The 60,948-nt window shown below is 41.9% G+C and overlaps 5 protein-coding genes across 5 annotated transcripts; 3 read left to right on the top strand and 2 right to left on the bottom strand.

Annotated features, from left to right (window-relative positions):
- Positions 1 to 857: 857 nt before the first annotated feature.
- Positions 858 to 9,466, top strand: samd7 (sterile alpha motif domain containing 7). The gene is made up of 9 exons (XM_070974364.1): positions 858 to 1,184; positions 5,965 to 6,099; positions 6,454 to 6,577; positions 6,836 to 6,960; positions 7,064 to 7,145; positions 7,320 to 7,996; positions 8,102 to 8,217; positions 8,301 to 8,411; positions 8,695 to 9,466. Exons 2-9 carry the CDS (start codon positions 5,997 to 5,999, stop codon positions 8,929 to 8,931), a joined length of 1,575 nt encoding a protein of 524 aa, XP_070830465.1. The 5' UTR covers positions 858 to 1,184; positions 5,965 to 5,996; the 3' UTR covers positions 8,932 to 9,466.
- Positions 9,467 to 10,323: 857 nt separating this feature from the next.
- Positions 10,324 to 19,303, top strand: sec62 (SEC62 homolog, preprotein translocation factor). The gene is made up of 8 exons (XM_070974534.1): positions 10,324 to 10,400; positions 14,748 to 14,856; positions 15,575 to 15,680; positions 16,247 to 16,460; positions 17,045 to 17,140; positions 17,230 to 17,290; positions 17,411 to 17,530; positions 18,560 to 19,303. Exons 1-8 carry the CDS (start codon positions 10,365 to 10,367, stop codon positions 19,090 to 19,092), a joined length of 1,275 nt encoding a protein of 424 aa, XP_070830635.1. The 5' UTR covers positions 10,324 to 10,364; the 3' UTR covers positions 19,093 to 19,303.
- Positions 19,304 to 26,992: 7,689 nt separating this feature from the next.
- LOC139339261 (translation initiation factor eIF2B subunit epsilon-like) lies at positions 26,993 to 33,966 on the bottom strand. Its single transcript, XM_070974794.1, has 16 exons — positions 33,808 to 33,966; positions 32,153 to 32,277; positions 31,874 to 32,059; positions 31,606 to 31,780; positions 31,439 to 31,519; positions 31,282 to 31,359; positions 30,883 to 31,195; positions 30,632 to 30,777; positions 29,604 to 29,751; positions 29,412 to 29,513; positions 29,197 to 29,298; positions 27,958 to 28,048; positions 27,753 to 27,876; positions 27,498 to 27,623; positions 27,281 to 27,391; positions 26,993 to 27,074 (listed from the first exon to the last, which is right to left on the bottom strand). The coding sequence occupies exons 1-16, from the start codon at positions 33,964 to 33,966 to the stop codon at positions 27,012 to 27,014; spliced, it is 2,130 nt and encodes a 709-aa protein (XP_070830895.1). The 3' UTR covers positions 26,993 to 27,011.
- Positions 33,967 to 38,610: 4,644 nt separating this feature from the next.
- nadkb (NAD kinase b) lies at positions 38,611 to 49,657 on the bottom strand. Its single transcript, XM_070973257.1, has 12 exons — positions 49,501 to 49,657; positions 48,067 to 48,360; positions 47,875 to 47,958; positions 47,139 to 47,268; positions 45,965 to 46,073; positions 45,534 to 45,619; positions 44,762 to 44,864; positions 44,374 to 44,546; positions 41,851 to 41,950; positions 41,548 to 41,705; positions 39,815 to 39,897; positions 38,611 to 39,721 (listed from the first exon to the last, which is right to left on the bottom strand). Exons 2-12 carry the CDS (start codon positions 48,357 to 48,359, stop codon positions 39,562 to 39,564), a joined length of 1,479 nt encoding a protein of 492 aa, XP_070829358.1. The 5' UTR covers position 48,360; positions 49,501 to 49,657; the 3' UTR covers positions 38,611 to 39,561.
- A 5,497-nt stretch (positions 49,658 to 55,154) lies between these two features.
- On the top strand, positions 55,155 to 56,161 carry gpr160 (G protein-coupled receptor 160). Its single transcript, XM_070973258.1, has one exon. The coding sequence runs from the start codon at positions 55,155 to 55,157 to the stop codon at positions 56,055 to 56,057; it is 903 nt and encodes a 300-aa protein (XP_070829359.1). The 3' UTR covers positions 56,058 to 56,161.
- Positions 56,162 to 60,948: the final 4,787 nt, after the last annotated feature.

Raw genomic sequence — 60,948 nt, 5'->3', positions numbered from 1 at the left:
ATAGATTCTACCAGTTTATGAGGTACACCTAGCTAAAGCACCACAAAGTACAGCCTCCATAATGATAGTAAATTTGATTCAGCACCTCTCTGAGACAGCTTCAACAAAAACTGTAACTGTAACTATAATCTTCATGAAGGTAGGATTGACTGTTGTATTAGTTTTAGCCTGGTGTGCCTAATAAATTAGCAATGTGTATATGTGTATGCACTGTATATCATAACCAACACAGGGTTGCACTGACCTTGAATTGACTCAAATTTCCAGGAGCTCTTTGCTGCCTTGCAGACAAGAGTAGAAGGAGATAGAAATGCCACATGCCCCCCCTTCATATCATGTCTGCTGTTTTAGCTAATTTTCCGCCCAGCCCACCAATTGTGCACCCCTTGCTGCCCACCAGGCATTAAAAAACATCATTCAGAGATGTGCAGGCCCATGCTGTAAGCGGTTGGTGAGCACAAACTGTCAGATTAAGAGGTCTGAGAGGATGATCTGTCTAACATTTAGTCGGATTTCTAGCAAATTACCACGAAGCATGTTTGGGTCAACCCTTTGGCACCCTGGGGAGTGCAATACTTCTGACACCCAAACTAGATGTGGAGAAAAACAAAAACATGACTGATCTGTTGGATTTTTGGCAGTCTACAACCAGCATCTTGTAGCTTCTCTGCATGTGGCCGCAGGGCAGTTCAGGAGGGCTTGGCCATTTTGCCACTGGAAAAGGAAGCTAAGCATTTAGGTGTCTTAACCATGGTCTAAAGTGCTAACAAGGGATTAGTGAAGTAAACGTTGAAAGAGGTTTAGCACTCCATGCTTAGGACCAGTGCTGCTTCAGTAATTACACTTCAGTTGCAAGGTGTGACGAGCAGTTGGACGGGAGATCATAGTGATGTCAGGACAGGGAGGGCTTAACACAGGAGATAAGGCCATCTAATGGAGATGAAATGAATCGGTATTTAAAAGGTCTTTTTTAGTTAAGGCAGTTAGCTGGCAGCAGGCTGCGCTCACAGCAGTTGGCTGGTTATTAGTGGGAGGCCGTTTAGTTGGAAGTGAAAGAGGGACAGTAGAGAGAGGCAGGTTCTGTGAGCACTCCAAAGCGTTTTCCTTTACATTTCTGACTTGTGCTTTTATCTGAATTGGGACAAAACCAGTTCCAAGCTCTGCTCACTGGAGTGAACTTGAAGGTAAGTCCATTAAGATTTCCTCTTTCAGTATTTCCCACTGCCCTCTTCCATTTGTCCCGTGGTTCTCTCTGTGACTGATTTGTTTAGGCTGTATTTCAGAGTTGTTGTGAGACACATTTACACTGGTTACTCTTGGGAACATCTGACACCTCAGTATGTGATCAAAAGTTAAAGTAACAGCCTTAAAATCCACGCTCGTAGCTGAATATTTACATTGCAATTGTATAAAAATGGAAAACTTTCAAATGCTCAGCCTCGTCATGCATAATGTAAGCAGTAAACTGTATAAAAGGCTGCTGATCCCTCAGTAAGTGATTAATCTAAAGGCCAATGCGATTAGAGGAACAACCTTGAAATCTGTATAATTAACCTAATAATTAGCCCAGATTCTGTGATGACATGAAAATAATGCTAAAACGCGCAACGAATTAGCCTGTTGTTCATATCATGTGCGCTGATTTATGTCGACGTTAAGCTTTGTCTTTCTATATATTCAGTCATATAAAATTTATCCTTTCAATTTCAACACTTGGTCATATGAGCTTATGACACCACGGGTAATTCCTAAATCAAAGCTACCTGCAACTCTGCACTTGTGACTCTCATAAAATCTAACTGACAATACATGATTTTAGCATGTGTTTGTTGTGTGAGGGAGGATTAAGAGGGACTAGACAATACTTCTGTCTTGTCTGATATGACCTCCTCAGGGCTCCATCTAAGTCGTCAGCAATTTTTCCCTTTAATTCATTCTTGTAATGAGATTAACCAGGCAACAGCAAATCCAAGGAGTCCAATCCCCGGATTTAGCAGCTGCGGTGTGGCCCCTGCTCGTTAAGGAAATATGACAAGAGTTTTCAGGCTCACCTGTAATCACAGTTTCACTCGCACATGCTGAAGCCGCTTGAAATTCCCATGTGAGATTCTGTGGCTGCCAAAGAAGTGTGTGCGAGGTTTGATGTGTTGAGTGACGGCCGACAACTTCACGTAAGAGACTTAAAACAAAACCTAATCAAAGCGTTAGCTGTGATCGAACAGGCCTGACAAAGGATTCTCTCCAAATGGCTCAAGTTCCCACAGGCCTGGTCCCACTTCGTGCCTCTCATGTATTATTACAAGAAGTCACAGAGCGAAGCAAATGATTTTCCGGAAACAAAAACATCAGTCGTATTTGTTCAAATGAGGTATTTACAGAATCACATGAGACTCTTTTAACAGCATGGATGGAAAAATGTTCCGTCGGTTGCACAATGAAAAAGATTTCTGACCAGATTCCCAAGTTGTAGACAAAGATAATGGCTGGAAATGACATTTGTCCTTGATCAGTTTATCCAATATGACACACAATTAAACTCTTATTATCAGTAACATCATTAAAACTCTTTACTTGTTTTTAGTCCATCTTTTATAAACATGGTACCTTAATATGTTCTAGCATAATGGTGATTTGTTATTCACGTGTTGTGCTGAATGTTGCTTTGTTAGCTCACTAAGGCAGGTTTCTCTCGATGTTTGCCGTATTAAAGTTAAATCGAGTCAGCTTGACTCATTAGTATAAACTGATATTTGCTCCCACCAATATTCTGTATTTGCATACAAAATAATGCATCAATGTTTTTCTTGTGTTTTACAAAAACTCGTTTGTGGCCGTTTGTGACAGGAGAGATATTTTTTTATGCTCTGGTCAAATGTGAGTTTTTGGGCTACTTTGCTTCCATAGCAAGTCTTTTTTCAGACGAGTGGAAAGAAAGTGTCCTGAATACAAATTTAAGTGTTGATTGTGGCTCAGATTTCTGTTGTAACATGTATGCAAATTAGTGCATATTTAATTAGATAATGCTTCTTTTGCATATTTAAACAGAACATTTCAGAAACTTGGAATGCAAAAAAATAATTATCTTAATGTGAGTCATCAACTGGGGAAGTTTTATGGTGAAATGTATTAGAAATTTTGCCCTTTTAACCTGTACTGTCTTAGTTTTTGTCTAAAAATGTATGAAATAAGACATATCTTTAGAGGACGTGTTCTCAAAATGAGTTTTTTCCTCTCTCCCGAGCCAGAAATCTCCACTTCAGCAGCACTTACATACGCCAGTCTTTCCAGTTTTATCCCTCTCGATACTCTGGACGTTTTTACAGAGGAGCTTGTTCATGTATCATAACATTTCATTCCTAAAAACATGGCAAAAATGTATTTTTCATGGATGTTGACAGTATTTTCTGATTATGTGGTGATAAAAAGAGATCTCTAAATTGCCCTCTGTGAACCCCTTTGCCTCTAATATGTTATTAAATTAAAAGAATTTTTATGTGGCTTTATTGAATGTTCAGATTTCTCCTCATGAAATTTCTACACATAAGCACATATTTAATTAGATAATGCATATTTAAACATAAATAGTGATTAACTAGCGATATTTATCGCTTGAAATTTGACTTCTATTCACCTGCAGTGTCTTCAGGAAAAACTTGAAACTGTTTAAAAATGTGCAATAGGCTGAATATTTTTTCATCCAGATGGTGTGAGGAGTCTTTGGAGATTCTGAAAATACCTTCATAAGAGTTTTTCAAAGATGACAGTGTATGTTTTTATTTTATTCTTTTTGAGAAACAGGAGGCTCGGCAACTTGAATGTAATGCTAATACATGGGAGGCACAATCTGGTGCTAACGCGGGCCCCTCTTTACCTGAGGCGACAGGCTGTCACAGTTTGTGGTATTTTGTCTGAACACAGGATTACTCAATGCAGTGTTGGGCTTCAGGGATCAAACTTGCATTGCTTTGTTTATACTTTGATTATTTTACTTTCAAGATTTAATATTTATGTAAATTGTTCATCCACTTTAACTAACAAAGTCCAGCCATCTTGAAATACGTTTACAGCATCACACATGAAAGTGTAAACTATTATTCCCAGCTGAGAGAACGTGAAGGCGCTAACATATTACACAAGGCCCCGAGGCTCAGGGCTCAGTGCCCACTTGGGAATTAGAGAGACATAAATGTTGAAATACGTTCCTGCTCATTTGCTGATGCTAGTTGTTGTGACATTGGTGGAGAAGTAGGTGTGGGCAGGGTGCATGTGTTCGCGCCACATAGCACCACATAAACCGATTGCATCCCCAGATTTATCCCCAAGGTGTTTTTAGGACATCCTGGGAGCTAATGGAGGCTAATAGGCTTAGCACTTAGGGTGTATTGTCCGGGATGCTTACAGGCAAGGTTTGCTGAGGGTAAAACTCTAAACGTGCGGATTACCTCCAACACATCCCTTTAAAGTGCTGTATAGCCAGGACTTAGCTAATAGGATCCAGGGGGTAGCAGGGGCCTGGTAGGGTGGGGATGGGGGGGGTGGATGGGCCAGCAGGGCGGTCTGCAGGCAGGTCAGCAGATGTAGCTACCAGACTGTTGCACGACTAATAGGAGGATTACAACCCTCAGATTAGATGGGCTTCAGAGGGAACTTGAGTGACTGTGGATAATGCACAAGGCCTCGGGGCAAATCTTATGACAGCATTTGTCTGGGGGAGGGGACCGAAGAAGAAATGTGGGCAAGTACAGTATATGTGCACAGTTTGCACATGTCTCACACACTGACAAATATGTCAGTCAAATACTATTAAGATCAACAGGAACTAATATTATGTGATGAGGTGGATGGCGAACTTTAGCGCACTGACAATTCGGATTCATTTATTCAGAAGCACGCTGCACCCTGGACCTGGATTAGCAGAACTGGATTATTGCGCTGTCGTTTACAGTATCATATTTTGTAATGGGATTTCTGTAGTGTAGAAGGCTAATTGGAGGTGCCTAAGTCGGTTGTGATTGTGCACACAAGCTGCCGGCTCAGCCAAGAACAATGTGGCCATTTGGTGTGTGTGTGTGTGTGTGTGTGTGTGTGTGTGTGTGTGTGTGTGTGTGTGTGTGTGTGTGTGTGTGTGTGTGTGTGTGTGTGTGTGTGACTGTACGTGTGTCCTTTCATTACTCTCTTACGAGGACCAAATGCAAGCACAGAGAGATTAGAAAAATCATGCAAAAAAGGACAATTTCTGCTGCTCCTCACATATTAAGGGGTTAGAATTAAGGTTAGGATTTGGATTTAGGTGTTAAATTTAAGTTTAGGATTAGGTTTACAGTACGTGAGGCCTAGCGTTAAGGTTGGTTTAAGATTAATGCTTAATACTAGGGTGGAGGTAAGAGGTGAGAGTGAGGATCAAAGGTTGGAGAATGAACTTGACCAGTGTCTGCGTGTGTGTGTGTGTGTGTGTGTGTGTGTGTGTGTGTGTGTGTGTGTGTGTGTGTGTGTGCGCACTCGCGCGCACGTGCGTGCATGTGTGCATGGATCCCATATTGGCAGTTTTTCAAGTCCCTGTTTTTCACATTAAAATTAAGCTTGATTTGTAGCTTAAGATATGTTGACGTTTTCTAATATATGTGATGACAGTTTCTTGTGCTAAAATGTGTTTGTTTGTGATTAGAGAGAGAGAGATTACAAATTCTTATTTTGCAAAAATGACATGGTGGCACCAAGTTCAATGACTGTGGTATAATGTCTAGAGCTGTGCTGCCCCCTAGTGGCAATGATAAGAAATTACAAAATGTATTCATCAATCAGTCATCCAAGTTCAATTTTCTATTTTCCATTTTACTATTTTAGGCTTCAAATCTACTACATATCATGCAATATTATAATGGTTTGTCAAAGCAGTCATGTTTTTCAGTTTATAAAAATGCAGCTCTTGATTTGAACCCTCTTTTTAAACTTGAACTCCAACAGCATTCAGGTAGAGGTCAAAGGTCGTGAGTGTCATGACCCCACGGGAGCAGCTGAGGAAGATGACAGCGTTGGGAGAGCAGGGGGCTTTGGATGAGAAGCACTGGTACCGTCTGGTCAACGGCATGTCGGCTGGAGGTGAGACATAAAAACACAGCGGAGATTAAAAATATAACAAGATAAAAGCCCAAGAAAACTGGAAAAATACACAAACCTTCAAAACTTACGAACAGTTGCAGAGCTGAGACAATTATGTGAATGTACATAAATGCAAATGTATAACTTTTGAAAATTTACATCCTCCAAATTGTCGGAATTTAGTCCCAATCGGCACCACCAAACAGGTCAAACCAACTTTGTGACCTTGTCTGCCATGCATTGATTCTCGTGGATTCGTTCCTGCTGCAGTCTCTTCACAGTCAGTGCATGTCTCAAGTATTGTTGGATATATTGAAGCTATGGCTTACCACTGACCTGTGTCCTCTCCTGCAGAGCTGAGGCAGAGGCAAGAGATGATAATGAGGAACCAGATGGCCATGGCTCCGCAGATCCTCGCCCAGGGGCAGCAGAGGTTACAGGGGGTCCCAGCACAGTTCGAACCTCGCTTCATGGAGAGGTCTGTACTGGAATTTACTCTTGAAACTGAAACAGTAGCTCTCTGGTAAAGGGCACCCCTGAGAATTGTCAGTTACAGGTGCATACAGTAGTTGAAGAACACAAGGCCACTAATGCACTGATGAAAATGTTTTTATTGAGACCAAAATATACCCGAAAAACAGCCGTTATTAAAGAAGCAAACAGCTAATTATCTAGAAATGATCAGCCCATAATATCATGTCTAAATGACTGATTTTCCGTTCTTTTCTGTCATCAGGGAGCTGGTTCCCCCCACCGAGATGGTACCATCCGATGCCAGACAGATGCACATGGGACCTCACCTGGGTCCACCTCTACCTCCGCATGCCAATGTCCTGCCTGGGCGAGCTTTCCCCGGAGCAGGTGAGCAGGGCCTGACGCACGTTCATGCCTGAGAGAATTCCCAGCTCGTCTTGAGGAATGCGAACGAGCATTAACGGCCTCTCGCTCTCTTTCTGTCTCTCAGCTGGCTATGGCTTCTTGCCCTCGGAGCCCATGGAAACAGTTGCCCGGCGACAGGAGCTCATTCACAAGCAAAATATAGCCAGGTAGTGTGTGCAAACATCCCACCTACACACTGCATCACATTTTGCTGAAGAAAGCTGAGACATTTCATGCATTATGGGGCGTTATTCAGTCCACTCTGCTGCAACAAAGTGTGATCATGCGGTTCCTCCATCACTGTTGTGCAAACGTGTCTATTTGTCTGTGCTCCTGTTCAGAATGGAGATGAACGCCATCCTGCATCAGAAGGAGCTCGAGAACGCCCACCAGAAGGGGCTCATGGGAATTGATAATCCCATGTCATACCCTTCCAACCCCATGGCTTTCCGGGGCCGCCAGCGCATGCCAGACAGCCACGATGTCTTCGTCCATCGTCCCACCCTGGATGAACTGCACTCCAGCAGCATACTCATGTCAGCCAGCCCTTACCCACCAATCAACACGCTGCACAGAGAGAGGGGGCGCAGAGCCGGGCGGAGGCCCACCGCTCACAAGAGCACTGAGAGCCATGTGGCCAACCTGAAGGGCCAGACCGAAGATAAAAGTGTAGAGCAGAGCCCGGGAGCCACATCAGGGGAGGAGAAGGAGGTGGAGGCGAAGGGGGACATGAGCGAGGAGTGTGCCACCAGCAAGACGATTCACCAAGCAAAGATAGACTCTGAGCTCGCCACAGGAAGCAGGAAGAACTACAAAGAGGGCGAGCCAGGCCTGCGTAAAGCCTGCGTGAACAGTCAAGATGGGTGCACAGATGCGGCCAACAGCGGCACCAATGATAAAGACTTATCCAGCCAATGTTCAGCTTTCCAGGAGAAATTCATGTATCCGCCCGCTGGTGGAGCGCTCACAGGCATGCCTTACATGTTCCCAGTCCCTGGAAATGGTTTCCTTCCACCTGGTGGGTTTGATACAAAATCAAAAGATAGATTATATTCTTTTAGAAAATGAGTTTAATGTGTGTGTTAGAGCACCAACAAAAGATTTACATCATTATTTTTTCCAGGTCCACCCAATCTCTTCTTAAATGGTGATGAAGTGTCCGAAGACATCAGGAAGTGGACAGTGAATGATGTTTACAACTTCATCAACAGCATACCCACGTGTTCAGAATATGCTCAGGTTAGTTCCTATAGTTTTCCGTAACAGTCATTGTTTTCTTGTGCCTCTGTTGTGTCTAATGTTATTGTGATTCAACTCTGCAGACCTTCAAGGACCACATGATTGATGGGGAGACACTGCCCCTCCTGTCAGAGGAGCATCTGCTGGACACACTGGGGCTCAAGCTGGGACCAGCTCTGAAGATCCGCTCACAGGTGGGGAGGGCAGACTCTGCAAGCAAACATTTTGACTTGTCATAGTATGAAAAACAGCTGTTTTGCAATTGTTACTAATTTGTGTGACAGAGAACCAGTATGCACAATATCAGGACACTGAAACTGAAGCAGCTAAATACAATCCAGCCATAGTTAATTTGATTATTTACAGCTGTGCTTATCCCACTGGTTTGGACCACTATACTGGTTGTATTGTGTTGATAGGTGTGACCTCAGGTACAATCTATGGTCTAATATGGGTCAACTCGTTATTCCTCCACAGGTGTCCAGGCGCCTGGGCAACATGTTGTACATGATGAACCTGCCGCTCTCCACCGCCGCCCTGCAGGCCACTCCTGAGAAGCCTGGGGACCGCTCACCAGAGGTCTGCTCCCCTGTTAACTGCAACAGTGAGGAGATGATGGCCAGTCCAAGGGACCCCGATGTCCTCAAATCGACAGAGCATCTTCACGAGACAGAAAACAACTCCCCTCCGTCTGCCAGCAGTGAGACGGCCTGATAATGTGGACAGATGCACAGCTAACCAGGCCCAGTCTGCACCTACAGTACAGCATGACACTACCTGAACTGCTGCTGCCACCAGTGGACTTGTTTACATAATGATTAACTGGACTGATGATGCTTTTTTATTACTATTTGCTATCTGAGCATTTAATGCCCAGGTTCACACTAGGCCCAGCTGTCTGCTGAATATTTGTGTTTTACATACATATTTACGTATATTTTTGACAACCGTGGAGTGAAATTCATGTGGATTTTGAGTTATGAGACGATAAGAAGGTTGAATTTAAGTTTTCTTTTCTCATTTTTCATTACAGGCCTTAGTCTCTAAACGTCTGATTGTACCTTTAAACTTACTTATTTTTTTAAGCTGCTAAATGTCATTTCTCCAGTAGGTCAGCATAAGGACCATAGAAATCAGTTGGGAATGGTTTTATAATGGAACAATGCAATGTGTAAGTGTTTTGGATTTGGATGTTTGATACCTTTTTGCATTTGTTGGATTGTAAATAAAGTGTTTTTCTACATAGGAACCTGCAGTACTGTCTTCATGTCATGTAAAAAATTAATAAAGAAGATCAAGAATCACATATTTTAAGAAAACAAAGTCCTAAAAACTAACACCTGCAGCTTGCTTTTAAGGTCCACAGAGTGAAAAATATTTAAATCTGAACATCTGCTTTTCCAATAACTCAGTAAAAATCCATTTTCTGATGAAGACTGAATAAATTTCTTGTTTACAGGATTAACCTCTTTATATATATCATCCTGTCTTCAAGGGGATCCTGACAAGTTATTACATTTTATTGAATATTGAATGATACATTCAATAAAACATGCATAAGACACAGAGGGGAAAAACAAGAGAAATGGTAAACAAAAGCAACAACAAGCATATGAAATTAATTATTTATTATAAATTTATTACAAAAAGAAATATTAAAAGCAAGAGTAGCTTGATTTCAAATAATAAAAAAGCTAGGTTTAATGTGTGGTGGTAAATTATTCCGATCAAAGGAAGCCTTAAAACAATGTTTTTTAACTTGTTTATCCATAATAATACATCATAATTTATTTGCTAGTTACTTTATTAAATGTAATGGAGTAAAAGTATAACATTCCTTCTGAATTGTAGTGTAATGTTAGTAGGCTTGGAAGTAGAAGAAAATGGAATACAATTTAATGTAAATAAAATTTACAGGAAAAAGATTAACCATGCTATTATGAGACATAATATGTGCATAGAAAAGATTATGCAGCAAAAGAGCTCCCAAAAAGAGCTTGAGGCGAGTTTGTTTGGTTAACTGTAAAACTAATGAATGAGAATACATTTTTTAACCGTGAATCGCTTAGTCTCGCGATATTACACGCTCTATGCGTGTGCGCAACCTCTCGCAGACGCGCACGTCGGACGAGCTGAGTTGGAGGATCATGGCGGAGCGCAGGAGGCATAAGAAACGGATCCAGGTAACATCACTGAATTCATAGAAATTACTGCAAATGCAAGTTGAAGGACAACAATTAAAAACCAGGCGCTGGTTTACGACCTGTTGCCGGATGTTTGTGAACGGCAGCATCCTCGTGGGGAGCCGTTAGCAGGCGGCAGATGAAGCCAGATGATAGCTAATGTTAGCTAGCATTAGCTGGCTAGCGAAAACAAATATTAGTATTTGTGTTTTGATAAGACGCTTCCGAGCCACTTATCCTTTCCACCAGTAGCATTCATACACAGGTCTATACATGAAAACTGTGTTCTTATTGTCGACAAGTGACAACTGTCTTCCCCGTCAGCCGTTTTATTCAGATTGAAGAGGCTGCAAAGGTTTGCTGGCTAAGCTGCGTCAGCTTTAACCAGACGTGTTTACATAACGTGAGGCAATCTGCGGGGATTTTAATTAATGAGTCAACACAGAGCATCATCATTTAACTTACTGTGCAGGTAGCAACAAGCTAATATGGCTCCGGCAGCGCTTTAAAGATTAGAGCATTGATTTCATGAAAGCAACAGTTTGTTGAGTGGCTGCAGAATCAGCCAGTTTAAACATCACTCCCAGGCATGTGAAATCAACTTTAGCAGTCTGACTTCTGGATCTCAGACCTCTCCCAGAAACAATAAACCGCCCAGCTGTTTGTACAATCATGTCCTGACTTAGATGGTCCAATCTCCACAATAACTTGATTGCTTCTGAGTCACCTGGAAAGGGCAGATGGTGAAGACGTCAACTGTTTGACCCCTTGCATTGATTCATACTCATCACATCTGATTGCCATGAGCTTTGTCCCAGTTTCATGATATTGACTAATTCTGGTCAGGTTTAGAGTTTGTCATGGGATAACACTAGACTAGACTAAATTCTCAAAAAAATCAGCGTTCATAGTAATTATCAAGATTTTTGAGAGTGATTTCAATGTTTGCTTTTGTTCATAATGTAGTAAGGAAATGGTGGGACAGCTCACAACTGGGAAAAATATTCAGGTGGAACACTTTGCTGTCTTTGTTGTGTATAGTTGGCAGATTATATTTCCTTATTTGTATGAAACAGTGAGTATGTTGATGGTATACTAGCTGTAAAACATACTGTGTGCAGAATGGATTTGGGACACAGCAGTTGTGTCTGAAGCTAAGATAAACTTTTTTCACCCCATGTGTTGTAATTGTGGATGAAAATGTTGAATTTGCCTACTGCAGGGCATCAGGCCAACATCATAAAATAGTCCTTTTGTGTGTTTAAGTTCAGCTGCATCAGAACATATTCCACTGACACACGTGACTGTAGAGGCCTGTTCATTATCAACATCATCACTCAGCATTACAGAGCAATTATCTCTGTTTTTTGCCTCAATGTTCAATACTTAAACACCACTTTGCTTTGCCTTCCAGCAAGCATTCAAGGGTGAAATTAATTTTAGCTTAACATGTGACTTGGATAAATATTCGTTGTGAGTTTATTGGATACACCTTGCTGAGAAGCTAATGCTGTGTAATACAGAGGTCCTGCAATAAATTGTAAAAGAGATCAAATGTGCACTTTCTGTTCGAACAGTTCTTGAAACAGTTACATCAATGAAGACTGAGTATTCTCCTCTTTTTGCATCACACCTCTCAATGTAACACAATTCAACAACAAAAATGAGTGTACAGTTGAATCAACACATCTCTGAAACAGTTTCAACAAAAACTGAACATCACATGGGGATCAACACTAACTTTTAAAAGAGCTTGCCAGGCTCGTAATCAGGCCTTAGCTCTTGGTTGCCGGAACTGAAAATAGGGCTTTTGGTCGCTGAAACTGAAAATGTGGTCACCATTTTCAGTCACAATCTACATCTACGTTTTGCCATTTGCTGACCCTGATTTTTCTGTTAGAAAGTGGTTGCCACTGATGTCCCCTAAAGGCCAAAATATTTGCTAGTTTCTCAAAATGATTGCCAATGCAACCTGGCAGTGGTTACAGTCGAGACCTGTCACAACCTTCATGCAGGGAGGCTTTATTGCAGGATTCTTGTGGTAGATTGCATTAGTTTTAGCTGGGTGTACCTAATGAAGTGGCAACTGACTGTAGTCCTCTTGTGTGTTTGAGTTCAGTTGCATAACGACACACTCTGTTATCTCATTTACGAGCGTACCACAACCAAAAGAGGCTTGTCTCTTAAAACATCTCTGCTCCACATTACACAAGTTCCTCTTTATTTATTGGAATTATTGTGTTTGTGTATTGTGATTATTGTGTTTTACACAGCATTTAAGGATCGACATGGGTTTGAAGCCAAGACCTTTATTTCAGTGTACACTTGTTTTCCAGTTACTTGGCACATGTACATACTGTAAGTAATGCTCTAATGCAGCAGGCCTGCAATAATTAAATCCTACCTCCATGACGGTGATGATGTTAAGTTCTGCTGAAACTCCATTTAAATCAATGAGATTAGACTGAATATTACAATGTCCTCTCAGTATAATACTATACAGTTCAACAGCACCACAAACGGCAGTTTACAGAATAACCATAAAGTGTAGGTCTCTTCATGTTCAGTTGTATAACAACACATACTGTTATCTCCTTTATGCATGGACTACAACTAAAGAGGCTTCCCAAGACCACCAGTCTACATTACACAATGCTTATCTCCATTTTTGACAGATTCCTCCTGATTGTTCACATTTGTTCATGTATTCATAAGGGTTGAAATGAGTTACAGGTCTAGCCAAAACTGTCACTTGGATATATGTTTTAAAGGAGTAGTACTGTACTACTTTGGTCTTGGTGTGGAGCACTAGCAGTCTGTCCTCACATGCCAACCGTGATCAAGAGCTGCTTGCTACTTGCTTCATGAGTGCACAGCTAAACAGAGCAGCTAATCCTCGTGTGGTCGAGGCAGGTAGATCATTTAGACTGTGACAGGGAGCTTTCTGTGTCAGGGTCTCATGTAACTGAGCTGTGCGACTGATACCGGCTTCTTCAAACAAGGCTTGTTTGATGGCCTCGTCTTCCTCATGCTTCTCGGAGCCAGCTGGACTGCATAAAGCAGCACTGATTCTCACTGTGCTGATGCTCTCGCTACCTCTGTGTTGGCATGTGAGTCACTGCTGCCGGCAGTGCAGATGTTGTGAGATGGAAGGAAGAAGAATTATTCTGTATTATTGCTACAGATGAACCTCTGTAATATGTGACACTGGATTTGCATGCAGACAGAAAGTGGATGTTTCCTCTCAGATATGGTCTCAAATGTAAATGTTGAGTGTATTTTCACAGCCACAGATGCCAGCACCCCTGCAGATGCAGCTATTATGGTCATTTTGTGATGGAGGACAGTAAAATATGAAGGATTGACTCTTTAAATTTAGTATGAACTTGGTCAGGTAACAATGAAGGTTCTATTTTGCAGACAATAGATATTAGTCAACTGCTGGAGACTTTTCTACGTATTTCTGGTTGTAGCAGGCTGTTTTAGGTGGATTTATAACTCAGTGAGAAGGACTGTTTTATGACTATTATATTTACAGGATTGTTGCTTTAATACAATGAAGTACACTCACTGGCATTTTTTAATTCACTGGATTAGGAAAAACAGATCCAGTCAGATTATTTTTAGTCTGTTATCTAGTTTTGACTTTCAAAAAAAAACAAAAAACCCCACACACAATGATATGAGTGACATGGAAAGAACATTTTGACATTAAAAGAGCTGATCCCAATGGAAGAGAGACTCAGTGTAACGCCGTGCAGACGCCCTGATACAAATACTGTTTTTGTGAAGCTTGTAATGTTCACCTTTGTTGAGCACATAATCATTTCTGAATAAGGCCATAGTTTGTGGTGTATTGACAAAATATCAGGTATACATCACAGCACAATGTGCAGCACAACAACTCTGTAAATTAGTAGTAGCAGTATTTCGCACAGGATTATGCAGTATGTTTACACGTCATAGTATATAGTCATTGGTTGGTTACACGTGTGTGCGTGCGTGTGTGATTCCTTCTGTTCTTCTGCTGTGAAGCACTTTGAGGTGCTTTTCTTGTGTCAAATTATGGAAAACTATATTATTAGTATTAGCTATTGCAGTTTAATTTGACAGGAATTCATAACTTTTGTTGAATTTGTATTATCAGTTAATTTAAATCAGATGTTAAGTGTCTGTGTTTTGATAAATTCAGTTAATATCCAACCCTGCATGTAGCTGTAGATTTGTTAGTGGTGATCTGACTGCAGTTCAATGCCAGAATATAGTGAAGCACCATTTTACCAGCTGCGACTGTGATGTTGTTTTTATGAGCGGCTGTTCATCTGTGTGTTTGTCTGTGCTCTGCAGGTGGTGAGCGAGCCCACAAAGGAGGAGAAGGCGGTGGCCAAGTACCTCCGATTCAACTGCCCCACCAAGTCCACGAACATGATGGGCCACCGAGTCGACTACTTTATCGGTTAGTGCTCAGCTGTGGGATGTGAGGCACCAGGCACAAACACACAACACCCAAACAGTGGGTGAGGTGTGAGTCAGACGATGACTGCCCTGCCCTGTGTTTGTCTTCAATCACACGGACAGTTTACTGTGTTTACTGAACATTTTGTTTTGTCACAGTAAATGAAACCATTAGCACGGTTTAGCATTAGTAGTTACTGGTTACGATTTAGCATTAGCAGTTGCTGAAGAGTTGTCAAGCAAATGTTTCCACTGCAGTCCCATTCGCAGACCCGATCCTCCCACTCAGTATTTATATTCGTCTTATTGTGTGGCATGGCGGAATCCGTTTGTCAGGTTTGGGAAATGATGTTTGCTCAGTCGTTGTGGGTGGAGGAGGGTATGACTGCTGACGCCAGTCATTCCTCTCGTCACTGTCACGTGACTTTACAATTGCTTACCTCTGCTGTGGACAGTCATATTTCTGCAGCTGTCTGCAGCCTGTAGCCAGTATTCAAGCTTCATTCGTGACCCTTGTTGTCAAACAAAGGGATGAGCTCACATTCTTAAAGTGGCAATGATCAATATTTCTAACAAGAATGCATCAAATGGTAATGTGAAAATAATGGGACGATGTGAAAGGGCAGCTTTATGGAGCTTTATATGGAGTTTCAGCTCATTGCTCAGCTGTCCTGCCAGAACTTCTGTCTTCTGCCACATCTTTGTGTCTCTACATTTAGCCTCCAAGGCGGTGGACTGTCTGCTGGATTCCAAGTGGGCCAAGGCGAAGAAGGGAGAGGAGGCGCTGTTCACCACCAGGGAGTCTGTGCTGGATTACTGCAACAGGTGAGCTGCACTGCCACGCTCTGATCCTGAGGAGGAATAAACAATGGTCATGCAGGATTTTATTCCAGAATCAGATATCTAAGCATGTGATAGACAGGCTTCAAATCAATGGCATGTGGGGCTGGAAGTTATGATTATTACTGATTATTTTCTTCATTTATTAATCGTTAAGTCATTAAAAGGACTACTGTCCATCAGTTTCCCAGAAGCCAAGGATATGCCTTGCTAGATATTCAGTTTGCTATCACAGAAGATGAAGAAAAGAAAATCAGCAAATGATCTCATTTGAGGAGCTAGAACTGATAAAGTTTTGTATTCTTGCTTTAGAAATGACTTGATTAATGGTCCAAAGCCCTACAGGCATGAATTGAATAACTGAGCAGAGCGAGAACTGATGAAATAAACTGATGCAAATGCTGGGCTCAATTATTTTTGGGGGGAGGATAGAATCCTTAGTGTGACCTCTGTGTCTGTGCACACTGATGGCGAATCCATTTAAAAAGTAACGATTTCCATCAAATCTAACAAAATGTTTGTAACCAGTCATTGTCCTCATTCCTCTGCAGACTCCTAAAGAAGCAGTTCTTCCACCGGGCTCTTAAAGTGATGAAGAAAAAGCCAGAGAAAGACACCAAGAAAGAGAAGGAGAAAGAGAAGGAGGAGAAGAAAGAGAAAGAGAAAGTCAAGGGCGACAGCTGCAAAGAGGAGGAGAAAAAGGGGAAGAAGGAGAAAGAGAAGAAGAAAGAATCTGAGGTTGCTGAAGCCAAGAAAGAGAAGAGCGTACGTGACCCAACGCTGCTGCCCTCTGTGATGATGAACTCCACAGATTACTGTATCTTCACAGGAGCGTGTTATCACTTAGCAGCTTTCATGTTTCGCTCCGACAGAGCGTCTGCCATTAGATGAGTGTTATTTGATAAAACACAAAATGCCACAAAAACTGTGGTACAAATATAGAATTTAGCTCAAAAACACTGGATGGATTATTTTTGCCTTGATGGTGGGATCCATCAGAAACGGGGTCGATTTCAGGTCAAAGTAGGTGTGACACTGGTCATCTGCTCAGCCTCCTAGCCTGACAGTAAATGGGTGGATGTTGACTTTAAGAACAGGTTTAAAGTGCAGAGTCACAGAAATCACAGAAAAAGAAGAAGCCTGGTGTGTTTGTTATGATCAGTGTGGGTCAATGAAAAGAGAAAATGTGTCATATCCACTTCTCAGTATAACCAAGTGAAATGCTACAGTACATTGCCCTGTTTCCAGCCTTTAGCTAAGCTAAGTTAGCGAGCTGCAGATTCATATTTAAAACATGATTTGTAAGTAAAATACGGATTTTACATTTAGTATTTGTCTATGTTCGTCAGGATGACAGTCCTGGAACCCCTAAGAAGAAGAAAGAGGTGAAGAAGAAGTTTAAACTGGAGCCTCATGAGGATCAGCTGTTCCTCGACGGGAATGAGGTGACTGTGCCTCCAGAATAAGCTGATATAAAAAAAGTGTTTGTGACCCCAAAAGACATTAAAACCCAAAATGTGCCTCTTCTCTTTAGGTGTACGTTTGGATTTACGATCCTGTCCATTTCAAGACATTTGCCATGGGACTGATACTCGGTGAGTCAGCGGTGAAAATCACAAGTGGAGGACGGTCTGTTACTGATTGCACTTTTTTGTACTCACTCCATCTGTGTGTGTATGTGTGTGTGCGTGCACGTGCTTGTGCTTGTCTTTCAGTCATTGCAGTGATAGCAGCCACACTGTTCCCTCTGTGGCCAGCAGAAATGCGTGTAGGAGTTTACTATCTAAGTGTTGCAGCAGGCTGCTTTGTGGCCAGTATATTGCTTCTTGCTGTTGGTAAGTACTTGCTCTTTATAAAAATACCTCTGAAAATATTTAAAAGTTCCTGTAAGACATCTACTGCTGCTCAATTAATTAAAAAAAAACATCAAATGTATTAATTACTAATCAAAGCATCATCAAAAACATGTCACTTTAGGGAGAGACATCATTCAAACAGATTTCAATACATGCAGCCCAGTATAACACCACCACTCACACACAGATCAATGAATACACCTCCAACAGTGTCAATCAAAACTGAACTTTATTATCTATGTAAAGGTAGAGTTTGAGGCTGAGCTGTTGTATATCATGTGTATAAAGACTGATGTCAAACAATGGTAAAGTGAAGTATTTTACTGTAAAATCTAAATAATCCTGCATTCTTATAGAGATTCTATTGGCACCATGAAACTATACTGCATGGCATTACAGCGTCACACAGACGACAGTGACCGCAGATGTGTTTTTCATAGCTGTGAGCTTCAATTCAATTAAATTCAATTCAAAATACCTTTATTAGTCCCGCAAGGGGAAATTCCAATTTACAGCAGCACCAGTAAAATATTGATTAGATAAAAACATTAGGTATATACAAAAGAGTGTAATAAAATTAAATGTTATCTTAAATTATAAATTGCATTTGCAGACTGTTATGTACAGGATGGATTGCACAGATTATGGCACAGATAATTTACAGATGATTTACAGGTAATTTGCGGAGTGCTTGGAGCAGTTTTTGTTGTATACTTAATTGACTTAATTTCATTTTATGAACTACTTAAAAAATGTTGGGAATAATCTTCTTCAGTTAAGACAGCACAGCAGAGGAAATCTAAAAACAACAAAGGAAAAATAGAATCAAATGAAGTTGGAAAAACAGAGGAAGTAAAATCCAAGTAGACAGAAATAATAATAGAGTTACATCAGGGGAAGAAAAGTGTTGTAGAAAAGAGATGTTTAAGTTCAATTTGCCTTATCGGTGATATATTTCAATACTTACGGTTTGAAATTGATCCCATTGGTTGTTTCCTCTCTCCTCAGCACGCTGCATCCTCTTCCTGATCATCTGGCTGGTGACCGGCGGGCGCCATCACTTCTGGTTCCTCCCCAACCTGACAGCTGACGTCGGTTTCATCGACTCGTTCAGGCCGCTCTACACCCACGAGTACAAAGGACCTCGAGCCAGCAACAAGAAGGGCTCGGACAAAACAGACGAGAAGGACGGCAGCTCCTCCGCTAAGGCCCAGAAGTCCGACAGCGATGAGAAGTCCGACAGTGAGAAGAAGGATGGCGACGAGGAGGAGGAGGAGGAAGAGGACGAGAGCAAAGAGGCGGCGGAGGAGAGTAAAGACGCAGAGGGGGAGGGGACGGACCGCCACTCAGACACAGACAGCGACCGCCGGGAGGATGAAGGCTCACAGCACAGCAACGGAAACGACTTTGAGATGATCACCAGGGAGGAGCTGGAGCAGCACACGGAGGAGGAAGAGGAGGAGGAGGAGGAAGATGAGGAGACGCAAGGGAGGAAAGAAGGGGTTGGGAGTGACACTAAACCTCAGACTGCTGAAACATAAACTCTTTACAATCCCATCACTCTCCTTTCTCTCTCTCTCTCTCTGTCCTTCCCTCCCTCCTGTGATCCCAGGACCTGCTCGTCCGGCCTCCCCGAGCCCGCCGAGTCCACGGAGAGGCTCCATCTCTTGTTGTTGAGATCTTCCACGAAAACAGTACCGACAGACCAGTGCCGGGAAAAGTAAACGGCTACGACAATGAGGAAAACAAATTTTAAAAAACAAAAAAACAAGCCTTATGGTGGATGTGATTCCTCCCACCCACGTGTTATTTATGTTCCAGTGAAACCCTGCCTGAGGAAAAATCCATCAGACCAACAACAGCCCTGACGGAGGGGTTTCATCTCTTTGTCTGTCTTTTCGTGTCTCATGTCATGAAGTCGCTTTTTGTGTCGTTTCAACTGAAAATGTTTTATCCCGTCTTTGGTTAAATTTGGATGTGTTGCACGAGGTCAGACGCTGATCTTAGATGCAGATGATGGAGAACAGCTCTCGTGCTAAATTGACCGGTGAGAGAAGACGAGCTGGTTTCTTTACCCCCTTTTTTTTCTGTTTCATTGTCGTCTTTGAGCTCCATGTTGTTGGTACAATCACGGCAGTTCTGGAGAGCCAGAAAGCCCCGGTTCTTTCACCTGTTGTTGGTGTTTTGGTGAGACGACCACGGCAGGAGCATGCTTCACATCCTGCCAGTGAGTCTGACACTTTTCTCAGGCAGCCTTTAAAGCAAAGTGACCAGCAGGTCTGCTTTAAACCTGAATTACGCCAGATGGACCAAATCCTGTAGTTTACGCGAAGGAACCTAAAAATCGACCATATTGTGGCTGGACGGAGTATTTGGAGGACAGAGTTAGTACGGCTCTTTGAGGTACTTGCCTTTTTTTTTTTTTTTTTTTTAAACACAGTCTAAAGTACTTCTAGTTCATGTTTAATGTGGGACTCATCTTAAAGAGTAAATGTGAGCAACTGGGACACAGCTGGCGTACTTAATTTTCTTTTTTAAAAAAAGATTGCAGCATTTGTTGTACAACTAAACCTAGAAGATGTTCACAGATTTACTGTCTATTTGCAAACAGAACCAGATATTAAGTAAAGCAAACTAGTGCCAAACACAACTAATAACAATGTTATGCATGCTGATTTAATACGGAGAGCTGAGCGCGAGAACGAGGGCAACATTTTGTTAATTTGCTCATTTTGTAACTGCGGTGTCAAACTCCTCAAACCTTTCACATCTTTGGAAAAAACAACAAAAAGTGAAAAAAAAAGCACAGCAGGATGTTGTTAGTGTGTAGCTAAACAAAGATTTTTGGTCTCAATGAAACCGTTTAAAGGGTGTTCGCACTAGACTCCCATCCAAACCAGTTCTGTCGAGTCTGGCACAAGCCGTCGTGTGTGAAAACAGTGGGCGCGCCTCATGGATCCAGCTCCACTGACCAGACTACACTTTCATTTCCAGTCCAAGCCCAGTAACTGGCGGCCGAGGTCCAAGCTGTTCCTTCACATTATCTTCTGGCTAGAAATGTCTTAGATGCTCTTTATAGTCATAGCAAGGATTATATTTAAGCATAAAAATAGAAATGTATCATTTATATATGGATTCTATTGATATATCAAATATATACTTAGTCTAAAAGTATAAAACAGCTGTTTTTTTCCCCTTCTTTTCTTTTGTATTAGGAGGTATAATTTTTATCGAGTGTTTGTAACGCTCATTTTCTGTGTTTATACGATCACGAGTGTCCTCATTATGTAAAGGTCACATCTGGGATTAGAAAACAGTGGGAACTTATGAAATATCAGCATTTTTCTGTGGTTAATTTTTACATTTGCCATCATAACATTGGATGTGTGATCTGGTTGAGCGTGCGCTGCCACGTCCGCGTTCCTCTCACTGAAACTGGTCAGTCATTAACCCGAGCTTATAAAACCAGTGGCTTGTGTAACACAGACAGCAGCCTACTGGTTCCCACTTCATCTGACGTGGCAGAGAGTCTCCTGGAGTACATTTCGCCCGGCTCTCTGTACACTGGTCCATTTGTTTTGTCTAAAAATGACCTCCCCTACACTGTTCAGTCCTTTGTTCTCCTGTCTGTAGTCCCACTGATGCTTGTCGCTCTTTTCACTCACAAACCAACATGTTGTTGCTCTTGTTTCTTTTCTGACATCCTTGTGTTTTTTTTTTTCCTTCCCCAAACGGGCAAAGTGCATCTCTGTGTCCTGAGTTGCCAGTTGCTGTACTCTCAATATTGGCATAACCATTTCACAAACGAGAAAAAACGATTTATCCCCCCGGTTGTTCTTGACTGTTGCACAGTATCGGTCTGTTGTATATTGTAGTATTATTACACTCTATGCTGCTGCTTCTCATCGCACATTTCTGGGGGAAATTAAAAGTGAAATTGTAAAACATCCATGTTTTATCTCTGGGTAAAAAAAAAAAAAACGTGTCTTTTGATCGCCTAGTTGTCCACATTTGGATCAGTGTCATTCTGAAGACTGTCTCATGCAATATTGGAGTATAATTTAATAAAACTGGATGTCTGGAAATATATCTGTATCTTATCATTGCAATAAAAATATAGAAAGCACACAAGCATTGTCATTTTCCTGTAATGTATCTTTTTTCTTTTGGTCTGATCCTTGATGGGACAGAATGGTGTGTTAGCAGTATGAAAACAACAAACAAACTGCTTGTGTTGAGACGAATAAATGATAGACACTGACAGTCGTTCATATGTGAAGATAAATAGATACTGTATAATCTGAGAGATGGTTCACAGAAGACTTTTCTGAGCAGTCAGGATCCACCTGCTACAGGCATCCCAACAACATTAATGCAAGTGAAAGGAGTGAAAACCAGTCACTATTTAATGCAAATGATTTCTTTAGATTTTGTTGATGAGGTTGAAACATGATTCTTTTCATTTAGCATTAATGTGATCAAATCACGTGTAGCCTTACTGATGCAGATGCTAACGGCAGATTGGTGATATGCATCAGGTAAAAAAAAAAAAAAACCCCAAAACAGTCAATTGCCTTTTTATTAGCTACACTTAGCTCTACCTACTGCAGTCTAAAACAAGAGTCCTGCAGTAAATCCTCCCTTCGTCAATCATGTTATCATGTTCCGTCTTTGTTGAAGCTGTTTCAGAGGTGTTGATTTCACTCAATGATCCTTTTGGACGATGCAGTTTGTGGTGGTGTTGAATTATATTGCGTGACAGGTGTTACTATTAGCAGGCCAGCTGACAGTCTTGTCTGGGCCCGGGACAAGATAATGTTAGATGGGCCCTCCCCTCCACCACCGCCGGGTTTTTTTTTGTCACTAAACATCACCAGTTATGTTTGATATATTGTGATAATGCAATAAATAAGGTATTTTATACGAGGGGAAAATCTTAGCTCTCCATGGCAGCTGAGATTCTTGTTAAATATGACATTTATATACTTGTCACAAAGGACCTGCTAATATTATTAAGAGTTATGTATACACATTTTCTAATTCTTATACATGCAGGAAAAATAGACCAGGGAAGAATAAATTAGGCATTTTAGTTTGAAGAATTTTCTCTTTGTCAACTGATAATACAGTAAATATGCATGTATATCAAACTTTAAATGAAAACTTTATCAGTTCAACGTCATGCTAGAATTGTCAGTTCTGTAACTTCAAAACCAAATGAACATCTCATAACTGACATTAGTTCCTCTCTTCTCCTGTCTTCCTCTCCTCACCTCTGCTCCTTCTCACCTCTCTCTATCTTCCTCTCTTCTCATCTGCTCTTCCTCTCCTGTCTTCATCTCCTCACCGCTGCTGTCTTCCTCTCTTCTCTTCTCATCTGCTCTTCCTCTCCTCTCTTCTCTTCTCATCTGCTCTTCCTCTCCTCTCCTCTCCTCTCCTCTCCTCTCCTCTCCTCTCCTAATAATCGGGGATCAGAAATAATCATTTTCTGATCCCTGCTCAGCGGACAGCTCCCGCTCTCTCTCTCTCTGTCTTCTGTCACCTGCAGCCTGACTCTGCTCCTCCGCTCCACCGTGACACTGACACACCCCCTCTCTCTCTTCTCCGTCACCGGCAGCCTCATTCTGCTCCTCGGCTCTACCGTGACACAACCCCCCTCTCTCTTCTCCGCCACCCGTAGCCTGACTCCTGACTGCTGCTCGCTCTCCCTCCTCTCTGTTTCTGTCAAAGATAACGTGTTTTGTCAGGCTTTGTACAAGCTAGGCTAATGGCCGTTAACATTAGAGCTAGTCAGTTAGGCTGCGTTACAAGGTTGGCTGCACTACTTACCTTGCTCTATTCCACTCGTCCCAGTTTCACTGTCGGGACATTTTTTAAAATATTTGTTTAGAACATTTCTCAACCCTTTGTTGTCCTCTTCTCTTTTTCTCTTTTCTTTCCTTTTCTGGGCACCGGACTTGTGCTTACCAGACATTTTGATCGTAGACCCGCGCGCCTTCTCAACTTCAAATTAATGACAACGTCAAAGTTTGATCTAGGCCAAACCATTTTTGTGTTTGGGGTGGGAGGGTTCATGATCACTATTTCTCAAGGACAACTAGGAGAATACAAATAAAAAACTGTAATGTGATTGAAAAATAGTTTTCCACAAATAGGACTATGCTGACTTTTTTAATTCCACAATTTAATGAGGGCCCAGTTGTGGGCCCCCCTCTCCCTGGGCCCGGGACAGCAGACCCATTTGTCCCCCCCTATCGGCGGGCCTGACTATTAGCACTACACGCTGTAAAATATGAAATTGAATCAACCCCTTTAAAACAGTTTCACCAATAACTGAACATCACAATCGTCATGATCAGAGGATTTACTGCCGAGCTGTTTCATCAGACCAGCAGTTTTGACCAGGTGTACCTTATAAACTGGCAACTGAGTGTGTTATGTGCCTTCCTCAGCGTATAACCAGTGGAACATTTTGAATAATAAAGACTTCACTTACAGCTTCTTCGCTTCTTTTTTCCAGCGTTCTGGTTGTTGTTACTGATGAAAAACACCCACAGCAGGTCAGCAGCCTGCTGCTCCGTCCTGCAGTCACACAGTCTCTGGACTGTGTCAGACAGCAGGATGTCCAGGAGTCCTGAAAGAGTCTTAAAATGTCAAAAAAAAAAAAAAAAAAAAAAAACCCTCCAGATTTAAATGGGAGGAAAAGAACATTTTATTCTCACGTCCCTGAAAAAATATTATTCCTTAAATGATGTGATGGCATCCTGCAAAATGAGACGACTGGGAGAGTCTGTGTTTACACAAAGATCAGACTAAAAAAAGTTAGCGAGTGTTTAACCCTCCTGTTGTCTCCGTGGTCAAATCTGACCGATTGACAATTTCTCTCTCTAAATTATGTAGTTAATTTCATTTGTCCTAATTCACACACGACATCTGAACACACAAAATGAATTTTGGGATTTATTTTTTTTTTCAAATTTTGATGTTTTATTGAATTTATGTACACCCTTGGTCTTCCCGGTCAGAAATGACCGGTCATTAAAATTAATGGGTAAGATTACAATTAGTGTATAAAATAGATGTATGTGTGTGTGTGTGTGTGTGTGTGTGTCTCTCTCTCTAAATTAATTTCTGTGGCAGCACAATGGCTGAGGCTTCAGATTATTTCTTTGACCGTGACACTGATGAGGAGGGGAGAGGGAGGGCCATTGAAGACGCTTTTGAAGAAGAGCTGTCAGAAGACGAGGATGGCACAGAATATGATCCAGACGAAGAGACCGCTGATGGGGAACAATCCAGTGATGAAGAGGACGCTCCTGCTGTGGTTACATTCCAGTCAAAGAATGGCACTTTGTCCTGGTGTTCATCCCCACCTGAGAGGAGAGGTCAGCTGTCAGCAGAAAATGTCATCAAGAAGACTCAAGGGTCGAGGTATACCATATCCCGGGTGGATGACGAAAAGTCCTGCTTTGAACTGTTCCTGACAGAGAAAATCCAAACAATAGCCATGAGCATGACCAACTTGGAGGAGAGACACCTGGGAGGAGGTATTTTGATTCTGTCCGGTGTCTACAGATCCAACAATGAATCCACCGTCAGCCTATGGCACAAAGAGTCTGTAATTAAGTAGGCGTCTGCAATCTTTCAAGCCACAATTCCCCTGAAGACTTTTCACTGTCCTGGGTGTTGCATTTAGACGACCGGGACACAAGAGAGTAAGAGATGTTCTTTAGCTGAGGATCACCACCCCTCCTTCTTGTAAATGTTACTGCTTTGGTTTTCCCTACAGAAAACTTGATTCCCCAAGAATAGGACTGTTTTTCCACTACATTGACTGCTTCTTGTATTGTATTGTATTGTATTGTATTGTCTTTCCAATATATCCAATATTCTTCCCCCTTTTCCATAAGGCCCCATCATCCGTAAACAATGACCACCCAATATCACCCTGAACTTGGGAAAAACATCATTTATCATAATGGAGAACAGTAAAGGACTGATAACACTCCCTTGAGGAGTACCATTATCGACCTTATATTTCTGTGATATAGCTGCTCCAATTTGAATAAATCAGTCAAACAAAAACTCCTTCACCCAATTATATACCCTACCTGTTATCCCCATCATATTTAATTTGATCATTACTCCCTCCTTCCATACCATATCATATGCCTTCTTGCTTGCTTTCTTGATCCCTGTTTCAAGACACAAAACAGGGTCCATGGTCCCTCTACCCCTCCTAAGCCCACTCTGAGGAGACAGGAGTCCTCTGCTTTCCATGTAAAATGCCAGTCTATGTGTGACCATTCTCTCCATTAACCTCCCCATGACGTTAGAGCCGTAGGTCTATAGTTCATAGGACCTGACGGATTCTTTCCTGGCTTCCTGACGGGAATAATCACTGCCTCTTTCCAACTACTTGGTAATTTCCCCATTTCCCACACTTCATTATATATACCTACAGCTTCATGGATGCTAAGACGCCTAAGTGCTCTAGCATTATATAGCAAAACCTAACCCTTTTGATTGCAAGGTTTTAACTGTGACCCTGATCTGAGACACGACTGTTATTTCATCCATGCCAGTCCATGTTTGCCATCATGTCCAGACAGAATGGAACTAAAAACACGTTTTAAGGTGACTGTATCAATTTAGCAGATAATCTTCTACCTCTTAACTCGTGTTTCTACAGTGTTGTTTTATGACCTGCAGTCACTGTTCAGTTTGGAGGGAAAAGGACGCTAAACAGTTTGTGTTAAGATTTCGGAGAATTAAAGCTATTGCTGGACCAGAGGTGCAGACAATCAGCAGGAGACAAGGAGCCGTTAAAACAACAGTTTATTACAAAAACAAAACACAAAATCAGCCCAGAAAAACAAAGATCACTACATCGTGGCAATAACCATACAAAGAAATAACTAAACAAAACTAAGACAAAACTAACTAACAATACAGGGTAACGCAACGAAACAAGAAACAACACTAAGCAGAACCAGAACACTATGGAACAAGATGTTAACTTTTTTTTACTTTTGACACGCTGCGGCGATGAGTGGCAGCACCGCCAGGCCACACCTCCACTGCAAGCAAGGAGAGACAGAAAGCCATTAAGAAAAACAACAGAACCAGAAAACTAAAGTAAAAACACAGACCATAACAGTTTGTGCACCGTCTTCTTTGAAAGGTGATGGATTCAGTCTCTTTATAACCTTGTAGCAAGTGTTATCATTTTGTGTTGTTGACAATAAAGTGAGACACACAATACTTCAACATATTCCCAAGTGGTCTGAAGGTCTTTCTTCTTTATTTGGATATTGACTTTCACAGCACACAGCCCTTACATGGCGTGGCACTATGTGATGCATGTCAGTTTGAAGTGAAGATCCTGATGGATGCTCCCTTCATTCACACAGCAGTTTTCAAATCTTAGTCATCTTTGTCCTTTTTTAAGTGCTCCTCGTTACTCCCCATCCTCCTCTGAAGACTCCTCAGCCTCCTGCAACCACTGGATGAACTTCTGAAGCTGTTGGAGAAAACATTGCTCGTAAGTATAGAAAACAAAGACAAACGCATGACTAATGAGAAATTTGTAAATTGCACAAATCGCGAATTTGCTTGCCTGACTGAGTGGTCAGAGTGAACAGTGAACACATTCCTATTCAAGATAATTCATAACATACACAAATCCTCATGTCCTGTGTGACCCAGCCCACCCAGTACTGTACGTACCCCCTGGTTCTTGCGCAGCTCTCTGCTCTTCTCGGTGTTGGCTCCCTGGGAGAACCAGCGCAGTATCGTCTCCTCCACCAGGATCTCCAGCTGGTACATGTTCACCAGGACCTGGGTGGAAAACACAAAGCTCAATGACCAACATTTTTACTCTTGCCAGAGCTCAACCTTTGTGAGAGTTGGCAGATAAATGAGCGAACATGCTCGTGACCCTGACCTTGCCCATAGCAGCCCAGTGACTCTCCTGGCCCAGGAAGTGTTCTTCAAAGGCAGACAGACAGTCAAGATGGTCCTGTGCTTTCTTCACATAGTTCTTAAACACCGGCGCCCATTCCTTCAGCAACTGAGAGGATGAAGAGCGAAATACGGTCACTTGAGTGACTGTATTTATCTCTATCATGTCTACACTTAGATGAACGTTCTGCTAAAAAATAAATAAATAAACAACAACAACAACAAAAATCATATTTACAGGTAGGAGCACATCAACGTATTGTGATGCGGTAAGCTGTGGGCCCTGCTGCTGGAAAGGGTACTCAAGCACCACTCTGGTTAAAATCTGCGTCACCTCCTTCGGACTGATACTGTAGGCACACCTGAAGAGAAGGAGTGTGTCACACTGACTGTGCAAAAACAAGCACTTTGAAAAGGAAAAGTCATTTTAAGTTACTGCTTACTTGAGAGCGATGATCTCAAGAACGAGATTGTCACAGCTGATGTTTTCCTCCAAACCTCTCTGCAGAGTCCCCAGCACCTCCATCTGGAAGACTACACATGAACACACCAAAGAACAAAGGTCAGAGAGGAGAATGTACTGTATAACCCAATTTTGTGAGTTTCGTATATATCCTAAGAATTTTTCCTTGACAGTACTCTGTCACTTGGTAGCAATTCTGGCTAAAACAGACACAGTTTAGTTAGTTGTCTTGAGTTTATGAGCAAATGCTCATGAAAATGTGAGTAAATATTCATTCTTCATTAATGTAACAAGAGGGACTTTATTCTCCATATGTTGAATAGTGCCTGTACATAATGTGCACTGACTGAAAGACTGGCTTAAGATGGCTTAGTTGTTCTACTTGTAATTAGCACTAAATTGCACAGATCATGAGATTAGAAATTTACAGCAACTTCAAATTATAGTATCTGTCACCAGACAGAAAGTTAGATGAAATTATATTCCTAAATTACCTAGTCCAAAAATGGGCAAAGAGGTGGAACGTGGAAGGATGTAAGGTGGGCCGAATGAAGCCTGGTTGCTCAAACGTAGCGGCTAGCTGTAGCTCAACATGTCCATGCAATTAATTATGAATAACTTTAAGCCTTAATATAATTCAAATATGTTAGTCAAATAAAAATTGCCCACACAGTTGTCATGAAACTGGAAATTAGGCCTAGAGACCAAAACCGCTTTTCGTACCAGACTGTAAACATTTCTGCTGTAAAAACGGGCTTTTTAATATGGGGTCTATGGAGATTTCATCGCTTTTCAAGCCAACCTCTAGAGGCACTTCGCATTGGCTTCATTTTCCAGCCCTGGAGTTTGCTGATGGGTCTGAAGGTTTATACAGCTACCAAGAGCCAGAGCCACCACCTAATGCAATGAGTGTGTGAAACACGGCAAAACAGTTAGCTGATTAATTGTCTTCATATGTCGACATTTTATACACAATTCGTACATTAGCAAAGAAAACAGTCAACAGATTAATCCGAGATGCAAATTATAATTAGGTATGTAATGTAATTGTAAAACACTGAGACATTATCTAATTTCCTGATGCTCTGTCTGAAATTCACTCATGAACCTTCCTTTAAATTGTGTGTAATGGAGATCATTGCTGGTTGGTACTGTGTCCGTTTGGCCAGTAGGGGGCAGTCACATGGCTCCACAGACAGGTGAAATGACCAACTCTTACCTTTGACATCTTCCGTCTCAGGGGAGGGCATTTCTGGATGATCAGCATCATTGGGCTTGCTGTCCTCGCTTTCACTCTCAGAGTCGAGGTTCACCGGCGAACCTGTTGTGCAAGAAACAAAAGCCAGGCTGGTGGGACATGGACTACAGCATCATGGGAAATACCAGCTTCACAGACTCTATGATAAAGTTAAACCAGCCAAGCTGCTATCATACCCCACAGACAGTGTGCCAGCTTTTCATTGTCTGTGCCATCCAGAATGCTGGCTTTCCAGATGTAGCCTTTTCCCTCTGCTCCAACCTCTGCTGGGTTGAATACTGGAGGACAGAGGAAACCTCGTCACCACAAACATTCAGGCATTTTCTTTACTTGTGTATATTCATGTCAGCACACAGTCAAATGCACACCTTTCAGTTCGGTCTTGTCTTTACTTGCACCGATCTCAGCATCAGCAGAGTCAGTCAGGAATTCATCATCGTCCTCCTCCTCCTCCTCATGGTGGTGCATGGACACCACAGTACCCTCGGGAAGAGAGATGTCTGGTCCGATCACCACCTTGAAAACATTTCACAGCAAATTAAGTGAAAAAATTCAAGACAGACATAGACTGAGTTTTTGAAACAACATAAAAATGTGAACAAGTTAAAAGGATTTTAAATATTATATATATCATTATTATTATTATTATATTATTATATAAACAGCAAAGGAGTTTGAGTATCAGTTCAAGCATAAGCAATGAAAACAGCTGATATGTTGATTAACGGTTAGTCACTGCACTGCACAGCTGCTTTTTGTTATGACTTGGCGTCATGGAGCAAGGAAAAATTAAGGTGTGAACCCAAAGATGCAGACTTAAACAAAACCAAAGGCTGAGCAGAGAACATCCAGGTAATTTATTTAACAACAACAACAACAAAAAAAAAAAAAAGGTCAGGCAAACCAAAATCCACTCAGGACAAGAATAAAGAATACAATAGGTAAGGCCAGCAAAATCAACTATCCAAAAAGGACTAGGCCAGAATGCTCACAGAGACACAGGAACAAGAAAACCACACACAACAGGAACACTCCCACACAGACAAAGGAACAGACACAAACTTAAATAGACCAGGGGAACTAAACAGACACAGGTGGAGACAATCATGATAATGAGGTGGGAAACATACAGGAAGTAAAGAAACTAAGAAACACAAGGGAAGCATACCAAAATAAAACAGGAACTTAAGATGTCAAAATAAAACAGGATCCTAACACTTTTAGCTGAAGTGAAAGTGTTAAAAACAGCAGAACTGTAAATTTAAAGTTATTCATGAACGCTGTTGAAATTCCCTTTTAAGATTCAGGATGAAAGCAGTTGAAAAGTACAATGAAAGCAGTCAGCTGATGTGCAAGTGGTGATGAGTTGAAATGTCAGTTCTAGTGAATTGCTTACATTATACGCCAGGACACACTGTTTATTCAGCCTCACGCCTGCTTTGATCTCAGCCTTGTCGCAGACAACAGACTGGCTGATCACCACGTTGCTGGCAACATGAACATTATTCCAGATGTAGGCATGGTCCAGGTTTACATTGTCACCTGTTGATCATAAAGGGGACTGTTAACACCGCTGTCATCATGTATTTACATGTTATCTCCTACTTTCAAACACACAAATGAACACTTTCAGGCCTGGACGCTCACCTATTGTGCAGTTGCTACCGATGACACTGTTAGAAATGTTACAGTTAGCGCCAATGCTTGTGTTGCAGCCAATGAGAACATTCTCCACCATCTGGCTGCCGTGGCCCAGGCTCACTCCGGATCCTTGGTAGACGTTGTGGGGAGAAAACGTGCAGCTCTGTCCCTTCTGGTCAGTGAAGTTTGATTCAGGGGTGAGCGGGCAGACACACCGCTGCACGAGGTCCGACGACACTGAATCGTACATGAAAAGGTTGGACACTCGGACACCGTAGCCATCCTTGGTGACATGCATGTGTATCTGCTTGACCAGAATCTAAGAGAAATAAAATAAATGTTGGCTTAGGCTGCACTAAGTGGCACGTTAACCACAATATGATTTCAATAAAAATGACATCGTACCTCGTCATTGACCAACATCCCACTGACAAAGTCGTTCCTTGTTTGGTAGTCAAAATTATCAGCGAAGAGCTCAGCAACCTGAAAATGAAGGTGAAAAAAAAATTAATACTTCAATCAGTAATGATGAGCCCAACAGCTTCTGTCTCTGAAAGCTCACCTGTGGGGAGCAGATACTGATGTGACAGTCCAGGAGGTCGTGCCTGATTTCAAACTCATCACTTCTACGGTGGAAAATGTTCTGTGAGACAAACAGCGGTGACATCAGTCATCAATCAGTCCAAAGCCAGTGGAAGCTAAAGACGTGATGCAAAGTGAAACTCTTACCACGGGGAAGTGCAGCCTCTTCAGCCCTTGTGTCTTCTGGTAGTGTAAAATCCGCTGGCTCTTGCTCTCCACAACGACGACATCATACTCCTCACAGCGGGACCTGTGATCTGGAGGCGCATCCTTGAAGACCATGGTCATTACTGAGATGTTCTTGTCAACCTTTTGACGATGCCTGTGCACAAGCAGAATGACACGTATTGTCAGAGCCATGCAGTCCTGGAGATCACAAATTTTGTCTCCTGACTATATGAGAAACACGTCTTACCTGTGCTCCTGCAATGCCTGACTGAGGTCAATATTCGACACCACATCTCCATAAACCAACACAAAATCTGAGCACACAAGGGACTCCGTATATACATCCCTGAGCACATCCCCTAAGGAGCGGTACATTTCTGATGCGATGATGTGGACCGTGTTCGGAGAGGAGGGTCGACACCACTTCGACTTCCTGTCAGACACAACATTGACAATGGCAGGTCAAAATCTTTCACTGAGACCAGTCTGCACAGATACGGATAATAACCACACACTGAAAACTTACAATAAGTGTTCCTTGATTTTGCTGGCCATCCAGCAGCAGAAGACAAATGTTTCCTGCACCCCAGTGGAAGTGAGGAACTCCAGGGTGTAGTCAATCATGGCAGCGTTAGCCAGCGGCAGCAAAGCCTGGCATCATTGACAATGTGACAGGGTGAAGTAACGTTACAGATTAATGCTGGGAACTGAAGATGAGTCCTTAAGTTTTATTGAACACACCCAAAGTAGCTCATTCAAGTGCTTTAAAGTTACATGTTTAGTAATATGGTTTCATCAGTGCCAGTGCAGTCCTGTCACCATAGACATAATACACGTAGACGCCTCATTGACTGACGCTTCCTATTGGAGCTGACATTCAGCGCGGCCGCCATCTTGGATGGGTCTCCCATGCGCCCCCAGTGCATTTATTTCTACGGAGGAAGGTGAATGCCCAACTATAATAATCCTAATTTCTTACCCGATTTTCACACAGTTTGGTTTGTTACAAATGGCAGAGATTTAGTTATGACACAGGACGCTGTCACACATTAAAAACACATGCTTTCATGCAGAAATACTTTGTCTTTGTTAAACAGCATAATACAGACATATGGTATGGCATATTAATAAATGTATAAATTAATTTTAGATTTTAATAAAGAAACAGTTTGATTGTTCATTTGAATTTATTTCTCTCTCTCTCTCTCTCTCTCTCTCTCTCACTCACACACACACACACACACACACAAAATCATGACCCTTCTGTATACACCAATAACACAAGAATTTCTTCAATTTTGTTTTTGTGCACTGAGTATATTTAATGTAAAGTTAGGCACATGCACACGTGCACGCATACACAACACACACAAAAACCAGACATCTCACATAACCATGCGTATTAAACTTTGAGTAAGTTTTTTACTCAGTTGCGTTGGAATAAAACTTCACCAACACAAACAGTCGAAAGGAGGAAGGGTTTTTTCTTTTTGGACAACTCATCATGCGTGTCGGCCCACAGTCCACTGCTGCTTTCAAACACACATGTACACAAACACACACACCTTCTGGTCTGACATGTCTAAATTAAACAACTGTTCACAGCTTTAGGATGACAAAGATTACATAATAGCCTGGACTGAAACTGCTGATGTTTATGATATACACTGATTTTAACACATTTACATACATACATACATACATACATACATACATACATACATACATACATACAAAGCTCCCATATATACCTGCTCAGTACATTTTTTTTCCTTCTTTATTTTTTAAGGCCTGGAAAAGTAAGCTTTAAAATTCCAGGTCATTCCAGCGTCTTACAGTACCCCGTTAAGCTTGCAACTGGGGCTGGGAAGCTAAATAAAATAAAATAAATAAATAAAATAGGGGCATAGTTGCTCTCTTTACATTGACTTCGGTTGGCTCTGGTGCAAGCATAGAATGAGGAGACACACCCAATATGGCGGCGACGCTGGATTATGCTCCAGCGCGTAATGAGGTGTCTAGGCAAGGCAAATTTATTTGTATAGCACAACTCATACACCAGGCAATTCAAAGTGCTTTACAGAAGCATAGAATACATTACGTATATGACGTCTATGCTGTTGACAGCATGGACCGCATTTAGCTTCATTAGCGGTCCAGTTAGCTTAGCTCGCTGCCTACCCGCGGCTGGTCTTTGGTCACCGGGAAAAACCTCCAGTTGAAGCTGTCGGCGACTAAAACAGCCTGCAGCGGCTGCTCCTCTTCCTCCAGCTCACCCGCACCTTTTCGACGTGGAATGCCAGAGCCCAAACGACTCTTTTTTCCTCTTTTCGCAGCCATGTTTGAGTGACTTGAGTAACTAACTCTGTCGTTAGAAATTTGTACGGTGGCTTCTTCTTCTACTTTTTCATGTTTTTTGGCGGGTGGCAACCAACGTTAAGGAGCATTACCGCCAGCAGCGGCTGGCCCATAGGGGGCGCTGGGGCTCCGCCCCACCAGCCGTGGAGGTGAGGAACATCTTTTGCGATTTTTTTTCTTTAATTAATGTCCGTTTTACTTAATAGTGTGTGTGTGTGTGTGTGTGTGTGTGTGTGTGTGTGTGTGTGTGTGTGTGTGTGTGTGTGTGTGTGTGTGTGTGTGTGTGTGTGTGTGCCTATATGCAATTTAAATCGTTTAAACAACGTTTCCACCAACTGACACAGTGAATTTCCACTGACAGACATCGTACCATTCTCTCATGGGGCGCTCGGCCCCTGACTTGCAGCTAAATAGCCAATCCGGTTATGGTTGCTAGGGAAAAATGATGAATAATTGGCCTATCAGCGTCGACAAATGTAATGCCTGTGGGGCGCTGGAAACGTAGCCCTAACTGCTACGTAAAATGCGTGAAGGTTTAGGATTAGAGCTACGTGAGGAGCCAGCGATAGTTTTTTTCGTAGCGCGACTTCCAGACTCTGTCCTATCGGGGAAAAAATACGGCGACGAGGAAGAGCGATGAAGGCGATGGCGGTAACAACTGGAGTTCAAGAGCAGCTTCCACCAAATTCGGTGAAATCATTATTATTGTAGCCTTTTGCGAGACGGACGACGGAGGAAAAACTTCTCGTTAAGGAGCTGGGACCCGACAAGCCTGAAATCGACATTTCCCAGCAAACCAAGGAGAGAGATAAACTGTACAAACGGAGTTTTTGTCGGAGCTGGTTCAACCGTAAGACGTGGCAGGCAGGTTGTGGTGACGCCTATGCACTTTTCTGTCTCCCCTGTATCCTCTTCAGAAGTGACAAATGTGATTCGACTTGGACAAAGACTGGACTGACTGACTTAAAGCACCTCTCCGAACGGATCAAGATGCATGAGAGATCCAGAGTTCACATGGAAAACTGCGTAAAGCTAGCTGTGTTCGGAAAGATTAGCATAGCAATGTAGCTAGATGATAGTAAAGAATCTTTACTATATAAATCATACAAGTCACTTTTGATTGGGAAGATGGTATTTTGTGGCACAATCCAATAATTTCCAATAGTTTCAAAACAAAAGTCCTTGTTAGACATTGAAACTGCGTAATCTGTGAAAATTTGCACAATATGTCTAATTGAAGTCAGACAGCGTATAATCACCTGCTCTTGTATTTATGAAGTCTCAGAACGCTTCGCCAGGAAGACCCAGTGGCGTATGGTGCAGCGGACTGCTCGGCAGCACAGGACGACGGAGATCCAATCAGGGGCCGTGTGACCCTGTGTGACCGCGCAGAAGCGCGGCTGCCGATGTTAGCTAACAGTTAAGCTAAAAGCCAATCCCTATAAAACGCCGCTTCCATCTATCTTCCTCTCCAACGTTCGCTCCATGGAGAACAAAATAGATCATCTGCAGTTGGAACTAACATCAAAATAGGAGATGAGGAACTGCAGCGCAATAATTCTGACAGAGACATGGCCAAACTCATCGATTGTGGACAATGCTATTAGCATCGGAGCTGCGCACTCAGCGGTAAATCCCAGGGGGGTGGTTTGTGTATTTGCATCAACAACTGGTGTAATAATGCATTGCATGTAATTATTTCTGCTTATTTTGATTTGATTTTGTTCTTTTTATTTTTTAATTTGATTTTTGTTCTTTTATTATTTTTGTGATCTTATTATATTTTTGGATTTTTGTGCAGCTGATTGTGTTGCTGCAGAAAGTGAAAACATTTCAGTCTCACTCCTGAGCTTCCAGAGCCTGCAGTTTGAAGATTCTGCACCACTTCTTCTTCTTCTTCTTCTTCTTCTTCTTCTTCTTGGTGACATGGCTCTCGAGCTCTTCCACTCGCGACCTCATGGAGCTCTCCAACATCTCCCACTGCTTCTCCTTGTCCTGCATCGTCTGCTGGAGGCCAGTGATGGTCTGATGGAGGTATTCCCGTGCAGCGTCTTTGTATGAAAGCTGCGCCTTCAGACTCTTGAGTGCCTGTCTTGAGTGCACTTGAGTGCCTGTCTCAAGTTTGTCTTCAGCCGCTGCACGGGACTGCTTTTCGGCAAGGAGCTCCACCTTCAACTCCTCGATCTGCTTTTCAAAGCTGGCATTTCCTTCCTTTAGGTGCTTGTCGGCAAAGGGCTCCACGTTCACTGCCCTGAGCTGGTTTTCAAGGCTGTTCTTCGCTTCCCTGATGTGCTCCAGGTTCATTGAAATGGTTTTGTTCAGCTGATCGAGATCATCGGCCTTATGCTGTGCAGCATCTTTGTCTGAACGCGCAGCTTTCAGACTCTGAGTGCTCATCTCAAGTTTGTCTTCAGCCGCTGCACGGGACTGCTTTTCGGCATGGAGCTCCACCTTTGCTGCCTTGAGCTCGTTTTCAGGGCTGTCCTTCGCTTCCCTCGTGTGCTTCAGATTCATTGAAAGGACCTTGTTCAGCTCATCGACAGTCAACATAATCAGCCTTTTCACATCACGTAGAGCGTTTACACTCCAGACAGAGAACCAAAGAGCAGCAGAGATGCTATTTTATTTCATCATTTTTATTTCAGTTAATTTCACACAAACAATTGGACAGAAATGGATCCTCATTTTAACCAAATCCAACAATAGAATGTGCAGACTAAAAATAGTGTGAACCTGTATCGTGTTCACATCTGTCAGATCAGGACTCAAGCTGGTGTCAGGATGGAAATACAAAGAGTTTGATGCCAAAATGAGAAACATGATAGAAAGATTAGTGATAGTAATGAAAAACTCTGTGACGTTTCACCTGGTCGAGTGTTTTAAACACTGAATCAGCTGAAAACTCTGAACTGAACTGGATCAGAGCTGAGCCGGGATGAAACCGAATCAGCTGGAGATTTATTTGGTTTTGGACAAATGCTTTTGAATTGATTGAACAGACACACACTGAAGGCCATAAAAAAGAAGCAGCAGTGCAGGAAACTAAACTTAAAACTTGATCAAACAGGACATTTTTTCCTTTTGCCTGGCTGCAGGGAAACACTGCCACAGCTATGAAGTGCAAAAAGCAACATGACAGAAAAATCGAAACAGATCAAAGCTTCATCTTCCTGAATGATGAAGGCACTGAAGGGAAGCACTGGGCAGAACCAGCGACCTGAGCTGCAGATACACCAAGAAACCTTTTATAGAAAAGAGATGCCGAACTTTAAAAGGGGATAAGAGGCATCAGAGGAAAGGACCACATGTTCATGCTGCCAAGGACAGAGTCAGCCCTCGGCCTCCAGGGGCCCCAGAGGAGCTCAGGCTTTCTGAAACAATCATTTATGAATGTAGAGATAATCTTTGATTCTGTTTGTGAGTTCAGGCAACATTTGTGTTTAAAATGTTTGGGTTTATTCTGACAAATGAAGGATAAAAACACCAATTAAAAAAAAAACAAAAAAAAAAACAGGATTTTTTCTGGTGGGTGCAGCTGCAGTTTGGTCACAGTTTGGTCTCTTACTTTTCCTATCAGGGCCACTTCAAGTTTTTTAACATCCATCAAGGGCAATACTAAATTATTGAATGCGCTAACCTCTGCGATGGCTGAACCGCTTCTCTTTAGCGATGATGATGATGATAGCTGCTCTCATTCGTAGGTCATTCAAACAGAAATGCAAATGTCAGTGCAGTTGCTGTTTGTAGCTTTAAGCAGGTCGTTGCTTTGCAGCTCAGTGATTTCATGTTGTAGGTTGTCAGAAACATCAGCTGGGAATGATTTTATGAGCTTCATTAATAACTAATAATTAATAATATGCATGCGAATTTAACTGATTTCACTTAGTCTCATGGTGCATTTTTATTATATAAATAATAATGGAATAGTTTTAAGAATAATCGTTGTTATATTCTAATGTCAGCGGTCTCCCTTCCTCATGCTGTTACTTTGAAAGACCAGCAGTGGTCAGTGTTCCAGGTTTATCTACCCCTGCTTCCTGAGCACGAAAAAACACCTGAGAAGGTGAAAATGTCACTTGGTGTTTCTGCTTTGTCAAGCTCGCCCAAAGATGGACTTATCAAAATGAGTAACTGGACCTTCAGGTTTCTGTTCATGCTACTGTTAGCCGCTATCTTCAAGAAAGCTAACTTAACTCAGGCTGCTAGTTAGTTCAGCTACATCAAGCGAGTGCAGTTTTACCGGGTAGATACGGTCACTTGGCCAATGAACCTGACAGTAGATGTGCTGTATGTATGTGATCATGAAAGAAGATCCTGTATGTGACTTCTAAAGTTGGATTTTGTTAATATTCTGTACGTCACACTCAGAATTGAAACTTTTCTCTTTAACTTTGTAAAATGGTGCTCTACAGGTGTATTTTGCATTCAGCCGGAGGAAATTTTGCTAAACACAGGATGCCATGATGGACCAGCATAACCAGCATGGGATCCTGGTGACCAGCATAACCAGCACGGGATGCTGGTCACCAGCATCAAAACACAACATATGCTGGTTTTGCTGGTGGCTAGCTTTGCAGGTCTATGCTGGTTTTTCTAACAGGGAAGACAAAGATAGTTAACAGAAAATGAAGACAACAGGAGGGTTAAGCTTTATTTTAGCTCTGCTGCAATTTCACAGTTTAGTGATCATGAAAGTGACATGAAAATGAAACTCATTCTATTTTGCTCTACGACATGCAGCGTGACTTTGAAATTTACAGAAAAGTTATGAAAGCGACTGAAAAATGAATCAAATCCTTCACAGCTACTGTTGGGATGACGCCTTTAGATTGTACAATATGTCTGAGCAGAAGATATATTGCACATTTCCTGTATGCAGATGGCAGAGTAAGTTACAGGAATTCAGTTTTAAATCATTTTAAGCTCCCATCACGAAAATATATAAATATCACATGACATTAAATAAATGTATCCTAGAATCCTGTATGTACACATTTACATTTACAGTCATTTTTTTTCTTAATGTATCAGTGTTTTCTACCCTTAATCCCCCCATAGTTTATGCCAGTAACACCTAGATCTTACACACTGATCATCACATTGATGAAAAAGAGTTTCAACTCCCAAAAAAACAAACAAAACTGAGTATTCATTCAGAATATTAATATACTCTAATCATTTAAGTAGCCACACTGTTTTTCTTCACAATTTCAGGTGATAAACATGCTCTCTCCCTGTAAGATACAGATAAAATTACGGATTGTGTTTGTACTGGAATGTAATGCTTTCTCACATGTATATCTCAGGCTAACATACTGTAACACAGCATGCTAATTGCACATGCTATTCATAGGACTAATGTAACACTAATTTGGCTGTGGACACACATGCTCTCACAGTCTGGAGTTTCTGTCATGAAAATGTCTGCAGGGTGACCTCATGCCTGTACCACAACAACTCTGACCACCCCCTCACTCACTCACTCACTCACTCACTCACTCACTCACTCATTCAGCTGCTGTGGAAAGCGTCCACTCAATGTCTTTTTAATGCACGCCGGCAAAAGCACTCGATGATTCAGTTTTCTGTGTCTGACGAGTCCGACACGTCTGCCAGTCGCGCCTGCTTCTTACGCACGTTCCAGTGCAAACACTGAGCCAGGCTCTCAAACCAGTCATACACCAGGTCGTGGCAACAGATGGAGGGCACTGGGTAACAAGATGTAGTAATCTTGATACTGTCGGGAGAAAAGCAGGAGGCAAATCGTGAAGTGAGGAAAGAGAAATGTGTGGAATGAAAGGGCTGCTGTTTATGACGTGATGAAGTTTACCAGTCTCCATGTTGGATCTCCTGTCTCTTCCTGCCATCAAACGACACCCAGGCCGTGTTCCTGGCATCAGGGGACAAGGTGATCTGTTTTGGGGAAGAAGAGGACAGATGGTCAGATTTTAGGCTACAGAATTATTAACAAGGCTTTGAGCTAAATGCTAACATCAGCATGCTAATCTGCTCACAATGATGTTTAGCAGTTGTAATATTTACCATGTTCCCCATCTTGACTTAGCATGTTGGCATGCTTACACTTCATAATCGCAGCTAAGGCTAAGGCTGAGGCTGAGGCTGATCTGGTGTCATCAGTTTTGCAGGTATTTGGTCATGAACCAGAGTAAGGTAGAAAATGTATGTGGTACGGTAACTTGTTGGTCCTCAGCTCAGGTACAGAATGGCACCATCACTGTGAGAGCAAAGGCTCTGAACACTACAGCACCTTAAAACAACAAGCACACATAGTGCTGTGGGGCAGTCAAACATTAACAGGGACTGATGGAATCTTCACACCATGAAAGAGAAGAGCAGGAAGCCAAAAAAAAAAAAAAAAAAAATTCCTGGCAACCAGTAGCGCCTTTGAAGGATTTCTATTCATTTAGAGAAAGAAGAAGAAAAAGAAGAAAAAAGGGAGCTTCTGTCAGGTGCGTATGAGGTTAAAATGTACAACCTAACGTATCGTATCAAATCAAATTTATTTATAAAGCACATTTAAAACAACAGCCATTGACCAAAGTGCTGGACAACTTTCGACAGAAAAGCAACATACAACATGAAACAGACAGAAATAAAACTCTCACACTGAGTTAAAAGCCAAAGAATAAAAATGTGTTTTAAGAGGTGATTTAAAAACAGGCAGTGAGGGGGACAGTCTAATATGCAGAGGCAGCTCGTTCCAGAGTTGGGGGGGCTACAACGGAAAACGCCCGATCTCCTCTAAGTTTCACCCTTGCTCTGGGTACAACTAAAAGTGAATGACTGGCAGACCTAAGAGCTCGTACTGCCTCATGTGTCACTAAAATCTCAGCCAAATAACTTTTAGCTAGCCCATGTAAAGATTTAAAAGCCAGCACAAGGGAAAAGACGAGCTGCTGCATTTTGGACTAACTCTCAGCATGAGAGAAAACTCTGGCTAACACCAACATAAAGAGCATTACAGTAGTCAAGACGCGACGAAATAAAAGCATGGATGAATCTTTCAAAATCATTAAAAGACAGACAGGACTTGACCTTAGATAAAAGCCTCAGCTGGAAGAAGCTGGATTTCATCAATTTGTTTGTCCAATTTAAAATCACTGTCGATTATCACCAAGATTTTTTACAGTGGATTTTATGTATGGACTCAGTGAGCTCAGGTCCATATGGGGGCCAGTACGTGCATTACTCGGTCCAAATAACAGGACTTCTGTTTTATTTTCGTTCAATTTTTAAAAATTTAACGCCATGTAATGTATGTGATCTCTGTGCTGTATATCTACGGACAGTAGACAAATGAAAAGAAAATCAGAATAAATGAGTGGAGGAAACTCTCTAAATGGTTTGATGGGTTTGAATAGAATGTGATTCATGTGCTGTGGCCTTCACAGACATGAAATGCCAAACCAGGGAACAGCATTTGGAAAATGTTCGTCCTTTCAGTAGATTTCAGAAACTGAAGCTGTTCTGGCGGCTCGTAATGGCCCAACGCCTTCCTAAGACACCATCTGTAAACAGTATGTCTGCCCTCGTCATTCTTACCATGAGCTCCACCCCAGCGGGGACGACGATGGGCCTGAAGGAGAGCGAGTGTGGGCAGATGGGGGTGACCATGATGGCGGGCACGTTGGGGTGGATCATGGAGGCGCCGGCTGCGGCTGCATACGCTGTGCTGCCTGTAGGTGTGGACACAATCACACCTGGAGGACAGAGAGAGGGAGGGAGGAGCTTTACCACATTTAGTTCACTCTGTCCATACCTGCTGTTTCAGCCTGAGAAGTACGTCAACAAGTCGAGACAAAAAAGTGCCATCACATGACCGAATAAGCGTGTGACTGCTCTTACCGTCTCCCTGCACTGAGGTGATGAGTCGCCCATCCAGGTACAAGTCCACATTGGACAGGTAGGAGGAGGGGCCTCGGTCCACCACCACCTCATTCAGCACCTGTATACACACACACACACACACGGACATACACACCAAACTTAAGATGAGAAGGCACTCAGAGCACATAACTCCACCACAGGGCTGCACGATCTTCCAGTTTCATATTCCCAGCAGTTTTTAAAAAATCAAAATGTGACACAGGATCATGATCATTTTGGAGAAAACATCTTTGGGAACATTCAGGCTTTGCACAAGCAAAATCAGACTCATGGCCATTTCAACTAAACATGTTACTGTGGTGCCATCTATAGGCCAAATGCCGTAAATGTTTTGATGTGTTTATGTGCATCTGCATACTGTAAGTGGAGTATATGTGAATTTGGCTACAAATAACAGGAAAATGCAATGGCATATTAAAAAAAAAAATTTCCAGGGTCAGTCTAATATGCTCCTGACCAGATATGGTGAAGATTGGATGAAAAGTACAAAAAGGTGTGCTGAAAACTTATGTAGTGACAAATCTGTTCATGGAGGAATGGGTGGGGCCTGAACCAATCAATGAATTTAAAAAGTAATATATTAAGATTGTGCCCAATGTAAGACTCTTCACAAATGCCCACATGGTGGCTCTATCCACAACAAAAACACATCACAGCCTAAATCTGCCCCAAAATTTCCTTAATGTCTGTTGAGTCATTTTTGAGACATCCAGTGAAAAAACAAGCAAACAAGTCAGAGTTGATGAAGGCTAAATAAGTGCATTGCCTTTGCTGTATAATGAGGAAAAGTTCAATATAACCACTGTGGTGTCGAGCACAATAGAGAAGTCCTCAAAACGTATGCAATTCTTTTTCACAGACTGTAACTAAATGTAATCGACGCACTCAATAAAAGCAATGAATCAGCCAGCAGCACACGCCGGGTTACAGTGCATTACAATCCGACATGACGGCATCAAACTACCCGCAGAGAAAAATGCTGGTGTGCAGACAAGCAGCATACAAATCATGTTCCAGTCACACAGAGTGCTGCAGCGCAGAGCGGTGATGTCTGGCAGATGTACTGACGTCAGCCGAGCACAGAGCAAACATCCTGCAGACGTGATGTAATGTGAGGTCAAACTCAGGTTCAGAGACGCCACAACGATCCATCACTGCCTTTTATTGATGAGACCAAACCCAAGAAAACAAAAACAAAACCAAACCACTGCAGCTGTGTGTGTGTGTGTGTGTGTGTGCGCGCGCGAGTGTCCCCTGTTCCCTGATCATCCTGGGTGTGTTTGTGGTGTTCGTTCGTATGTGCGTGCAGCTCGGCAAGTGAGCTTGTTGCCATGGTGACAGTCATAATAAAACTGCTGGGAGAGAAAGTCGGATGTTGTGAAGTTCTTTCGAGCCAGTTGCCATGGAGACCATGGCATCAACAGTCCACCCTGAATGGATATTTAATGAGGTCTGACGCTCTCGGTCTGACACACTGTGTAACTAAACAACATGCCTCACTGCTGCAGTCATACACACATGTACACACACATACACATATGCTCGCAGGCACACACACCCCTCCATCATCTTTATGGGCTTACAGCATCATGTTGGGGTGTGATCAGGAATTAATAAAGAAGATAAAATGTAATCACACAAACCAGAGGAACTCAAGAACTGAATTGGGAACAATAAGTCCTCCTTTAAATATTCCACTGCATGTGAGGCACCATGAAGATGAGGCAGATTGCTTCAATAACTGGTTAAAAGGTGATGGTATTTTCACACGAGGACCCAACAATCATCCTGCTGCTGTTTGCGTTGACTGCTGTGTGACTGTGATGTTTGTGTGGATCTAATGAATGAATTCAAACGTGAGTGTCTGTCTCCAAAGCAGACATCTGCTGACTGACTTTAGGTCATTCATCTCTTTTTAGTGCGTAACTGCGATGAAACAAGCAGCAAATCACCGTCAGTTGCTCTCGCTCAGTCACTTTGTTCTCTCCTCCGTTGCCGCCTCTCTCTCGCTCTCTTGTGCTCTCATCTTCACACTCTCCCTTTATCTTGCTTTTATTTCAGACTAGCTGAGAAGCTGACAACTGAGCTTTGATTTTAAGATCAATACACTTCATTAGAAATGTCTGCCTCTTGTTATAATATTGACTCTCGTCTCACTCAGTATTTCCTTTTTGTGTTAATAAAGCTGTACACAAGTTGTAGCAGCTGAGAGTTTGATGTTTGACCAATCAGAGACATTCAGCACAACAGCCTACACGCCAATAGTTTCTGGGCCATCAGAAAGTCCTCTGGCTGAAATGCAGGTAAGGTTCCTGCAGTGAACATTGGCTGCAATCTATATCTTTACCCTGCTTTGCATATTTTTTAGCTCAAGAAGCACTTGGGTCCTCCAGAAGCTCATCTGATGTAAGTAAACAGGCCATCAGCTTAGCTTGGCTCATTTATGCCCACGTGGACACACTTGTCCTTCGTCATCCTCACCTGTAGCTGCAGCGTGACCTTGCCGGCCTCACTGTTGGTGTGTCCGTGAGGAAGGAGTCCGTTGTGTTCCTGCTGCTGCGTCTCTCGGCTGTACGGCTGCTGACCTGCTCTCTGAAGCATGTCCTTCACCACCTTCACCTTGAGACGGCTGCGTAGAGTGATGGCTGCGTTTCCTGACAACCCACATTCACATACACACAGTGTAAACATTAGTACAAATGTGGCATTCACATAGACATTACCTGCTTATTGTAACAAGTAAAAGAAGTGGACATGATTTATATGTATGTTTGACCCTCCGGAGAGAATGTGAGTGTTTACATTCACATTCACAAATGACAACAACAGTTAACATTAAACAAATATTTCATATGAAGCTCCAGGCTACCTTCAAATACTTTGGCCACTTCGGTCTTGTATGACTCAAACTTGAAGGGCGTCAGGAAACCCAGAGACCCGAGGTGAAAAGCCATGACTGGAGGGACGCTGCCCTACAGAAAAGAAGAAGTTCGGAGGTAAAAATCAGCCTGATGGCTCTGCTGGAGTCACAGTCTGCAGGATCATGACCCCAAAACACACTGAACACCACTGAACTACTTATACAATTTTATTTATATCTATATTAAAGAGATTCATCCAACATTATAAAACATTAAGGATACTTATATACGAATCTCTTCACACAATCTGAGACTAATTTTAGGAAATAAAACGTAGTTCTTTCTTTTTCTTTTATGCAAAAACCTTTTGTTTGATCTTCAAATGATGTTCAGCAATCTGACCATGTGACATCAGGTGTCATCTTCAAATGGTCACATATTTGAATGAGTTCCACAGAATTTCCTGAATCTTTCTCATCACTTTATGTACATCTTGCCATGTTTTCGCAGTGATCACAACAGGGGTATGACAAAAACTGAAAATAGGTAAAAGCAAGACAATCTAGACAATATCAAGTCAAAATATCCATGTTAAGCACGACAGTATTAGTTCCAGGTAAGATCAGAAAGGAAATCATACAAGAAATGATTTTCTTTTGTTTAAAGGAATACATACTGAGACATAATATAATCTACCTTTTAAAGTTACTACATGTCATATAAAACCTTTATGACATCTGACTTAAGCTTGATTGTGGTAAACAATAAAAGTGTGATTGCCTGGAAGAGAGAGGAGGCGTAGAGCAGAGTCCCATCTCCGCCCAGACAGATGATCAGGTCAATGCAATCAGAGATATCATCAAAGCCTGCAGGCAGACAAAAACACAGCTGTATTCAAAACATTGTTTTAATTTTAAAGCTAATCTTCATGCATCAATGTAAGAACCAGAACCAGTGACACAACGTACAGCAGGTGACCAATAATGTGTGCAAAATTAAAAAGCTTCAGCAAGGAGCAAGAGGAATGGTTCTTAACAATTTTAGAACAATTTCCTCTCACGAGCAGCTACTGCGTTAATAACAAGGAAAAAATGTTCACACAGTTCAAACTGGACAAATATACCCAACAATGCTAGTATTACATGTTTCAAAATGTTCAATATGTGTGTTTGTACTGTTGTGATAAGTGGTAGGACACACGGGAGTCTCACCCTCTCTGAAGGTGCACAGCTGATTGCGGATGGAGCCGAATGCTTCATCCTTTGAAAGCGTAGCATCATCTGCTACCCTGCGCTCCACGTACACCATCATCTGCTTCTCCTGACGCACAAAGACATGCTTTAGTGACAACAGCCAAAACACACACAGGCATCTCTCAAAAGCACTCTTTCTAAAATGAAGTTGGGGGCAAGCCAAACGCGTTCAGGTTAATATGACAGCGTTTGTACGGAATGCAAATACATGAGCTCTTGTTACACGAAAGCGCGGCTTATTTTGGAAACATGCGTCGTAAAGGCGTCGTCACTGCATGAGACCAGACTGAAACTTTCACCCATATGTCTGATTCATTCCCTGGATTCTTTTCATTAGACTTGATGAGCCTCAGCACCACAAACATTTCCGTGCACACTCTGTTCTTTCACACATTCTTCTGCAATATTTCTCAGCAGGAACATGGCTTTAGTTTACAAGCAGCCAAGGACAAACTGATAACTGAAATTAATACATCTGACCATGCCTCATATATTTTAATACATACAGTAAATTAATATTAGAAAAACAACATTTTTAACATTATTACTGAAAAACACAAAAGCAGAGCTTCCATCTGTAAAGTCTAAATTAACTTTTGCCATGATTTTGCCCATCCCAGAGAAAAGTTCTCAGGTCTGAGAGGAAAACAGAGCAGCAGTTGGAGCAGTTCTGAGCACTGCTGGTGGAGGTGGTGATGGTGTTGACACAGATGATATTTTACTTGAGTCCAAAGTTTAATGCATTTAAGCAATACCAAGAATGCAGCCTGCAGCGAAATTACAAGTATTTCAATGTCAAATTCAAGTTCAATTGTTTGAATAACCACATAGAATAGAATTTAATATATATTTTACAGAGCAAAGCATGACAGCAAGATGGAAAACACTTAGGACAATATAGGAACTATTTATTCATATCGCATTTTTATCAAATTGTGTGGTTTGGGTCTGTTGTTCCACATCAAAATTAAATGATTAATGTGTGCAGTAAAATCAGAATGAATCAGAATCTGTTTTCTGTGTTGTTTCAAACACCAAAGTCCGCCTCCTCAATCACAATCATATCCCACAACATTCATTTCATGAAGCGTGACAACGAGCATAGCGTAAATGAAATTCTGTGATCCAGTACCTCCACTAGAAACCTGCAGAGCTCTTTGAAAGGCTCGACCAGGCTCTCATCTCTGATCTTCCTGATGACAAGCACATTGACGGGAGGTTTATTCCAGGTGAGCCGCTGGCTGGCTGGATCCTGGATGTGCCTGGGACACGGAGACAGACACACTAGTGAGCAAACAAACACACAAATACTTTTACACAAACACATGTATTTTACACACTTACACACACACAAACAAAGAAACTGACAGAACACAAACACAAAGTTCAGTTTGTTCCAAATAAAGACAGACGCCACATGATACTGTCTTACCTCATCTTCTGGCTACGGTTAAGATAAATCTACATCATATCAACGCCTGCAGACACTTGTTACCTGTTAATTATTCATTATCTTTGGTGTAACGTCCGTAAGTTGAGGTCCAAATTCCAAATATAAAAACAGAAAAAACTCTCTCTGCTCTTTACCATTTGTCTCTCTCCTCCTTTGCGTGGCGAATGACAGGCATTGTGCAGATAATTTCTTATGTGTGTGTTTTCAGACCAAGTCCAAGGAAACACTCTTGAGGAGGAGGAAGCAATAAGCATCTGTAGCATGTACTTTTAGCCATCCCATTTCTTGTAACATCCAATCATAGCATTCTCATTTTATCTTATCTCACAAGATTACACAAGTCCGTCTGTGTCAATGCCCCCAACACAGAGTTTGTACACACAAAGTTTGACTCAATCAGCACCCTCATGCTTACATGACTGAAGTTGGGTTTGGAAGAATACAGGCTTTGGGTCCGAAGTGAGTGGCTGGATAAGGTCCATGTAGAAAGTGGGCTCTCCTGTGAAGAGGAAAAAAGAGGACGAGTCAAGACACTATGACTGAATGTCCGGGGCAACAGAGCTGTGCCAGTGGCACGACAGACCAGCTGGCAACCTGCAGAGCAAACCTCTTAGGAGAGCTTTCCGCTGTGTCGCTCGCTGAGCCAGAGGTCTCCAAGTGCTCGTGTTGGCCTGGCAACCTCCGCCGCTCGATCTCCCGCAGCAGCTGTTCGTGACCAACCCCCCGTTGCTGTGACCTCGTCCCCTTTCGCCGTCTCCTTGGTGACTTAGACGGGTGCTCCCTGTGCTTGGAGGGCCTGGCTGACTCTGACAGTTGACCAGAGGGGGCCGAGGGTCGCGCCATGTCTCTGTCTGGCACTGCCAGGGGCCCCGATAATGGATTTGTCTCTGAATTCTCCATTCTGCATGGAAACAACACAGAAACATCTGTTAAGGATATTTTTGACAATATGAAGAAAGGAAACATCCATGAGATGACTCTATGAATAACTGAAAATACTTAAGCAGAGCTGTAACAGTTAGCAGATTACTTGATAAGAGAATTAAGTGCCAACTATTAAATGCATCTGTACATGATAATCATTTGAGAAAACTGTAAAAATTCTCCAGTTCCATCTTACCAAATATGAGGATTTATTGGTTTTCAATGTTCTCTATCATTATGAATTGAATATTTTTGGATTTTAAACAGTTGGATCTGATCACAAGCACTTTAGAGACATCACCTCTGGAAGATTATACTGAGCATTTTCACTATTTTCTGTCACTTTGAAGGAAAAATTATCAATCAGATAAATGAGGGAAACAATCAGAAGATTAACTATGAATATAACTATTTGAAGCATACATATACTTTTGACGACCAAACCTTTAACTATTTTAAGTTACTCATGAAATAACATTTTATCAACCACTAAGTATTAGCTGCTGAAGGGATTGCTTAATTATATGTAAGTCAAATAAATAAATACAGCATATTTCATTCCAAATTAAGAACTACTTAGGCCTTTCGTAATTAAAAGACTTGACAGATGGGGTGTGTCTTAATCAACGAAGTCGTTCGTTTCAGTCCTACAACAAACGGACAATACTGATTTGCTGTGAAACACAAACTTCTTGAAATTGATATTTAACAAATGAACTGACCTAACGTTATCAAACCAATGAAATATGGGGGGAAATAAGTTAACCCAGCTGCCTATCAAACCAATGTCAGGAAGTTTGCCTTTCGCATTAACACTGTATTCACAGCAAAGTCAGGGTAAAGTTTCTTCCCTGTATTATTTTAGTGACCTTGGACCTATCTTTGGTGAGGCAGCCGTCTTTGTATAACAAAAAACTCGTAAATCAGCAGGTAACGTTAACTGGCACAAAAACCACTGAACAAACTGTCAGAAGTGAGTTTAACGGATAACTGTCAGTCACAGCCATGGAAAACCGTTGGTCTGTTGACAGCTAACGTTAGCTAGCTGTTAGCTAACAGCCACTTAGCTAGCTCGCTAGCTAGGCGGCGTGAACCTCTGAAGGAAAGGAAGCCTTACTGTGTCAGAAAGAAGCAAATATGCTCATAACGCTACTAGTTCACAATGGCTCGAGTGGTTTTAAACGCTAACAAAACTCCTTTTAAGAACTGATAGTGCCGTCAAACTCTACAACAGCTGAAATAATACATAACAGCGTTTGACCGGCGGAGGAAGTGACGTTTACCTGCGGACAGTTCAGGAGCGTCATTGTGAGCTGAAAGTGCGCAGGACAGCAGTTCAGGCAGAGGAACAGCGCCATGTTTGGTGGTAGAGAATCACAACAACGCAGCGTAACATCAACCAGCGCAGTGAAATAACTGCAGGGATCTACAGCTTTTTATCGTTTTTAACTATATGCAGTGTTATAATGATTATAATCGTTTAAGAAATTTTAAAAAAAGAAGCTACAATAACAGATCAGTGGTAGAAGAAGCATAAAAAAAACTTTCACATGATTCATCTTTGTCAAGGTACTTAAAATGGTTTGCTTTCTACATCTACTTCACTGTTGTTGAACCCAAAGTGCTCTAAATGATCAATTAAATAAGACATTATAAAATCAATAATATGGTAAAGACGAAACACATAAAATAATAACAAATTAATTCAGTTATTCCAGGGCAGTTATTTGATTGGCTCATGATTTAGACCAGAGGCAGAGCAATAGCCAATCACAGAAGTGCTTCTGCTCTGTTTGTTTTGAGACTTTCAACATGTGCAAACAAGCAATCTCCAGGCACTCAGCAGACCAGCTCACATACATACTCACATTACAGGTAATGCATGCATGCTCTTTGCTGCTGTAAAGTTGTGAGAAATGTCTGCTGTCCTATTGGACCATATAAGAAGTCTTGAATGAAATGAATCTTTATGTACTTTGCTTGGCTTTTTAAACACAACTCAAGCTGAATTGACTTTTGAACTTCCTTGTTCATGGCTGACAGATACTTAACCGGTTTCCTCATGTCCAACCACGCCTTCTAAACAAAGACTTTTTGATCGTACAGCTGCACTGCACCAGCATAGCCTCAAAAAAAAACTGAAGAGTGACAGACATACAGAGCTGCTTTTAACATCAGATGACTGCATTTGCACAGATAATAAATCCAAAGGTAACTATGTGTTGCATGCGTTTTAAATATGTGAGAGTGTTGCGTTGGATAAGTAACATGTCAAACTGACAGAAATCTAAAATGTAAAGCTAACTTTAGTAAATGCTTGTTTGCAGCATTGAAATGTGCTGAATCCATAAATGGAATAAATTTCTTGATCATTTCTCTCTCTGATAATGGCTATTTTAATCTTCTGCCTGTGTCTTAGGAGGTAGAGCAGTCATTGACTCATCAGAAGGTCAGTGGCTCGATCCCTGCAGCCTACATGTCAAAGTATCCTTGGGTAAGATACTGAACCACACATTGCTCTCGATGCTGTACCACCGGGGTGTGTGTGTGTGTGTGTGTGTGTGAATGGTTATTGCTTGTCATGAGCAGGAGGCACCTTTAGACCGGTGTATGAATGTGTGTTTGTGACTAGCTCATGCTGTTAAGTGCTTTGAGTGGTCAGTAAGTACGATACAAATACAGACCTTTTACCAAAATGTGACTTGGTTTCATTGTGTTAACATTAATGTCAACTTCAAACTGGCTCTTACTGCTTGCTGTTAACTGTGCATTGTAAACATGTCACAGAATTTCTCATCGTGGTGGTCTACAAGCTATTTCTGAGCATTTCCTCTCTTCCACCAGGGATAAAATCAGGTATAAAATGTGTAATAATGATAACCTTTATTATACACTCAGTTGCCAGTTTATTAGGTACACCTAGCTAAAACCAGAGCTGTTGCTAATACTAATGCAGTTTGATACAACAGCTATCCAATAGTCACAGTTTCATCGTGCATCATGCAGTTGCAAAAGCGCCCAGCAAACTATTAACAAGTCAGACTTGAACGTAACTTCTTACATGCGGTCGAAGGTTTGGACACACTTCCTCATTCAGTGTTTCTTAGTTTCATCATCTGCTACACTGTACATCAAAACTATGTAAACCAAAAAGTGTTAAACTAAGCAAAGTATATTTTAGATTTCAGATTCTTCAAAGTAGCCACTTTCTGCTTTGATGACAGTTTTGCACGATATTTGCATTATCTTAAGCGTCATGAGGTAGTCACCTGGATGGCTGTCAACTAAAACGTGCCTTGTCAGAAGCTAATTAGTGGAAATTCCGCTTTCCTAATGTGTTTGAGACATCAGTTGTGTTGCACAGGTAGTAATCTCTATGGCAAGAGAGGTAAGTAAAGAGAACAAGGAAGACCAAGAGTTAACCTCTGCTGCAGAGAAGATCATTAACATTAACAGCCTCTGAGACCACCATATAACAGCACCGCAGATTACAGCCCACATAAATGCTTCACAAAGTTCAACATCTACTGTTTGGAGGAAACCGTGTGACTCAGGCCTTCACAGTTGAACCGCTGCACAGAAACCACTACTGAGGGAGACCAACATGAAGAAGAGTTCAGATTCCAGCCACTGTGTCATTGTGAGATGTAGAGAGGGTTAACGTATGGTATCTGCATGAGTGGTTCCCACCATGAAGCACGGAGGAGGAGGAGGAGGAGAAGATGTGATGGTGTGGGTGTGCTTTGCTGGTGATACTGTTGGCAATTTATTCTAAACCCCAAGCACCAGCATGGCTACCGATCATTCTACAGCAACGTGACATCCCATCTGGCTTGTGCTTTGTGGGACCATAATTTTGTTTTTCAACAGAACAATGACCCAAAACACACCTCCAGGCTGTGGAGGAGAGTGATTGAGTGCTGCCTCAGCGCCACCAACACCATGCTATAGGGTGAATGAGCTTTCTGCAAACATACACAAACAATGGTGCTCCCTTATCTATATTACATGAATCAACAGCTGGTGACTGTTGACATTTTGCCTGGGACATGTAGCTTCAGCTTCAGTCTTTTAGCATTATATCATGTTCGCAGCCATCAAGTACATATTTAAAACCCTTTAGTGGGGTTGTTGTTCTAAAATGGAAATGTCAGGTGGAGACCACCTTGCATTAGTTTTAGCTAGGTGTACCTACTAAACTGGCAACTGAAACAGATTTGCAAAGTGCTTTATAAATATAAGAGCAAATAAAACAATGAATATAACAAAAAAAATGTGCTTCATATAAAATGTTAAGACTTGTGAAGGTGTTTGGATTTTAAAAATCAGCAATCCATTTCGGAGAAAAGTTGCCTGCACACTGACAAAAAAAAAAAGCTTTATTCAGATGCAAAAAGAGTCAATTTATTCCATGTGGAAAAGGTGACACGAGGTAAAAAAAAAAGTGACCTTTTGGTCGAAAGTCCATTGTCTGCACCAGCGCTTCATCACATTTTGCACATGGAATAAATTCTTTCTGTGTCTGAAGAACTCTTCAAATTTTTTGTCAGTGTGCAGCCGTTTTTCCTGTGAAATAAAAAGAAATAGAAAACATGCAGATTGAGAGGTCATTCTTCACCTTGGAAACAAAAATTACAGAGCGGATCCTGTGGCAAGATTGTTTTGCCCACTGCTGTTTCCAGGGTGAAGACTGAACTCTGAATCTCAACGACTGTATGAAGTTACTTTGAATCTCAAACTCCACCTATGGAAGAAGACTGGGGTATCACTTCCACCGGCATAGTTTCATGTGGGACGTTCCAGACTTCACTTCCTGGTTGGGATTACTGTCTCTTCAGACTGTGAAAGTTGAAGGTGAGGGTTAAATCCACTGAAGGATAAATGGCACTTTGGAAAAGCAGAAGTGGAAAATACGCGGTTCCATCTTTTGGTTCCTTGAACACATTGATGAATGTATGTATGTATGTGTGTGTGTGTGTGTGTGTGTGTGTGTGTATCCTTTATTTAACTAGGTAAAGCCTCATTGAGATTAAAATCTCTTTTCCAAGAGTGACCTGGCCAAGAAGGCAGCCCAGCAACATTATCACAAAAAAACAAATACAACAATATGAACAGACATAAAACAACTGTTAAACACAAGAGTACAGGTCAATAACGATAATCAAATAATAATAACAGCAATGAGAGGGGGTAAATAAAATAGAAGCAGAAGAGTTCAAAATCAGTTACACTGATCAAGGGAGTTTTCCTCTCGATCCCTCATCATGGCCTTGAATTCCCTCAGAGAGATCAGCTCTGATCATTTCAGATCAGTCTGTAGTTTATTCCAAGAGGAGTGCAGCATATTTAAAAGCTTTTTTCCCCAAGTTCAGTTCTAACTCTGGGAACCACCATCTGTAGAATGGACTGAGATCGAACGCCATATTGATTTTGATTTCTACACATGTAGGAGGATAGATATGGAGGGACTTGGCCAAGAATGGTTTTATATATGAAAGTTAACCAATGCAAAAGTCTGCGTACACGGAGGGACGGCCATTTAGCAGTAACATGTAAAATACAATGATGAATGCGGTTTCCACAGCCAGTAATAAAACGCAAAGCACAGTGGTATACAGCATCTGTGTTTCCTCTGTAAGTGTTTGTCTGTATTTTCACACAGTTTAAGCTTAAGAAAACCGGTAGTGATGAAAAGAGCTCGGTTTGGACTTGTCATAGAAGTTATCTGTTTCATTTAAAGACCTTTCCTCAATCAGCGTCTTACTGTGAGCGATGGGGTTCAACATGAACACACATCTTCTTCCAAAGTACTTCACAGGAGAGCTCTTCCCAGTGGTTTGAAGTGAGCAGGGCCCATTAGGTGATATCAGACATCTCTGTGCACCAATCAGACTTTAGCAACACCTGAATCCAAATCTGACAGCTGTTTGTTGATGTCGCCAGCGCTGCCAGTCAAATCTGATCAACCCACAGTCGGACGGTCCTGGTGAGCTTTTAGGTGTTAAACTCTTACAAATAATGAATAAGAATGTTTTTGTCTGAACTTTATTCATTCATTTCTTTATTCAGTCATTTTAACAACAGATCTACTTGCATGTGAAAAGAGTCACTCAGGGCGACAAACCCAAAAAAGAATTATCAACCAGCCGTGCACTGAGCTCTACTGAGCATCTCAGCTGCACTCAGCTCATTGTTTCAGTTTCACAGCTCACAACGTCACTGACTTGGTTCACTTGCACCATTCTCATAGTTGTTTTTGGCCTCATCAGGTAGCTATTTTCAGCAAAAAAGCTCTGAGAGCCCAAAGTACTGGGCTTAAATAAGTGACTAGCTGGTGAACAGAGTGGAGCATTTAGTGACTACAGAGCCAGAGATTTCCCTTTGGTAGAGATCAAGAACAGAGCTAAAAGGAGAGTGAATATTGACCTTTCAGTCACCAGTTGGCCAGAAAACATGACTCCACATGACAAACATGACTCCATATGAATGCTCATGTTGCTTCATAACTGCTGGATGTGTCAAACGGCTGTTTGCCAACATGTTCACAATTTGTTTCCACTTCCCCAAAGTTGTCAAAAAAACAAGAAAAAACAAAAAAACGTTTTTGCAGATTTATTCATGAATATTTTAAGTGTTATAGAGATGTGAAATTAAGTTATTTTTTTAAAGTGTTATTAAAGCTTTCATTTAAAAAGGTTTTTTTCACCCCCTGCAGCAGCAGAGTCTTCGAAGTGGCTCACCTGGTGCACTTACAGTTAAAAGCTCCACATCATGAACATCTCGATCCCCTCCATCCTTCTCAGTCTGGGAGGAAAATGTCTGCTCAACTGGACCCTCGTGTTTCTCCAGAGTAACCACATCCGCAAAAGCTTCCTGGGAGTTTTCAGTCTTTCCCTCGCTGTCGTCGACACAACCCTGACCCTCTTTGTCGCCACCCTTCACATCTACGCTGATGGATATGCCTTCCTCCTGGGCATGCAGCTGACCAGGTACCATATATGTGTACTGGTTCAGATCCTCGGACACGTCTACAGTGCTCTGCAGTGGCCTGTTGTAGTCTTAGCCGGTTTGGACCATTTGTCCGCTGTCACTCAGAGGCTGCAACCCACCACTGCCAGGGCCAGATGGTATTTGTGCATATTCGTGACCAGCTTCCTGTGGTACCTCACAGCTGCCTACGTCTTCCTGCTGTCTCACTTCATTCCTGTCTTGGAGGATGTGCCTCACAGCCAGATTCACCAGTGCTGGGTCTCCCACACCTCTCAGATCCTGCAGGTCACCGTGTTGCTCCTCCTGATTCTGGGCTGTGTAACATTGCACGCTGGGTGCAGCACACAATTATTGAAAAATCCTCCTCTTAAAGACCAATTTATAAACCAAAGCAGACATCATACCCGAAGAAGTGTTGTTTACCAAGCCGTGCATACATTTCTGAACACATGGGCCCCATTCCTTGTTTTTCTGGCTATGCTCTTCCTTCTTCCAGTGGGAATACCTGCATACCTGGGTCTGAACGCTGCCTGGCTCTGCTTCCTCAACAGCCTTCTGATATCAGTTGTTTTATGTGTAGTCTGTCCAGCCTCGCAGCTCGCACAGGGCTTGGCAACGGTTCCTGCCGACAGCTTCTGTGAATGGAGATTTAAATTTAGCTTGGCTGCAGAGGACAGAACGTGACTGCACCAAGCAAATACACACAGGAGTCGTGTTAGAAGAAGTGGAATTAGCTGTGCAGACCCTAACGTCTCATAGGAGGAAAATCATTTGTATTTCTAGAGAAGTTTTTTCAGCCAAACTCACTCTCTGAACGCCAATCTGCATGTGTCATCCCACGACTTTGGCCCAGACTGAAATCAACAATTATCGGATGAACTGCCGTGAAATCTGGTTCAGACATTTGTGGTCCTGAGGAGAATGAATGAATTTGGTGTTACTCTGACTTTTCATCTAGCGCCACCAGCAGGTCAAACTTTTCACTTACCCAGCAAAATACCTCAACATTTACAAGATACATAAGCACAAAATATGTTACAGACATTCACAGTTCCTAAATGATGACTGTTACTAACTTTGTTGATCCCACCTTTAATCTGCCTCAACCATGTGTGAAATGTTTCAACAGCTATTAAATGCATCATGTTAATTTCCAGATTCAGAATTATTATTGATTCAAGACCATGACAGCATGGAGAGGCACACAAACCAAATGTGCAGAGGAGTCATAACAGATCGATGGTACTGGCTCCTTCAATAAAAGTAGAACATTCACAAAGGCACCTCATTAGCAAATCCCTTTGGCCCATTTGACTGTAATTACACAATTGATTCAAACATAGATGTTTAAATAATACTTTGGCAAATACCTTTCTCTAAAATCTATCATCTTAATTTGTCCAGGAATGAGCAAATATCTAATTTCTAACGTGACTCTGACTAAAGCCATTCCCGTCAGCCTCAGATGTTCATTGTGCTAATTAGCATGTTAGCATGCTATACGCTAAACTACAACAGAGGATATGGTTAACATTTTGCCCCAGTTTGTGCCTCTCGTGTAATAGCATTACATTCAGGTGACAAGGTAACTATCAGTTTCTCTAACAGTTAATCAACTAGGGATGGTTGGGGAAGAACACAGGGTCATTTAGTCCTGGGAAACATTGTACATGCTAAACATCGGCTTGTAATATCATCACTATGAGCATGTTAGTAAGCTAACGTTAGCATTTAGCTCACTGTACCGCGACACTTCTCTCACACAGAGCTGCTATATGACTGAAGACTGTTGTTTCTTCTTCAATATTTGGACCTTTCTTTGGAGCCTGTACCATACATAAACCATATCATCAGGCACTTTAGCACCCGCTCCATACTGTCTGGCTAATGAAAAATGGCAGCTCTCAAATTACCAGGGGCGGGGGGCGGCAGGCCAGGTTCTCTCCAAGGCGAGACTGCTGCATGTTCAGCAGAGCAGTGCTGCTTTACTTTAAAATGCAGGGAAATGGCAACTTTTTGTGTAAATGAGGCAGGAAACTGCACAAGAAAAACTGTCCACTTCTCTTAGGACTGTCAGTGCTCCACGTAAACGCCCCCTTCAGGTTTAGCAGGAACCATTTGTGTTAATGCCACCAAGCTGTGAAGCTAACACGACCTAAGTGTTACATGTGAAATATAAAAATCACACCTTTTTTGCTCTGATTTTGCAGCATTTGCGAGGAAAGTATGTGATTACTTTCAAGTGAAAATTTCAACAGAAAATCAAACTGAAGAAATAGAAAATTCGCTGGCCAGATTTAAGGATAAAAACACTGGGGAGGGTTAATGAAACGGTCTCTGCTCTACAGGTTCAGCCAGGAAAACATGTCAGAATATGTACTTTGAACGCATCACTGATTAATCTGCCCAGTATTTAGCTGGTTGATTAGTTTTCCCTTTGTTCAAACACGATGCCATCAGACAAACAAGAAATCTTCACATTTAAGAAAATGGAACCAGCAAACATTTTGGGGGGATTTTTCCCCTTCTCCCTTTAGAAAGTGTGCATATCACCGGCCCTTCATGAACTGTGTGGCTCTATGTAGAGTAAGTTCACATTCAGGCTGACAAAAGTTAAAACCACATCAGCAGCGCCCATGACTGTCAATGAGCGTCTTGTGCAAATGCGCGATGAGGAAGTCAGCATCACGAGCAATAAGAAAGACAAAAGACAACACCGGTTTGACACTACAGAACTTTACTTGAATTTGATCCAAGTTCATTGTCTATACAGGGTATATTTACAAGATCTGAAATCAGGGAAGGGCAAAAACAGAAAAAAACAAACACTAGATACAACTGAGGTATTAGCTAAAAGCATTTACAGGTATGTAATTTACTAGTAAATATCAATGATAAACAGTTAGAGATGCAGTGTCTTCTGCTTAAAAAACATCTTTTTATATCACAACATGAGGTAGGAGAACAGTGTCTCGATTCATGCAAGAACAAAAGTCTCATCACACTGTAGTATTGGCAACGTAGTATGCAATGGTCATACACAGACACTGTGTTTCATGTTTCAGAACAGCACTGAGGGGGGAAAGGGTTCATTTTAGCAAAGCCATGAATATTTTTTTCATTTATAACAGGATGTGTATAAATTAAAACGTGGTGTACCTTTTCTTAGTAACCAGTGATCTGTGTGATCAATTACCAACGCAGCCCTGTTTCCTACTTCTCCCACAAGGACATAGAATAATTACTGGCTGAAAGTTGTTCGCCCAACTACAAAGCATACCACCTTCAATAGTTCAAAGGTCACCCTGGATTTGTTTACTGGTTTTCTTCACATAGCCAGGAGGCAATGGATATGTAAATCCTGGATTCAAATGTGTTCACATTGCAAAAGCGTGCCCCTATCGCCTTTACACCTGTAAAAATCCTGTACAAAGCACATCCATGTCATAACACTGCAAAATGCAAAAAGGCCCAGCACACCGTGTCGTTTTTCTCCCCCTTCATTTACATGTAGTCCTTTTTCATTATGGCGTACAACTGGCTAAACTACACCCCCTTGTGTATAAAATGCAAATTACACAGAAAGGAAAATAAGAGATAACTGATAAGTTATCTGCTAATGTGATTAATTGAAAGGGTTTTTTTTTTTTACTTTTGTTCTGCTAAAGAGGTAATTAAGTCAATAAAAACTAATACTGATTATCTTTTGAGTGATGTCAACACATCCAGACAAGGGTTATATGATCAGAATCCCAAAATATAACTAAACATCCAGAGCTACATGAGCAAGTTTTTCTTTCCCTTTTCAAAGCTGCTGTGCTTCAGTCGGACGTGGGAGGCCAACAGACTCACTCACTCACTCACTCACTCACTCACTCACTCACTCACTCACTCACTCACTCACTCACTCACTCACTCACTCACTCACTCACTCACATCATTTCCAAATCAAATTAGGCTACATTTTATGTTCATAATCTGACTTTATATTTAGCCATCCTCTAAACCGATAATGATATAAAACTTGCACATGTTCAATGTTCATGCATATGAGCCATCTCAAAAATCTGTGCGTTACAAAGGGGGGAAACATCTTTTTTTTTTTCCAACAATGAACAAATTGATAGAGTGGCCCAGTGACACAAAACATGGGGGGCAGCAAAACATGCAAAAAAAAAAGAAAAAAAAGAAAAAATATATATTTTTGTTTTCTTTCTTTCCAAAATGCATTTTCTTCAACAAATGTTTTGTTTTCAATTTAGCTCAGGGGAGGGGGTTTAACAGGGGAAAAGCTCATTACATCACGCGTTGAACAGTCCGTCAAGATGAAATCCACAAAAAAAAAAGCATCAGTTCAGAAAAAGGGAAAGTGTGTAACAAAGTATCATTTTCCTATTTTGCCTTTGTCCTGCATCGTGTCTCAGTAAACCATGCGTTTCAGTCCCCCACATCCACTCAACAAAAGTCAAGTTCTGATATCTGCAAAGATCACTTTTTTAAAAAAAGAAAGCAAAAAAACATCTGAAGCCTTAGTTCTGGTCCAATTTATATAACCTTTTGAAGATTTTTCATATAAGAACAGTTAATATATTAATGACTACTGTATTTACAAAGTGAATATAAATCTTTAGTTAATACGTTAAATATTTTCTTTCATAATTTCAATAAAGGTTTAAATGGAACAACAGTAGAGTGTACATTTGCGGCATGGGTTTGATTTTACTGGCTTGCACCTGCACCTGCATTTATGACTATCAACAAACCACAACTGTACTCTGCCCGGTCTTTAAGGTCTGTTATTGTAAAGGGAAGCTGTGTAAGAAAATCTGCATTCAACAGGATGGAGCACAGTGGAATGTCTATCAATTTGCATTTATAGCAGATGCATAAAAAAAGCTCAGAGTTTGGCTGAGGCCGATCCCCTTCTCTTTTTAAACAATTATTTACACACACTCTCTCTCGCTTACAGGGATCTCCTTAGTGGCAATAAAAAGCGCTTTTGCCTGGCAACTGACACAATAAAAGTCCTCTCTTCCTCTGGCTGGACGTCTGCTCGCTCTCCTGGGCATCTACAAACACTGCACACCCCCAGCTGATCTGACACCGGAGATGGATGGACGGGTATGTGAGTGAGTGGCGGTCGTTTTGTGGGAGAGGAGGGAGTTGAGAGATGGGGGATCCTGTACAGTCTCACCCGAGGGTGGGCAGAGGCCCCTGCACAACAACAGCTGCCCCCTTTCTGACGGCACAAACAAAAAGGGCTCCCTCGGTACCTCCGGCGTCTGGGCCACCCAGCCTGCCGCGGGGAAGAGCGCACCAATCCCCTGAGCGCTCCCCTCAATCCTCGCCTCCCCTCTCTTCCTCTTCCTGCCCGGTGCTGTTTGTTCAGCCAGGCAGAATAACGTGAAGCAGGGGCCGGACCAGAGGCCCAAACCACCCTGGACTAACTGCTTTCACCTGCGACCCACATTCTTAGATGCCACTCTGACAAACAGGGTGGGGATAAAACCGTCCGCGAACAATGAAGTCAAACTATAGAAAAAAAAGAAGCCCAGAAAACAGGACAGACTGGTGC

Source organism: Chaetodon trifascialis, chromosome 11 (genome assembly GCF_039877785.1).
Source record: "Chaetodon trifascialis isolate fChaTrf1 chromosome 11, fChaTrf1.hap1, whole genome shotgun sequence".
NCBI lineage: Eukaryota > Metazoa > Chordata > Actinopteri > Chaetodontiformes > Chaetodontidae > Chaetodon > Chaetodon trifascialis.
Note: the sequence above shows the minus strand (reverse complement) of the source record. Positions and strands in the feature narration are given on the sequence as shown.

Coding starts and splice junctions, on each gene's coding strand:
- samd7 (XM_070974364.1), top strand. CDS start 5,997: ATGACCCCACGGGAGCAGCTGAGGAAGATGACAGCGTTGGGAGAGCAG. Junction 8,218..8,300: donor CGTGTTCAGAATATGCTCAG/GTTAGTTCCTAT, acceptor TCAACTCTGCAG/ACCTTCAAGGACCACATGAT. Junction 8,412..8,694: donor CTCTGAAGATCCGCTCACAG/GTGGGGAGGGCA, acceptor ATTCCTCCACAG/GTGTCCAGGCGCCTGGGCAA.
- sec62 (XM_070974534.1), top strand. CDS start 10,365: ATGGCGGAGCGCAGGAGGCATAAGAAACGGATCCAG. Junction 10,401..14,747: donor GGCATAAGAAACGGATCCAG/GTAACATCACTG, acceptor TGTGCTCTGCAG/GTGGTGAGCGAGCCCACAAA. Junction 17,531..18,559: donor TATATTGCTTCTTGCTGTTG/GTAAGTACTTGC, acceptor CTCTCTCCTCAG/CACGCTGCATCCTCTTCCTG.
- LOC139339261 (XM_070974794.1), bottom strand. CDS start 33,966: ATGGCTGCGAAAAGAGGAAAAAAGAGTCGTTTGGGCTCTGGCATTCCA. Junction 31,781..31,873: donor CAGGCATTGCAGGAGCACAG/GTAAGACGTGTT, acceptor GCTTGTGCACAG/GCATCGTCAAAAGGTTGACA. Junction 27,075..27,280: donor AGCTGCGCAAGAACCAGGGG/GTACGTACAGTA, acceptor TTTCTCCAACAG/CTTCAGAAGTTCATCCAGTG.
- nadkb (XM_070973257.1), bottom strand. CDS start 48,359: ATGGAGAATTCAGAGACAAATCCATTATCGGGGCCCCTGGCAGTGCCA. Junction 47,959..48,066: donor GCGGAAAGCTCTCCTAAGAG/GTTTGCTCTGCA, acceptor TCCTCTTCACAG/GAGAGCCCACTTTCTACATG. Junction 39,722..39,814: donor GAGATCCAACATGGAGACTG/GTAAACTTCATC, acceptor TTCTCCCGACAG/TATCAAGATTACTACATCTT.
- gpr160 (XM_070973258.1), top strand. CDS start 55,155: ATGAACATCTCGATCCCCTCCATCCTTCTCAGTCTGGGAGGAAAATGT.